Here is a 72089-nt window from a genome sequence, read left to right as displayed (position 1 = left end):
ATAAATGCCATTTATCAGGTTGAGTAAATTATTGTCTATTTCTAATTTAATAGCAGTTTTATCAGGAATGGATGTTTGATTTTGAAAAGTGCCTTTTCTGCATCTGTTATAGTGGATCATATGATTTTTCTTTTGTAGTTTTTGAATATGGCGAGATAGGCAGGATTTGAATAAGTTCCCCAAGATTTTCCACCACGGCCCTCCCCAGTGTACATGCCCTGCATAAGCCCCAGGACTATGAATATGGTGAATGTGATGAATTTTACTCTCATGATTAGAATATTTAACAGGGCACACTTAACTTTGAGAAAGGGAGATTATCACATGAACTCATTAAAAGCAGAAAGCTTCTTCCAACTAGTTGTGAAGGAGGAAATTGGAGATGTGAAGCATGAGAAGGATTTGACACACTGCTACAAGGCCTGAGGATGAAGGGAACCACATATTAAGGAATCTGAACCATCCCTCGAGGCTGACTGCAGCCCCCAGCTGACAGCCAGCATACAATGTGGCGCTCGGACCTACCACCACAGGGAACTGAATTCTTCCAACAAGAGTGAACACGGAAGATTTTCCCCCCAGAACCTCCACCTACTAACTCAAACCACTCAACACTTTTATTTCATTCTGTGACATCCTGAGCAAAGACCTTAGCCTCATCATGCTGAACATTGGACATATAGACTTTATACTAATAAATGAGTCCACTTTAAATGACCAAATTTGTAGTAATTTGCTATATAGAATTAGAAAACCAATAAATACTATGAATTAAATTGGTTGATTCTGGCATGTTGAATAAACCTTGCATTTGGAGTTGAATCCCATTTGCTTATTCTTTATAAATACCACATAAATGAATTTGCTAAAACTTTAAATGTTTACATCTATGTTCATGAGAAATATGAGTCTGTACTTTTGCTAACGTTTTATCCTAGTTTTCATATAAGGGCAAGGCAGGTAGCACAAAATGAGTTGGAAGTATTCCTTTCTCATCAGTTTTCTGGAGTAATTTATTCATATTTAGCATTATTTCTTCCTTAAATGTTTGATAAAATTTATCCACGAAGCCATCTGTGTCTGTCTGTTTCGTTGTAAGAGGGTTTTAACTAAAAATTCAATTTCTTTAATAGGTATATGCTATTTAAATAACTGATTTCTTGTGGAGTGAGATTGGTAATTTATATACTTCAAGGAATTTGTCTGTTTCATCCAAATTTTCAAATTTATTGGCATAAAGGTGTTCACAATATTTATTGTCCTTTCGCTACTTTTAGAAACTGCGTTGATACTACCTCTCATTCTTGATATGGGCAATTTGTGTCTTCTCCTTTTTTTCTCCTGACCATTCTAGTTAGAGGTTTATCAATTTTATTGATTTTCTCAGAAAACCACCTTTAGTTTTCATTGATTTCCTCTATTGTTTTCCTGTTTTGTATTTCATTTATCATTACTATTATCTTTATTATTTCTTTTCCTTTGCTTACATTGCTTTTAAACTGCTCTTTTTAATAGTTCGTGAAGGTGGAAGCTGAGGTTATTGATTAGACATTTTTCTTTTGTTCTAATATAGGTATTTTGTGCTATTTAATATAAATTTTAGCTTAAGCCCTGCTTTAATGGCTGCCAGAAATTTTTATATACTATGTGTTTATATTCATTCAATTCAAAATATTTTAAATACATTTTTGCGACCGTTTAGAAGTATGGTTTTCAGTTTCCAAACATTTGATGATTTTCCAGAGATCTTTCTATTATCAATCTATAATTTAATTCCATTGTGGTCATAGAAAATACTCTATATCACCTGAATCCTTTTAAATTTAGTGAGACTTGTTTTATGACCCAGAATATTGTCTATCTTGGTAAATAGGCACTTGGAAAAAGTGTTTATTTTATTGTTTTGGGATGGAGTTCTATAAACATCAATTATCAATTATTAGTTTGATAGTATTACTCAGTTCTTCTATATTCTTTCTGATTTTCTGCCTACTTGTTTTATAAATTATTGAGAGATATATTGAAACCTCTGAGAAGAACTGTCAATTTGAACATTTTCTCTGCAGTTTTACGACATTTTTCTTCATGTATTTTGAAGATGCAAAAGTATTGGGTACAATCAATAAGAAAGTTTTGGGATTGTTATGTCCTCTTAATCGACTGACCCTTTTCACACTATGAAAAGCCGTTCTTCATCATTGGAAATATTCTGTTCTTCAATCTTTTTCAGATGTGAATCTCACCTCTGAAGCTTCTTTAGATTAGTGATAGTGTTACCATCTTATATATTTTTCCATCTTTTACTTTTAACTTATTTGCGGCTCAACGTTTGAAATTTTTTTCACTATTAATACTTTAAATATCTTTTCTGTCTCCCTCTTTCCCTTTGAGGAGTAAAATTACAGCTATATATTCTGTCCAAAGTTGTACCACAGCTCACTGATGCTTTGTGTATTTAAAAAAAATTTTTTCATCGAATGTGTGGTAAATCACATCCAATGTATTTTTCACCTCATTTGCTGTAGTTTTTGTCTCTAGAGCTTTAGTTTTTTTTAATTATAACTAATTGTTTCTATCTAACTTTTCGACCATATGCAATGTAATTCTAAGAACTGTTTGCTTCTTTTGGATCTTGCTTTTAAGATTTATTTAGTGAAGGCCGGGCGAGGTGGCTCACGCCTGTAATCCTAGCACTCTGGGAGGCCGAGGCGGGTGGATCGCTCGAGGTCAGGAGTTCGAGACCAGCCTGAACAAGAGTGAGACCCTGTCTCTACTAAAAATAGAAAGAAATTATCTGGACAACTAAAATATATATAGAAAAAATTAGCCGGGCATGGTGGCGCATGCCTGTAGTCCCAGCTACTCAGGAGGCTGAGGCAGGAGGATCGCTTAAGCCCAGGAGTTTGAGGTTGCTATGAGCTAGGCTGACGCCACGGCACTCACTCTATCCAGGGCAACAAAGTGACACTCTGTCTCAAAAAAAAAAAAAAAAAAAAAGATTTATTTAGTGAGATCAGAGCAATGCTTAGTCTTGGGCTGATCGGACCCCTCTGTAATCACAAGACCTGAGAACTCTACTCAAGCTCCCCACACAGATGAATTTTCCATGGCAGGTGGGAAAAGGCACTATATCCATCCATGTGTGAGCACTAGATACTATTCCCTCCAATCCTTTGGGACAGATTTTATCAGGCCTTGAGATGTTTTCTCCCAAAGGAATACCAGCTAGTACTTTACTGAATACTCGAGGGGATCTTCTGAAGACTTTGGGGCTCTCTCACTATACAGCACTTTTCTCTCCTATACTCTTGTTCTGAAAACTCTAGGTTTCTCAGTGTCTTTCTGGATCTTGGTTCTTCCTCCTTGATATAGGAAGTTACTGAGTTCTGCCTGGATTCGTCTCCCTGTGCCATGCTATATGAACAGTCTATAATCTGGAGCGATTATTCAGCTTTATGTGGTAGAATTTAAATAATGTTATTGGCTACGTACTGTACCTGGTCCACATCTGATTGGAAGATAGAACTTCAGGAAGAGTTTCAATTCAATGCCCCCCACTAGTTCCATATTAATTTCACCCCAGGTTATAACCACCCACATGATAAATTTGAGGAGACAGCAGTGAGTGTGGTAGAGTAGAGTTCAGTTTCAAGTGGCTCATAGAGAACTCTGTATTCTCCACATCAAACTTTTAAAATCCTGAATTTATACAGCAGATGGGAAAGCAAAAATTCTTCATCAGTTCCGCCTATGTCTTTTTTACAGAGGAGCCATATTTATGACCAAGCAATCATTTCTTAGGGACTTAACAGAGATTTTCTAAGTGAGTTCTCAGAAAATGAAAGTAAAGTAAGAGCAGCCCAAAGCAGATGTCTGGCCATTCAGAGCCATCCTGCCTTAATTGTTAGCAGTGAGAAAGAAAGGCTGCCTGTGTGTTTATAATGGCTATCAAGTATGATGGTTCTTCAAATAATGCCTAGAAGAAATGTATAGAAACAATAAACATTTATTCCACATTTGTTATTTAACTGAGTAAAGAATTTCTACTGGGAGCAGTCATACCTGTATTATAAAAACCATGATGTTGCACAGTTTTCTAGATATAATGTGGATAGAGCAAGAAAAGAAAAAAATGTTGCCTTTAACTAAATGCTAAATGGGCAGAAAAGCTAAACCTTCCCTGGTTGTAAGATTGTAAAAATCATAGAAGAGATTGTCCAGGCTGGTGGTGCAATTGCCTTTCCTAGAGAGAACTTTCAAAATAGGTTACTCACCCAAGCATTTTGAACAATTAAGATGCAGGTGCAGCCACACCTGCAGAGAAGCTGAATGCAGGAGCCTAAAGAGAGTGTCCTTAAAGGGACAGTAATTGGTCTTTGATGTTGTATTGAACTTTCCTACTATTGGTGTGTTTTATAACAAAAAATGAAAACCATTTAAATAATTCAAGAGGAACCTATCAGTCTGCAGCTAAACAACAAAAGAAGAGTTGAATGACTAAGCCAACTTTTGATTACAAACAAGAGAGAAAATAAGGCACAGCCAGCCTGTGGGAAAGTATAATTTTCAATACAAAGACCACTTGCTGAACCAAAAACACCCTGTAACTGTCAGACAAGCAGACAAGTGTATTTTCAACAGGGTCCCTGAAACAAAGCAAAGGAACAACTTGCATATAACAATCTATTTAAGGATGACTCAACACTGTCTTTTCAAATGTAACAGCTGTTTACCACATGTAAAAAATCCACAGGTAGCCTGGTACAACCTGAATGTCTAATGAAACAGTGTGCATTTTCGCTTGGGGGAGAAAGCGTTTACAATGCAAAGGAAACTGCATGAGTGACCCAGAGGAACTGCCAGTGTTCCCTGGATGAGGGAAAATAACCAAAACAATATTGCTAATTTTTGCTACAGGTTTTAACTAACTTAGAAAGTAGCTTCGGACTTTGAGTACATGAAATTATTGAGTAGACTGTGTACCCAGACAAGTTCAATTGTATCACTTATCACCTACAGCAAGAATCATCAAGTGAGGGAGATACAAGACAATAGTGGAGTAGGTTCATGAGGCTCTGGCGTAAAATATGCTGGTTTCCAGCGTGGTGGGCTTTCACAGACATGAATGGTTCATGCTCCAGTGCTCCAGGTGGCTTCAGATAAAAGAAATAAAACAGAATTTTCACAGTATGAGATGCTTAACTGAGATAAAACTATCCTTTTTTGCCAAATATTTGTAACTTGAATTCAACAACTGGTTTTAAACATTAAATTGTGAAAGTTGTTTTTCATTGTCAGTACAATCATAAAATTAGAATATTGAAACAAGAAAAAACATAGACAACATTTATTTCAAAGACTTCATTTAATGAATGGAGAATCCAAAGCACTGAAAGTTTAATAACCTATCCCAGTAAGACACACATATTTGGTCCTGAATACAGATTCTGGCTGGTTTGGGCTGCCGAACCACAGCCACCTACAATGATGTTAAGGGGAGACCTAGGGAGGAGTGAATACATCACAGTTGAGGCACTCCTATTAGGAAAATTCGGAAGCCTAGCTTTTTGTGGAAGCTCATTATCTCATCTATTTTAATCTCCATTACCCCATGGGGAACCCTTGGTTCTTCATAACAATATCCTAAGTCACTCGCCTGAAGTAACATACTCTAAAATCCCCATTCCTGCATTCTGGTAATATCCTAGGACAGAATTCAGCAAGTGTTTTCTGAAAAAGACCGAATAGGAATGGTTTCATGTACGGTGGGCCATATAATGTGTCACTGATACTCAACTGCCATTACAGCACAGAAGGAGCCACAAACAAAACCTAACCTGATGAGCAAGGTTGCACTTCCATAGAATGATGTTTAAGGACAATGAAATTTGACTCATATCTTTTTCATGTAAAATAAATTAGTCTCCTTTTGTTTTTGTTTCAACCATTTAAAAATGTAAAAACCATTCTTAGCTTGTAGGCTATATAAACGTAGTTGGGGGTCAGGATTTGGACCATGGAGTGCAGTTTGCTGACCACTGTTTTAGGAGGTACTGACTGTCATGTTGAGAAAAAGCCAAAAAGATCATGATTCAGAAGCAGAATAGGAAAAGGCCTGCAAAGAACACTTTGGGGCATTGGAGGTGGCCCCGAGTCTCTGCCAGGAAGCTAGGTCTTGAGGAAACACAATCAAGGTAAAAGTAATCCCAGCTTCCTTTGGAAGGATTTTCATATTCTACAAATGGAGTGGGAAATACTGCCCAGAACACTCACTGTAGCTCTTTCTCCACAGAGAAATACTCTAGGAGAGCCTTCCTGGAAGCATCCAAATAACTGTTTCCAAAAAGCACATGGCATTAACAAGTAGGAGCCAGGAGCAGGGCAAGGAGCCAGTTGGTTAGGGCTTCCTTGTCTCCTCCGTGTCAGGGTGGGGAGCAGGTGCAATGTGCAATTTAGAACTACACCTAACAGAGTGAGTGAAGCAGGAAACGTTCAAATTTGCAAATGATCCAGCTGTGGGAGGCAGAGAAAGAGATGTCCTCATTGGTTCGCAAGCTAGGAGCTTGGAGAGATGTTAGGGAACATTTGCAGTGGAATTGATACCAACTGCAGTTATACCTTCAGAGATATTATAAAATACATTTACATGAAACTGAAAGGAATAGATTAATTAGTACAAGCTCTTAATATTTAAGAGTTCTGACTTTTTTTGTTAGAAATTTTATGATTCACCATATAAGAGATTGGGGAGGATGGAGGCAGGTAGGCAGGTGGTACAAAATGAATTCAATTTCCTCAATTCAATTTCCTTCCTAACTTGAAATTTCTGAAGTGCTGCACAATCTAACAGGACTTTTAACCATCTTTGGTTTTGTCTGAAAATGCACTGTTTCCCCCTTTTTAACTAGATGACAGGGACCAATTAAATTAATGAGGCTCACAAAAGTATTTCCCTTGGCAAATGGCAGGCTGTATTAATGTTTGCACAGCACAGTTCTTGGGCTGTGAGCCTGTATGTTAAATGCCTGTGTTGCACAAGATACCTCCATGTGCTATTGCCTTCTGCTAAACTGCATATATTAGGAATCAGATTTATTTTTTATTGGTACATATAATTTGGACCCATATGGAGAATATGGATTATGAACAGTATGGTAAACATGAGTAGTCTCTACATTGGACTCACCTTATTTAGTCAAATTAGTTATTTAATAGTGATAAGTAAAATTTCTTAAATGATCATAAAAATCTAAAAGAAGCTAGAAACACATCTGTTAATACTGATTGAATACTTTAATACTTTAATAGTGATCTAACAAAATGCTTACTATAATCTCTCTAATATGGTATTCAGACATACTGTAGGTTAGAGAATGTATATATTAAAGTAAAATAATAAAGGCTCCAAGGTCTGGAAGAGATCTTCATTTTTATTCTAGAGACTAATAAATATATGTCCCATTTTGTAATCTCTTCAAAACAGTACACTGTTCTTGTCATATATAAGCACAATATATTTACAATGTATATTTAGGGAACTGGTCGAAGAACTGTAGTTCTTTTTAGCTCAGCTGCTCAACAATATTATTTATTTGAACTGTAGATTTTTCTTAAACCAGGTTGCAATGCCTTTAAATGTTCATGCAACTTGGAAAAAACATCAATATATAGATCCCTTGTTTTGCTTCAATATATCCTGTTTTTACCAGATACCTCCTTCTTAAAACAATACCTTTTATATCAGTACTCACATGTGAAATTAGCTAGAGCTTGTAAATTAAAGAAATCTTCTCATAAGGAAATCTTTTTTAGGAATAGTTATAATGTATTCAAAATTATTAGTCTCTCTATATAATTATTACATCAATTGAGAAAAGTACCAAAATTAAGAAAATAAAGGATTTATTTCTGAGTCTTTGAGTTTATGGACATAGGAAAAAAGGCTAATCTATTGCTCTGACAGTGATCCAATAACTCAAAGGTCACTTGACTTTTTAACTTGTTATAAACGCAAAGATTCACTGGATACATGCATGGAAAACACAGAACCAATTTCAATATCTTAATGAAATTCCAAATTTAAGTGAACTGATTATTTAATATGGGACATACATTGTAGAATCATATTGTGTTTCTATTAGATAGGTGGGTTTTATTTCTAATATAAGTACTTTCTAGATTTCATGGTTACAACATAACCTACCTGATTTAGTACTCTGCATCGAAGGATGCATGTTCATTTAGAAATTTGTTTAAAATAAGGAAAATGCTCTTTAACCTAAAGAGAAAGAAACTAAGAATTGATACAGAAGTTGTTTAGTACACAATCACCAAGAGGGATTTTATTCATCTTGATGCTTGGAATATATACACATTGCACGTCTGCCATTTAACGTTCATCTTACCATACTCTGTAACAAATTTACTAAAGCCACAAAAGGAAGTGATTCTCTGCTGGCTGTTAAGAACATGAGTGAGTAGCTTTAAGATAAATTAGATAAGATAACAGAAAATAAATGCATATAGTTTGTGCAAACTCAAATAAGTACATTAAGAGTTCTACGTTTGGCACAGAGATAGTAAGACAATCCACAATTAACTTCCCATTGTTAACATCTAGAAACTGGGAAAAATATTGAAAGATTTATTTTCAGACATTAGAAAACAGGCAGCTCTGACTGTGATTCTTGTGAGAAAGGAAACAAATGATGTTAGCCCTGCTGGTGCATTTAGGCTTTGGCCAAGAAGCACTTTCCAAAAGGCAGTAGAGGAAGAAGGACCCCAAACAGGGCTTGATAATCTCACTTATGTGAGGAGACAGAAATTTGAGTTTGAGAGGGCTGAGAAGTCTAGAATTTGTGAGGCAAATTTCAGAGAGGAAGGAGTTACACAGTGGAGGATATCCATTAATCTTTATGGTGGCCCAGTTGAGTCTTTGGCCAACTATCAATCTGTACAGGTTTAGGATGAAGCCCCTCAGAGCTGGACAAGAATGACTTCTGAGGGAAAAAAAAATTACCAAGAAACTCTAAGAAGAAAAATTCTCAGAGCTCACATAGGGTTAGCAATCATGAGAACTCTCTCTTGCTGATTCAAAAGGTTGTGTGAAATGCAAAGCACCAATAACATACAAGATAAATATAAAGAAGGAAAACCAAAAGCTGGTAACTTGATAAAAAACACGATATCTTGTATCAGATATCAAGACAAAACTAAGATAGTGCTGTATTGATGTAATGACAGATAAATAGACCAATGAAATAGAAGAGAAAATCTAGAAATGGCTCATATACTCTGGAATTTTAACAAAGGTGAGACAAAAGTATGGAAGGCATGACTTTTTAATGAGCTGTTATGGAACACTTGTACAGTCATATGGTGGAAAATGAATGTAATCCCTACCTCACACCATATACCAAAATCAATCCTAGAATGATTGTACATCTAAATGTGAAAAGTAAAGCATTATGTCTTCTAAAGTATTCTTCTAGAATGTTAGTATATTTGTATGAATGTGGAATATAGACAAACATTTCTTAAGCAGGACACAAATATCCCATAGACTACATTAAAATTAGAAATGATTGTTTATCCAAAGACACAAGGAGAGTGGTAGGACACAAACTGTGAGAATATATCTGCAATATGTTTATTCAAAAAGAACTTATACCCCCAAAATATAAAACCCCTGCCACTCCATATGAAAAAGTAGCCAAACCAATAGAAAAAAATCTCCAGAATAATGAAAATTAAAACCATATGAGATAACAATAAAAAACAGAATTGTTAAATAGAAAAAGACAAAAAATACCAAGCATTCTCTAAGATATAGAGCAACCAAAGCCTTCCTGCTCTGATGGTGAGGATGTGGGTACCTTCACTGCTTTGGATAATCTGCATGTTAAATTTGAATATGTAGGATCTCTTCTATTAATTTGCACATGATTTGTTTGTGTTTATTTTCTTTCTTTTTCTGTCTTGTTAGATCATCCAGATTATCCACACTTTTCAATTGTTTAGCAATATTCACTAAGGTGAATGTTATCTTACTTTATTGCCCATCAATTCCATTTCTGTGTTGTATGCTCCAAAGCATGAGTATATATGTTCACTATGTTCAGAGCAACATGTCATAATAACAAAAAAATGTGGATTTAACTCAAATACCCATCAACCATAGAATTTGTAAATAAGCATGATACAATCATACAATAAAATGTTACATTTGAGTCTTGGTTCTGATATTTAACAGTTCTATGAATTGAATTTGGGCAACTTATTTAAATTCTCTAAACATCAGTTCTAAATCTGTAAGTCACCATATCTGTTTGCCTGGGTTGTTGATATTTATAAAGAAATGGATGCATGCAAGACATCTGGAACATAATCAAAAGGATCATCATGCCTCTTACCCCTCAATATGCCCAGCAGTATTTATAATTTTATTTACTAGACCAAATTTATCTCTTTTCTTTAGCTTACATTCTGGCTAACCTAGAAGAAGAAATCATAGTTTGCATTTTAAATTTGAATATGTAGGATCTCTTCTATTAATTTCCACATGCTTTGTATGATTTATTTGTATTTATTTTCTTTCTGTTTCTGCCTTGCTAGATCATCCAGATCATCCACACTTTGCAAACCTCCTGCTCACTTTTTCTAAAAAGCCATCCTGCAAATTGATACCCTTTCTTCTGTTAAGATATAACAGTGAATTTCAATTGCAGCACCTACTTCCTTATTCTTGAACATTTTATTAATAAATTTGATGCTGGTGAGTAGGAGGTGGAAGACGTTAGATTAACATTTTGTAGAATTGAAATCTATTCTTTTCCTCCAAATGTGCATCATAAAAGACATATGAGAGAAGATTCCCCACATTAACCTTCCCACTCCTCCTTCTTAAGTGTTGCTCATGTTAATTTGTTAATAATAGCAGCGTCTGGAGGAACCTATTAGCACTTTACAGCTTAGTGGGGGAGTCTCACTTATGACTAGAGAAAATGGAACATAAAGATGAAACTAACATCTTGCCACAAAATCCTACCATTTAAGAAATTTTCTCAAGAAGAATTGTTTTTAAAAATATGCATACACACATATACACATACATAAGCCTCTATATATATTTTATTAATTTTTAAAATAATTTGACTACATACGGAAAAAAGTAATTGTCTTGGTTCATTTCGTTTTGCTATATCATACTGCCACAGACTGAGTAATTTATAAATAAAGAAAGTTTATTTGGCTCACAGATCTGGAGGCTGGGAAGTCCAAGAGCATGGCACTGGCATTTAGTGAGGGTCTTCTTGCTGTGTCATAATAGAGTGGGAGGCATCATACGGTGAGAGAGCAAGGGCAAGAGAACCAGAGAGAACTTGCTTTTATAACAAATCTGCTCCCAAAACAACAAACCCACTCTTGTGACAGCAACGTTAATCCATTCAGGAGTACATACCCAACATTAATCTATTCATGAGGGAAGAGGGATGAAGTTTCCAACACATGAACTTTTTAGGGAACACATTCATATAATAACAGAAATAACCTACATGAATTTGTCAAAATCTCTGCTTTGTTGTTCACATTTTTCACCATAGGACCACCTTCAAAGTGCCAATTATCTAGAATAGCCCCCAGACAGGATCATCAGACAATTGCAGTGAGGTGATACCATATTGCACTTAGACATCTCGTTTTCTTATGTTCTTCTGGTCTGCAGCAGTTTCTCAGTCTTTTCTTGTCTTTCTCGACCTTGACAATCTTAAGGAGTCCTTGCCAGGTATTTTGTAAAACATTCATCAGTTTGGATTTGCCTAATGTTTTCCTCCTAACTAGGCTGAGGTTATGGGTTTTGGGGAAGAATGCCATAGAAGTACCCTTCTAATCATGTTTTATCAGGAGCGTATGGTATGAACATGAGTTATCATTGGTGGTATTAACCTTGAGAAATTGTGTCAGTTATTAAGCTAGATTTCTCATCTATAGGTTGAGTATCCCTAATCTGAAAATCCAAAATCTGAAATGCTCCTAAATCTGAAACTTTTGAGCACCTACATGCAGTTCAAAGGAAGTGCCTGTTGAAGCATTTCAGATTTCAAACTTTTGTTTTAGAGATTCTTACCTGGAAAATATAATGCAAATATTCCAAAACCTTAAAAAAATTGAAATCCAAAACATTTTTGATTCCAAGCATTTTAGATCAGGGATACTTGACCTGTATAAAGATACTATTTTTTCCTTTTTCTTACTCTATTTTTAGAAGTGAATTATTAAGTCCAGCCCACCTTCAAAAGAGGGTTTTGCTCATTTGTAAATTAGGTTGTATCATAGTGTTTACTTGTGCATAAGAAATTACCAAATTTAATAGCTTACACCAACACCCATTTACTATCTCACAGTTTTCATGGTGTAGGTGTCTGAGCATGGCTTAGCTGAGCTCTTTGCTCAGGGTCTCACTAGACTGAAATCAAGGTGCTGTGATCTTATCTGGAGCTCAGTGCCTCTTCCAAGGTCAATCAGATTGTTGGCAGAATTCAGTTCATTATGGTTGTAGGACTGGAGTCTCCATGTTCCTCCTGGCTGTTGGCCATGGATTGCTCTGAAATCCTAGAGGTGGCCCTCAAATCCTGGCCACATCACCTCCTCAACAGGCCATGCACAGCAGACTATTTGCTTTCTTTGGGGCTAGTGGGAGCCTCTTGCCCCCGCGTATTGAGTCACCCAGGATGATCTTCCTCTTGGACTAATTCAAAGTCACATGATTAGTAACCTAATCATGGGAGTGAAATCCATCATATTCACAGATTCTGCCCACACTCAGAGGGAGGAATTATACAGGACTATGTACCACAGACTGGGAGAATCTATGGGCCCATCTGACAATTCTTCCTATCACAGGTTGCCTTATTATTGAGTTACAAGAGTTCTTTATGAATTTTAGAAACAAATCTTCCATCAGATATAAATGTTTTGCAAATATTTTTATTTCTGTCTGTGGATTATTTCTGTAACAATGTCTTTTGAGGAACAAAATTTTGATCAAGTTAGTTGGTCAGTTTTTTATTTGATAGTTTTTATTTTTTTGTGTGTTCTACTTAAAATATATTTGTCTTACCCAAGGTCACTAAAATGTTCTCCCATGTCTTCTCCTAGAAATGACAAAATGTCAAAGGCAATTAAGTGAAGAGAGGAAAATCTGTGAACAAACAATGCTGCAATAAATGGTTACTATGTGCAAAAAATTAAACTACATCCTTTACTGCATGTTATTTGCAAAATTTAAATCAAAATAGACCACTGACTGAAATGTAAAATATAAAACTATGACGTCCTTATTGATAACATCAAAATTATCTACAATGCTTTCGATACATGATATTCTAGCATAACAAAACCCCTCCACTCTTTTAGTAATAATTTTATAGCAAATACTTACTCAGCACCAACTTTATTCCAGGTACTGGAAAGAAAGTGTTGAAGAAAAACAGATGAAGTTTTCGTTGATATGGAGATTACAGTTTAAGGGGAGAGACAAACACTAATAAAATAATCAAACATAAGAATGATAACTAAAAATAAATCTAGCAGAATTACATATACATACCCTTTGACATAGCCATCTCAGGAATCTATCCCAAATATATGCCCATAATAACCACAACTTCAACCTTCCATCTTCCAATAGAACTAATGCTTGACCGGATAACAATTATAAAACTTGGAAAAAATTTGTAAAAAATATTTGAAAGGACTGGAGGGTGACAAGAATAGCCAGATATTGGACCTCATATAGGGTTCGTTCGTTCGTTCTTTCTTTCTTTCTTTCTTTCTTTTTTCTCTCTTTCTTTCTTCTTTCTTTCTTTGTTCTTTCTTTCTTTTTTTTTTTGCCTAAGGAGTACACCACTGTGATTGCCATTATTTATTCCACAATCTTTTCTTTATAAATAATTGTTTTATTTTTTCTGTTTTTGCTATAACAACAATAATAAAAATACTGTGAAATAGCATTGTCATTTTGTATTTTTTGCTAGAGAATTTTTCAGAGAAATTATTTAATGAGTCACCATTATGTATATGCTAGCTATAGGTTTTTCATGTATGACATTTGTTAAGTGGAGAAAGTTCCCTCCTATTCCAAATTTGTTGAGAATTTTTTTCAAGGGTAAGTGAAGTACTTTTTTTCTTTTTGGCATCTAATAAGGATGATGGCTTTAAAAGAATATTATTAAAATTTTAATGTGAGCTCAAAACTAGACACAGAACTAGATTAAAATTTCATAATTAAGTTGTGGTTATATAGAAATGTTCTTGTTCTTATAAAATAAACACACACTGAGATATTTAGAGATAAAGGGACACAAAGTACATACACCTTAAATTGTATGCATTAGTCTTAATTTTTGAAATAATATTAGTATTGTTACCTTGAAATGATTATTGTATGGTAAAACAAATATGAAATTTTGCTAATATTGGTATAAACAAAGATTGTACAGATAATAGAAATTAGATAAAAATATAAAAGCAAAGGAATAAGTAGAAATCTTACAAATGAATTGGAAAAACTAGTATGAACTCATGAATTTTTTTCTATTAAAACACATATAAAAAAGGAGACATGAAAACCAAAAACCACTTCTAGCACCTGGATTATGGTCTCTGAACACATTTTCCATTAAAAGGAACCAGGGGTATTTGAAGGAATGTTTGCTAATGTCAAATAAAAGATGATCCTGAACATCATATTATTTCAACACCAAGGAAGCAATGAATGATAAATGAGAACATGTCAAAGAACAAAGGAAGCAAAGCCTAGAAACTCTGACTCCAAGTGGCCAAAATTAAGACAGTCTGAACCTTAACAATGTTCACCATTGCAGGTTGTTAGAGCAACAGCTCGTCATTCAGGGAAATAGATAAAGGGACAGAATTACATATTTAATCTGTCTTTCTGTACAAACTATTTTTAGGATAACCAGATCTTGCATAAGGGCAAGTTTTTCTTTATGGGAGGGAATATTATAGCTAATAAACATAAAAGGATTGATAGTATCAGAAAATCATCATTTTGCAACTTCTAATGAAAATCTGGCTCTAGGCAGCAATTTCATTGAATATGAAAACTATTAGTTAAAGTTTAAAGAGAAATTTTAAAAAGGATAGATCAAACTGACTCCACCTGCGCCCAATAATCCGAAAAAGTGGTTAGACCAGACATTACATGCTCGGCAGTGAGATGCAATAGGAAGTAGTACCACAGAATCATTCTTGCCTAAACATTTTAAATAGGTTGTAAAAAATACCATGAGAAAGCAATTGATCGAGTCTATAAGAAGAATGATTTTGTTTTCTAAAAACAAAAAATTTAAAAAAAAAAGAATGGAAACATAAAACAAAAGAAACTTAGGTGATTTTTAACAACTAGGTCCCCCAGTGTGGATCCTTTTTCAAAGATACTTATAAACATACTTTTGAAGCAATCAAGGGACATTGAATATTGACTCAGCATTTGACATTTTTGTTAGTTTTGTTAGGCAATAATGTCACAATATAGATTATGTATAATGCTTAGTTTGAAATTCATACTGTTCAGTGGAGGAGAAAGGACAAGATGGGATGTAAAATGTTTTAGAATACTCAAACCAAAGTAAAGTGGAGGGGTAGAGCAAAATTAGCAACAGGTTGACCATCACTGTTGCTGGGAGTTGGGTAGATGGGCATTTAATATCTCACTTTCTCAACTTCCCTATGTTTGAAATGTTCTGTAACAAAAAGTAAGGAGTCACAACCCTTCGGGAAGAGCACTGTGAAGGAAAGGAACATGACCTAATTTGGGAAGGTGAGAGTAAGGTAAACCTGAGCTGGGCTCTGAATGGTGAGGAAGCACTGGGGAAAGTTTAAGCTAAACCAGGATGGCTGGAATGTTCCAGAAGATGGGACCAGCAAATGTAAAGATCCTGTGGCAGGTGGGAGTGTGGTGCTATTAAAGAGTGGAGAGATCTACATTTTTGGACTAGCACTTGTGTGTCACTATTTCAGCCACAGAGTTGAACTAACGGGTACCACAGTAAGAAGGTGGCCCCGCTAGGTAATTATTTTAGAATGAGGCACAGGTGAGATGTGCTCTGCCTCCACATACGGTAGGGAACCCATAGCTGTATCTCATGTAATCCCAATGCTGGGCCGTTCCCCATGAGCTCTCTGAGGAATCACAGCTCAAAATGCCCCTGTGCTGAGCATTCTCCACTCTCCGTCTCCAGCATAGACCTCAACCTTGAACTCAGCCCCACATTCTTGAAAGGGCGACTGAGCCTGCACTCCACGCTCAGCTGATATGAACAAAGCCCTCATTGTCCTGCGCGAGCTCATCTCCCCTCACACAGTCCTTGTTTCTTTGAACGGCAAGTCCCTGAAGCTGATTAAACAAAGACCCAGAAGAATCTTAAATTCCTTCTTATCCCTTTTATCCCACATCTCTTCAGGCTGTCTGCTTTCCTTGTGTTGATTTTTCTCGCTAAATTTATCTGGAAATGCATCGCCTCCTCTCCCTGCCTGACAGCCCTGACTGTGTGTGTGTGTGTGTGCACGTGTTTGTGTGTGCGCATGTGTGTGTTTGAGTGTGTGTGCATGTGTGTGTGTGTGTGTGTGTGTGGACTGTTATGATAACGTCACCCGTGTCCTTCCTTTAGTTCCTGCGACAAGGCGATGCTTTCTGGAAATGCGTAGCTCACTGTGTCAACCCTGTGGATTAATCCTTTTCGAGCTACGTATCTCCTGAACCGCAGTAAACAATAAAAACTCCTGAGGACATCAGGCAAGGCCCTTCTCCACAAGGACCTTGCCTGCTGTTCTGAACCCCTCCACTTGCACCCTGCAATTTCACTGCATTTTTTACTATTCAAAGTTCTCTCAGTGTTTTGTGAGTTTGTGTTGTTCTCTAGAGCAGCCAGGTGAATGTCTACTCTGTTGTGAGGGGCGAGGCACTATCCACTGGGGCAGGCAAGCATCTGACAGCACTGGGCCAAGAGCAATCTTTAAAATGTTATCAACCTCTGCTGCCTGGGTTCTTTATATTTCTCTGGCTCACAGCAGCTAGAGTCCCACAGGGGCTGCTGTTTCTATAAATGGCTAAGCAGGCAGCTCCAGGTGACGCTGGCCACTGGAGCACAGCCCTGGCCTTGGGTCTTGTGAGCCCCCGACACTCACCTGTTGCCAGGAGCACAAACTTCCCTGCCAGCACCCCACGTCCTCCCTGCAAGGGAAGGGTTGAAACACAAAGCCCAGGGATGGCATGCTGGGGTCTACACAGGTGATCCCCAGAAGTTCCCCATGGCCTGGAGAGACAGGAGGTAGTGAGACTGTGGGAAAGGTGGACTCCTTGTCTTCTCTGTGGGGTTAACTGGAACCAGCAACAACTGCTGATGCAACATGACCAATGTTCCGCATTCAGAATAGACTCAGTTGCTCCAGGAAGAACAAGCAAGGTGTGGAGCAAGAACCCAGAAGTCTGGGCATTCTTGGAGGACCTTCTACCGGCAGGTTTACAGGAGGTCCTTCCTCAGTGGGTGGAGCTAGGAATGTTGGAAGAGTGACATGCCTGCTGAAATCCTCTGCGGTCAGAAAGGAGTTCATTCACAGAGCTGTTGATGGCTTCAGAGACTGTCAAGCCTTGGAAGTCTCTGCCTGGCCCAGCATTAACCTTTTAGTTTCTAGATCATGGGGAAATCTGGGGGAAAATGCTGTTAATAAACCACTTGTAAAATATTTTACCGGTATATTTACAACTGGTATGGCAGTACTGTACTTAGTGGGTTCAAAGTCTCTCTAATCTCTTGATATGGGCTTTGGAATTTTGAACTGAGGCTCCTTCTGTTATTTCTGGGTCCTTTGAAATAAACACACTTGTGTAGCACCCCTCCCCACAAGAAATTTTCCGTCTGTCCTGTCCAGAGAGGCAGCAGGGTGCTTCTCCCAGCAGGCCAGATGAGCAGACTGTGGCACTGCATTGCAGACACAGCTGACCCACAGACACGTCCCAAAGACTGACTTGGGGTAGGAGTAGGAGACCTTGTAGATTTCAGATCTAAGCTAAATTCTCCTACAAGTTACTAGAAACTCTAAATGTTTGAATAGCTATGCATGTGTTCCCAGCATTTATGAAGCAAGTGCTATGACCCTGTTTATCTACAATCTATGAATCTGTTAGAACTCAGGGGAAAGGGCTGTCCTCATCCCCAGCTTATAACAAAAGCCATATCCACAGGTTTCCTGAATTTATAAATAACAGCTTCAGAATTTATGTCAGGAGATGTGTGCCAATCTAAATAAAGCAGTATTTCTAAGCAAGTATTTCCAAGATATGTTTGTTTGTTTTCACTCTTAAAAGATTGACTTACTAAACTTGGAATTAGAAGTTAAGGTCTACATGCTGTCATCATACTGAAGCTATGAAAACCCACTCTTTTTTGACTTCTACTGCTACTGTTGCTATGTCAGCTGTGAGTCTTATGGCCAGTTTTGGTAGATGATTTATCTTTTTCTTTCTGACTACTTTTAATAATTTTTTTGTCTTTTTGTGTACAGGTATTTGATTATAACATATGTAGGTGTACATATTATTGAATTCTTGTCTTTTTTCGTATACAAATATTATCAACAAATTTCTCATTATTTGGCCCAGCCTCCCTCCTCTATATTTTTTCTTTCTAGATCTTCAAGAAGACTATTCTTGATGTTATTATTTTTATCATGTACGTCACCTGTATCTTCTTATAGTTCCTCTTTCTTTGTCAGCTTGGGCTTATTCTGGTTTGTTTCCTCAGTTCACTACACTAAGACTTTTTTTCTGCTTTGTCTAATATGCTATTTAATCCATCCATTAAATTTTTAATTTAGTGTGTATGTATTATATATGCAATCTATTCCGAGAAGTTCTACTTAGTTCTTTGTCACATATACCTGATCATGTATGATGGTCTTTCATAGCTTATTCCTTTTTTAATTTTCTTATTTACTCCTTACAAATATTTAGACATTTACCAGATATTTTCTATTGGCTAATTCTAGTATCTTCAGCAAGTTTTCTTCTGAAATTTGTTACTCTGCTTACTCTCAGCTCAGGTCTGTATTTGAAAATTTTTGCCTTATTTTATCCAATAGGTTTAGATATTATGAATCAATATGATTTCTTTACCATGTTGCTAGAAATAAGACTTCCCATTACTTAAAAAGAATATTTTAAGAAAATACTGACTTCATTTCAGAAACTTTATAAAATACTTAAAAGTATAATATAATCTAACATATAATAGATATGTTTTGCATATTCCCTTCTATAATATTTCTTAAAACATTGACATATTTTATCACAAAGTACTATTAAATTACATGAGAAAATGCTAATGATACAATGATAAATGAAAATAACAAATCTGCTCCTCAACACCCTTGAAGCAAGAAATACAAAATGCCCCATATGAATTTTAGAAAACAATACCTTTCAATACCATTCAGTTTCGGGTCATGCATTTATTTCGAACTATTTAATTTTTTTTGATTCAATTATGATCTGAACAAGCCTGGATGTAATCCTAGAGATACTAGAATATCTAAACAAGTCTAGATAGTTGGGGGAACGTGCTTTAAAGAGAAAAAAGATGTCAGGATTCCAGTATGGAGTGAATTTTGGAAAACCCTGGAAATACATGTTAGATTTCTTATATAAAGATCCCACTATTACATACAGATATTATAGTATTATAATAAAGTCTAAAATATAGATCAGAACTAGTAGAAAAGTAGATCTGAACTAGCACTTAGTAGCATTTTAAAGTACTAGGAAATTTTTATTTTAATTTTACTTATATATTAATTAGTCAAATGTTATATACTGTCTTTGGCCAAAGTATAAATAAAAATTAGATCATGTCTGCATTTCAGAAAATAAAAACAGAGATCAGTAAGAGTAGGAACACATCACAGGCACACTCCCAGGGAGGAGCATGGCTGCTTCTTCCAGAACCAGGTAGGCGAGCACCCTGGTCTACCCTGACAGATGACAAATCCTTCATGTAAAAAGGGTCAGGCCTAGAGAATAAGATTTCCCAGAAAGTAAGGTATTCCTTTTCCTGTTTAAATTCATATTTCTTGGCCAGTAGCCCTGGCCAGTCCTGGAATTTCCATTACAAAATGTAAATGTTGTAGCAATAATTTTTGAACACTATAAGTTCTGTAAATTTATTCACTAATCATATAGAAAAAAATGTATGTACATTTTAGATAAAATATGCCCTGTGCTATGGTTTTGCTAAGCCAGCCAAATTGAATGTAAACAAAATGTAAATTAAGTATGACTTTCATTATGAGTTTCAATCACATAGATCTTTCTGTGCACAAGAAAATTTTAGAGTTATGGTTTATGTATTTAAATTCTTCATTCTATGTCAGTTTTAATATATCTTCTCCATGATGACACGACATATGCTTTCTAGTAGCTAATGGGTAGTTGTAGTTTAATCGATGAAGGGCTTCTAAAAAGTTACAGGAATTGTGTGCAGTGGGAACAGAGGACCCATCTGAACATAGCCTTGGCTTTTCAAGACAGTAACTATTTGACTTTTTTTTAGTCTCCTAAGTGCAGTGCAACAGAAAGGATGTCTCATTTAGTTCCAGAATATATTTAATCAAATCAATGTTCCTTAAGAAAGTGTTCTCTAAAATGGCACCACCCATGAAGATATGGGTCACAAATCTGGGGAAGCGAAGGTGCTTTTTCTGTCTGTGCAACTTCTGGGGGAAGACAGAGGAGATGGTATGAAGAGAAAGAGTGGAACGGAAGTTTTGGGAGGGTTGGCCTGCGCTTTGCACTAATGACCCCACTTTCAGTTGGGGGTTGTTAAATGGAACTTCTGCCAATATTAGAAGATGGTCCTAGCAAAAGAAGAGGAAGGGTTTGCTCAGTTTATTTTTTACTCCTGTTGAAGTCTTCTTTACAAAATAAAACATTAAAAAGTAACTATATGAGAAATATATAAACTACCCGTATCTATACATAAAAATCAATGAACTTGGTAGTTATGTAACAAATATGAACATAGAAAATTTATTTTAGAAATCCCCATTAAGTCCAAAAGTTTATGGATTTCACCACAGCAGCTGCTGTTGAGAGATCGTTGATAACATCACACATAACAACAAGAACAATTGTCTTTTGAGTAAGAGCAAGAGGAAGTGTTGTTGAAGGAAGGAAGGAATCTATAGTTCTTTTTAGTTTAGCAAAGAGGAGATTTCTACATCCCCCACGCAGCCACCTGCAAAAAGCATTCGTAGACATATGAGAGAAGCACATTTTTAAAGGGCATTACCAGAGTGTAGTCACATCAAGGGAACTGTACTTCTAGCTTTTTAACATCATGCAATCACAGTGGGCAAGAAAATGAGCAAATAAAATACTTAGACAATTGAAATAGTTTACTTATGTAATTTTAAAGCTTTTATTTTTAATACATGCTAATTGGAAAAGAAGCTAGAATATGCAGATAAGTGAAATATGAAAAAAACAAAAATTGCTTGCTATCTTACCACTTAGATATAATCACTGTTATAAGTTGATGTGTCTTCTTCAGACTTTTATAATCATCTACCAAGATAGTTAAACATCTAGATATTTATTTCTATTTATCTATAACAAAGCCAAGAGTGAATTAGATATCCTGTTTTATAGCCTTTTTTTACTTAAAATTATGTAACACACAGCCATTGTTTTCTTGGAAATAAATATACAACTTCATTTTAAATCAGTGTATAGTGTTTCATGTTATATATACACACTCTATATATAAGAGAGTATATGTACATATAATAAATATATAGTTTGTGTGTGTGTATATATATTTAGAGTATACATAGAAAAAGTATATATATGAGTGTAGAAGGGCTGTCCAGAAAGTATCCAACCACTGGATACTTCCCAGACAGCCCTCCTATATATAGAGTTTGTGTGTGCATGTGTGTGTGTATTCTAAATCCCAATTTGGGGACATTTAATTTGTTTCTATATTTTAACAGATTGCTTAGGCTTCCTCACAGTATGGTTGCTAGATTTCAAGGGTAAGCATCCTAAGATAGTAAGGCACATGGCATTTTTGTGACCTAGCCTCAGAAGTTGTGTATTATCAATTCTTGATTCTTTTATTGGTCAAGGCAGCCACAAAGTCCAACTTAGTTTCAAGGGAAGAGAACAGATCTCCCTCTTATTGGGGAAGGGGAAGGATTTCAGATGCTAATGGAGCGTATTTTTGCAACGGTCCTTGGAAAATACAATCTATCATACTAATTTTCTCATTAAGTGGAGATATGATGAGGGGTGTCTTTTCAGCACTGGAAGATAGAGAATACCTTCACAGTTTTGCATAGTTTATTCCATGAATGAGGCTAGAAACAAGGTGATCATTATTTTCTGTGTATTTTTAACTTCTTATTTTTTGTAAAAGTATTTTTATTATGAAAGAAATGAAATCATTATTTGAAATTTAAATGCAAAATTTAAAGGCAACCTGGATCTTCTTTTATTTTTTGTAGCTATTAGGTTTGTTTAGACTTTTAGGGATCTGAAAGCATAGAACATTATTTTAAAATATGCTTAGTTCCTATTTTAGTGGCATACACAGATAGACACCAAATACACTAAGTACTTGAATTTGTTCTATTATTGATCAGGTGTTTTGTTATAATGTTTGGGCAACAATATTGTGAACCATGATGGATTCCTGCAACCCGCGTTTACCTAAATGGAAAATAACACTGAAGTTTTAATCAGTGAGAGGCTCACAGGTGAAAACGCTCCTGACTCCTAGGACAAAAGGATTGGGGTAAGAGTGCAAGGTTTTCCAGCCAACATACAGCATGTTTTATACTAAAGAAGAGTCTAAGTAGTTCATAATGTTTCAGAGTCAATAAGCACCAAGACTCTGGAAAGATTTTCTACTTCTAACCTCTTCAAACAAGCCATTGTTGGTTGAAGCACCTGCTCCTCTCCTAACAGATACTGAATAGCAAGATTTTTCAAAAGCTCCTCTAAAGGAGGATACCTTAGTTGTATCCTCCAGCTTCTAAACAGTCTGTCTTTAAATGAAGACATGGTATTTTTCAATAGCTCTTGCCTTATACCCCTCCCAATTGAGTTGCTAAAGAAATGCCACTTGTTTGAAGTGAATTTCTTTCTTTACAATGAAAAAACTATCTTCCCTCTTCTGAAATATTTAACAATCTGACCCACACTATTACTTCACACTCGACTCAGTATCTTTGTCAAGAGAGAGAAGTGAGTCATTTTTCTTAACTGCTACTAATGCTGACAATGGCCTGCCCTATCATTTATTTCCACGAGGAAGAAAGATGTAGTTATTGCGTGTTGCTTTGCTTCTTATAGGATTCTTACCTTATCTTAATTTTTACATGTCTAATGAGAACTGTTCTGTGAATACTATATATTTCCTATTGAAACCCAGCAGCTGTCAATTTCCCTTTTTCTTGCATTTTATTTCTCTTCATTTTGAGAGTGCTAGTCATGCAATATGCTGAACTGAATTAAGAAGCTATTTCCCTAATGAAATGCTCTATGGTCTGTGTGCCTTGTTAACATTTGATTGTTTCATTTTCTTCTTTTAACTGTTCTTTAACATTCTTGTTTGAATGTTCTAGCAGGGGAGCACAGCTACGCATCTACCCTTGACCAAAGAACAGTCCTCTTCTATTGGGGAAGGTTATCCTCTTCAATTGAGCGTGTGGCTTTGGGAGGGACACACCTGGAGTGGTGAGGGAGGAAGGGGACACCCGTCTAGCCAGTCACATCAGCCAAACCACCCCTGGGGATCAATGGGGTGACAGATGTCATAGCCAGATCACCCTCACATCCTTTTCTTTAACATTCTTATGTTTTTCTCCTTAGACTGATGACCAAATAGTGTCCAACTTACGGAATAGGCTTCTTTCAAAAATACACATGAGACATACTAGCACCTGACGGGCTCCTTTGTGTTCCCGAAAATGATGGCACAGCAGTTCTAATTTTGGAAACACCTTCTAGACATTCATGTCACTGAAAGACAACACAATCAGCTGTGTCGGGGACATGGAGAATCCTGTTACAGTGCAGACGTAACTCAGGAATAGGAAGAGGATATGGTCAGTAAAAATGTGGTAATAAAGGTAATGAACATGAAAGTGCTTTATAAACTATCAGATGCAATATAAATATCAGCTTGCATGATATGAAAAGTAATTGTTTAAGTCAGGAAGCTCACTCTCAAAGAAGATATTTACCACAAGGGGATATATGCATATAAAGTTAAAAGAGGTTTAAAGGAACACGTTCTACTTTCTCCTATTTTTTCCTTGAGAATGGAGCAACTATCAGTCCATAATCAGTGCTCTGAATAAGTGGAACATGACAGGATACAATCACAAAGCAATTTTTAAAAATTCCTCCCACCAGTTTTGATGGAATAATTTCAGGTAAGTCCCTGGCATCTCTGGTCACTCCTAGATAACAAACAGTTCTCTAAATTGAAGTCACAAAAGCTGCTTTCATTTCTTTAATTAAACTATAATATTGAAAATTCTAAATGTCATTATTCATCCAAGCTTCTCTCTTGAAGGCTGGCTTCAGGTGGGTAGGGAGCTGCCAGTTTGCTCCCTTCCACCTCTCCGCTGTCAACCTCTGCCCACTAGGCAGCCAGTAGTTCTTCTAGGATTGGGGTGGAAAGGAGAGGAAAGTCACTGAAAAAATATGACTGATTATAGTGTTGTGATGTATTGTGGTAAGCAAATTTTAGAAGCTGACTCATTAGAAATTTCCTCACTGGCAATATGTGACTGGACTTCCTGTGGTGTGAAGTTCCAGCTCTCTGGTTGAAACTTACTCAGTCCCTTGACATCTGTTGTTCTCTTCACAGATTGGTGTGGAGGAAGTTTGCCCCCTGGGCCTACCATGGGTAGAAGTGCAAATCCCACTCCTGCCATCTCTGCTCTGTGGTCACAGGCAGCTAGCTGGTCACAGGCTCTTGCTTTGGGATTTTCCCAAGCATCATTCCAATATCAATTCATAGTGTCCACAAACTCTAAAAAATTCATATCAAGCCCCTGATTGTCCTTCTCCAAGTTCCCTTCACCAGGCTTAGGTGTGGGAGGAAAGGGAGAGCCACTGCCTGCCCCTCTGCCACGGGCAGGGAGGGCTCATGCCACAGACTCAGGTGAAGTGACCGTGGACACTCTTTTACCAGATCATACAGGAGGCCTAGTTTCTTTAACAAGTCAGTGTCATAGAAATGTATGGAGCTATTGATAAAAAATAGCTAGAAGAAGTGTAAGCTCTACTTTAACAATATTTGGATGAACCTGATATAAAGGACATTTTTTTAGATAATTGAAGATATTTTAAAATGGTGTGATCTTTAAAAGAGATAAAAATTTATTGAAATCAGAAGTTGGAAAGCGATTGAAAAAAGGTACAAAATAAAATAGGCAATTTGATCTCATGCATTAAAAATGCATGTACATGAGAGATAATATATAAATGTATGTTTATAATATATATTAAGATATTAACCATGGTGATCTCTTTGTAGTAGAAATATGATTTTATCTTGCCATTTTTGCTTGTCTTTATTTTTAAATTTTCAATAATATATATGAATAGCTTCTATAATAGCAAAATTTATGAAAAAAGGAGATAAATTCTGTGCAAAAAGAGACTTCTTTCTTGGTTCCTCCACCATTTTAAAAATCCATTTATGGTAAGTTAGAGTTAATGGTTAAAAAAGAAAGAGTGATTTGGGGCTTCCTTTTTGCAAAGCTTCCTTAAATGACCTAGTACCTCATGTTGGAATGGAATTATAACTGGTAATAAATTCTTTATTCCCTTTGTTTGCCAAAAATTTCCATTTTAACACCTTGTTAACACTCCACTTATTCACTTGCCAACAAGGTAACCAGTGCTCCAGGCATGGACCATCCAGAGCCTTCTTTTGTACCAAATAAATAAGCCCAGAGAGGTGTGATCTCTGATTCATCGTGCCCATTGTCAAAGCACCATTGCTTAGACATAGCTAGAGAATATAGTCATCCTTTAAAAGCCATGTTCTATACCTAGATAAAAATAAATTTTAAAAAAAGAGAGAGAATATAGTCATGCAGTGATTTCCAGTGGCTTATGATGGCAGTGTCAACCAATAACATAAGACAGACAAGTACCCTCCACTTGGGGGAAAAATAAAAAAGACAAAGCCTACAACATCTTCCCATTTAAGCAAGAATAAAAATCCACAGTTTTTACTATGACCAACAATGCTTGGTCTCTCCTCTGCCTGGCATGGTCTTCTCCCAGAACCTCAAGGGCCAGATCCTTTTCTTGATTCATACTTCACCTTCAAATCCTTAAGGAATATTTTTATGATAATCCTATGTGCTGCTTGTCCTCCCTTCCCTCTCTATCACACTATTCTGTTTTCTTCATATCAAGTCAGTACCTACAATGGTTTTTTATGTATTTGTTTGTTACAGGTTTTGTTGTTTTTTGCCCCCCTTCCTGCTCCCTGAGGACAGGACATGGGCTGTCTTCTGCTTTGTGATAAATTTCTTATACAGTGTTAGGCCCATAGTAGCTGCTTAACAGATATTTGTCAAGTGAATGGATCGATGCTCTAGATACATCGGTGCAGATAAATAAGCCAATTGTAGTAATGACCATAAACGGAGATTGAGTTCAGCCCAGGGCTGAAGCTTAACAGTATTTTGTTAAGAACACAACTTTCACATGTGAGCGGATCATGTGGTATTTTTCTTTCTGTGTATGGCTCATTTCACTTAACATAATGTCCTCCAGGTGCATCCTTTTTGTCACAAGTGACAGTAACTCCTTTCTTTAAGACTGAATAATATTCCATTGTATATTATTGCATGTACACACACACACACACACACACACACACACACACACACTACACAAGTTTTTTATTCACTCATCCATGGATAAATTGGTTGTTTCCATATCTTGAAAACTGTCATTTCCATATATTGAATTAGGTTATTTCCATGTCTTGGATAATAATCTCACTTATATGTGGAATCTAAAAAATGTCAAATTCATAGAAATAGGGAGAATTGTGGTTACGGGGGTGGGGAGAGGAAACAAGGAGATGTTGGTCAGAGTACAAACTTGCAGTTATATTGAATGAATAAATCTAGAGATCTAAGGTACAGCATGAGGACTCTAGTTAATAATATTGTATTATATACTGAAAATTTGCTAATGGTGTAAATTTAAGGTATTCTTATCACTATGTAAGGTGATGGATGTGTTAATTTGCTTGACTGCAGTAATCGTTTTTATACACATATATATAAACATATATATCTCAAAGCATGTAGTATACTTTGAATGTATACAATAAAAATTAATTAGTTTAAAAGAAAAAATTAGAAAAATATTATCAAAAAACCCCAGAACTCCCAGCAAATATTTGAAAATATAACCAAATTTTAAAAATAAAAAATATTAAAAATAAAAAATAGTAAAATGACATTTTTTCTCTAGTGTGCTGAAAAAAATAAAAAATTTGACAAATCAGAGTTGTCAAGAGTTTAACAATGGATACACTCATGTTATAGTGAGGAAGTGAAAATTGCTGTCATCTTCCCAGTGAGAAAATTTGAAAATGGATAAAGATATAAAATGTTCAGCAATCATATTTCTGGGGCATTTATGGACTAAAGATCACAAGTGGAAATTGGTATAGACAGAAGAATATCCATGACTTACAGCAAGCTATATTTCATCACTGGGCATTAGTTTTAGCAAAGCAAAATGCAGATGCAAAGCAGAATAGTATGCAGTCATTGAAATGCGGGTGCAGAAGAATTAACAATGTTATTTCTGGTGCTGAAATTTGAAGTGATTTTCTACTTTCTTCTCTGCACATTCTCAAATGATTGAGTATTTTATATTTAACATTTCTATTTTTAAAAATAAAATCTTTGGTAAAAATCACACATTTATAACCTTTCAAAGGTTATATCATATTATACTAACTATAGTATTTAACAGTCCAATATATTGTTCAGTGATGTACAAAATAATGAAGATCTTCACTTTGCTATCTCCTCAAATGTGGATGTAGCTTTAACCTTGAATTAATTGAATTTTAGAATTTAATCTGTGTGTATTCCATAAGGCTAATACGAATTTTATGCCTGCTATTCAGAGTCGTGGTTTCTTTTATTGTGCACTTGGCAGTCTAAGCAATAATTATAGATATCTCTTATAAAAAACCTCTGAACTCCTGCCTGGATTTACATTAATAATACTATTCATGTTGATCCGGAACTCTTTTGAATAGCTTTGTACCGTGATTAACTGGAATAAAAAATGAATCATTACATAACACAAACTGCAGGAATGAGGTTGTGTCTTTGCAGGAACAAACAGTCCCTGCTGAATTACAATCTGGGGATAGCTACTTAGCCTCTACCTCACGTTCAGTTTCAAAACAAGAATATTTAACTTGTGTCAAAAAGCTAGGGGTCATTTGTTCATTGCTTATTTCTTGTGAATAACTTGAGTACCAGCAGAGCTGAACGAACACCAACATAGTGAATACTCCCCATTCAACAGCAGGTTTGAAACCAGTTTGACTTAGCGTTTTAAAGACTATAAAGGTGTATTCAGGACAGGTCCTGAGCAAATTTATTCTTTAGTTTCCACATCTGGGGGAAATTTATTAGCTTTTATGTGCAATTCCCAAAGACACTAAGTAGGTATTATGTTTGATTATGAAACACCATGATAGTTGGTTCGTATGAAGTTTGTAGTTTTTGTGTCGTCCTCCTTAACAATGTTGCTAGAACTGTGCTGCTTCTTTTTAGCATCAATGGATCAGTCACTGTGTGTCTCAACTGTGTGTTTTAATATTATTTGGTCAAACATAGTCCTAGACTCATGAACAATCACCTAGTTCTTACATTCTCCCACCCTATCAAATTGGAAGAAGACATAAAGCTAAACACTAAGTGAGAGCCAGCCAGAAATGGATATTATTTATCTTCCATATTCATCCAGCTGACAAAAATGATTCATTTCAATGAACTTCCTATTCAGAAGGTCCACCGAAGTCTCTCTCATCCTCTCCTTGTTTTGCAATTGAATCACAATTTCCTTTCAGCCTTCTTGCCAACTCAGGTAACATTTCTTCAGAAGAACTTTTTCTTGGCTGTGGTACATCTCCAACTGCACCATCTCATGTCATTCATCTCCTGGAAATGCTACAGAGAAATAAAGAACACTTTCATTTTCTCATTCCTCTCTGGTAGATGATTAATGCACTCTTGAAGGTGAAGTATAATGGTATATTCTTTCCTTTTTTTTGTTGGATCTCTCTCTAAAATGGCTGTTAGCCTGCAGCAAGTTTCTTGTAGCTTTTCTTCCACTCTAGTGTCTTTAACATAGACCCCTGGGATCACTTAAGTTTTCTCCATGTATTTATCCTCTTTTGTCTTTTTTCTGCCTTAGCTTCTTCTTGCTCACCCACCAAATGCATCCATCTCCCCAAACTGAATCTCAGTAACTTGTTTTCCAATTCTGTTATAATAAGCCCTTTTCCTGTTTTTCAAACTTGAACTATTTTCTATTTTTCTCTCTTAAATTTTTCACATATTCATCATGGACTGTTGCCAGTTATTTCACGTATTTTATATGTTTTTTATTTCTATAGCCAGTAACTAAATTTATTCATTTATAGGCTTGTACAGGGTTTTAGTCACACTCACAATGTATTACATAAATTTCCAAACTGCTATCACTCTCTTCTTCTTTCAAGATACTTTGTAGTCATCTGCTAAGATAGTACTGTAACTTTGAGAAAGAAAAATTGTCAATGATTACTAAAAGTTTACTGAAAAATAAAATTAAGCTCTCTAGTATCAATTGACTTTCATTAATAAACTATTTTAAATTCTGGTAACTTTTTTTTAGCAGACATTATGTATTTTAGCCAAGATACTTTCTGTCATAACTATATTAAAGTATCCCACCCCCATCCCTAAGAGGGATATAATTTTTTTAACTTCAAAATACTGGTCTGAAAAGTGTTCTGTCTTCCTCTCTGCCATTTAACATCTTTTAACTTCTGTTGAAAACTAATTCAAGTTTAATTTTGTCTATCCATAGACTTTATTCCTGTTGAAAATTGGCCATGCACAAGATACTGTTCTCTGAGGAACACACAAAATATACTTGCATATGGCAAAATCATTGCTATATACAATATAATTGGGATCTAATAAAATGTCCCTATGGAAAAAAGTATCATTGCATAATTACACCATATGTTGTAAGTAAGACCTGGTATAGGAAAGTCCTTCCCAACCTACTGACATCATAGTACACTGGAAAATAACATTATTTATTATATTATTATGTTTAATATTGCACCTTGGTGTAAACAAACAGAAAAGTCTGCACACAACCAGAGGTGACCAGCCTGAGGGTTCTAAAAAATCACCCCAAATCTGGCCAGCTAAAGGACTGAGGAGACCAATATGTCAGGCATAGGTGTAGTTACTTATATGCCACCCAACACTAACAGGGAATATCTGGTGCAGGACACCTCAGAAAAATCAGTCTCTTTGGATAGTCATGAAAATAAGATTTGAAATGTAGTTGAAGTATTTTTTTGGTCCTTGTGGTTTTGTTTTGTTTTGCTTTTTAAGTGGCATAGAAGGATAAGAAACCTTCAGTTCCTAAATGTCCAGAGTCAATAAAAAGCCAAGTATGTTTGCAAAGAAGGGAGTAATTTTCTGGATTGGAAATGACTTGGTTGCTATTTATTCATAGATAATTATATTGAGTTCTTTATACCATTTTAGAAATTGTATATTTAATCTTTTATCTTTAATTTGCATTTTAAATTATTATACAAGGTTAATATTTAATTTTTCTATTCCCTTTACCCTACTTACTCCCTTTTCAGCACCCTACTGCAAAGGCATTGTTGAATATTTTCCATATGCTTGCTCAGAAACTGAGTAGGTGAAATGTGGATCTAAGACAACAACTGAAGTGAGGAACATAGTTTGGTAATCTATAGCAAATAACTAGACAAATGCCTGAATGTATGATGAAAGAATAATCTTAAAAAGTAAGTTTTTTATTTAGAAGAGCCAAGTTTTGTTAAAGTATTTTTTTTAAACATGAGTTTTAGGAAGAAAGTGCTTGTAAAACTGTGCAGGCATTTATATTATAAGCCGTAGAGTAATAAAAATGTATGGTGACATAAGAGCCTTTTTTTTTTCCCAAAAGAGAAATAAGAGTTTCACTAGTAACAAAAAGAGGAAAATAGGATAGGCATGTCTAGGGTTGACAACTGTCTGGTTTCTAGTTCTTCCCATTCCTAGGCCCTGACTACAAGGCAGAATCAGGGGAGAGTGTTATAAATACCCTAATAGAAATCCTGGTAGACCAGTGGAAAATCTGAGCCCAGCAGGGATGTCTCCACTTGCCAGGATGCATGTGGGAAGGCTTTAAGTCTTATAGAGAAGTGCTAGGTCTTACAGGGCACCTAAGCTGTGAGAAGGGGCCAGAACTGGTAGTGCTGGTAACCAAATAGATCTTGAAACGGAAGTTAGATCAGAACCGTGGACAGCAACAGTAGAGTCCAGAGTGTGGCACACAACCAAGACCTAATTGGATGACAGCTTATGATGCCCATAACGATAGCTGGCGTGAGCTACACCATTGAGGGGTTCAGCAAGGAATGAAGATGCCCCATGGATAAGGGGACACCTCCCAAGATGTGAGGTTGATACATAAACTCACTAGAAATGTACATCATCCCAGGGAGGAATGAAAAATGGTCAGAAGAGAATTCTGAATTTTGTTAAAGTGGAAATGAATAAATTACCCTGACTTCATATATTATAATTTTTCAGTGGCTAGGTGTAACTGGGAACTCATGAACTGCAATGAGTTCATTCATAAACAAATTAAAAATTAGATTTATCCATTCAGAATTTATGGCTATCATTATAGACCAGTTATAATATGTATTGGATTTCATCTTTTTATATAGAGAGCAGAATCCTACCAATGGCTTGAAATCATTGGAGAAAAATCTGTAGAAAAATTATGAGAAATATCCATCTTCAAATTTCAATTCCTCTACTTGCTAGCAGTATAACTTTGTTGAGAATAAATTCTCTATCAATCTGTCCCATTTCTTCTTGTCTTATAAGCAGACCTGTGGTCTTCTGTGCTTTGGATATATTTTAAAGATGTTTGTAGAGTGAACAGCATTGAAAGATAGAGATGTTACAACTGATAGTACAGAAATACACATGGCAGGATGAAGAACTGTGGTATACACACAGTGGAATGCTACTCAGCATTAACAGACAAGGAAATCCTGCCATTTATGGCAACATGGATGAACCCGGAGGACATTATGCTAGTGAAATAAGCCAGGCACTAAAAGACAAATACCACATGATCTCGCTTATATATGGAATATAAAAAAGTTGAACTCAAAAGTGGAGGTTATCAGACACTGGCGTGGGAATATTAGGCAGATGTTGGCCAAAGGACACAAAATTTTACTTAGGCGGGAGGAATAAGTTCAAGAGATCAGTTGTACATTGTGGTAACTACAGTTAATAACAATGTATTATATATTTGAATATTGCTAAGATTAGATTCTAAGTGTTCTCACCACAAAAAAAAAAATGGTATGCGAGGTGATCCACAGGATAAATCACTTGATTTTGACATTCCACAGTGCATACATATCCAAACATTATGCTGTATAACATAAATATATACAATTGTTACACATGAACTAAAATGTGATTAACAAAGAAAGATAAAGATATTGTCTTCCTCCAGAGAAAAGTGCAGGCATGCTTACCTCCCATGATAAAAGATGTGAGTTCCCTAAGCTCAGAGCTCTCCTCCTATAATGCTATCTCCTGCATGTGCAATAGTCACCTGTTTTTCTTCCTTTCATCCTGTTGTAATTGCAGCTTGGGAAAATGGCACAAAAAATTCTATTGCTATGGATTTAGATGATAAAGTTCTTTGTCTCTGAACTAGAAATCTCATGTCTTCTATCAGCATTTATGAAACTGGGGCAGGATACTATTTTAGCATGCACAGTCCTGAGGCCCATTTTCTTACCTGATAAGTGAAGATCATATATCTTTCTTTATAGGGGATGAAAGAAGATAACATAAAAAACATGTATTAAAATGATGAAGAGCTTGGATTCTGCAGCATAATGGCCTGGGTTTAAATTCTAGCTCTGCCATTTACCAACTAAATGACTTTGGACACGTCACTTTATGTCTGTGTGCCTTAAATTATCCATAAGTTAAATATGGATTGGTAGGAATACCACCAGCCTTATAGTGTTCTGAGTATTAAATATTCTGAGAACACTGTCTTAAACATGGTATGCATTGTGTCAGTGTTTGCTATAAAGCATTGAGCAAAGACATTTGTATTTAACTGGTGTTTGATAAATGATAAAAACAGACAAATAGAGGAGAGATAGGTAGACAGAAAGATAGATAGAGAAAGAGAGACAGAAAGCCAGCCAGCCAACATTGCTTCAGAAAATAGATAACTTCTGGCCACATGTGTTTACGTGAGGACTTGAGGTTTGAATTTCCCAATAAATGATAGAATTCACACATGCATAAAAGTAGGAGGCATGAGCAGTCCAGAAAAATATTCTTGCATAGGCAGAAAATTTTGAAGCAAGTAGGAGCAATAGAAGGTTGTAGCTACTGTGCATTTTTGCTTGCCTTTCATTTTAAGTTTAATCTAAAGCGCACAGTAGGTGCTCATTGATGTTATCCACTAATTAGAAAATTAAGCCCTTTAAATGATTGTCATGCCCAGTGACTCTTTAAGTTCGAATTTAGTGTGCATGGCTTCTATGTGCACTGATTTTTCTAAGATCTTCCAACTCCACTTCCTGGTAAGGCAGCATTTCAGTGCTATTTAAGGCCAAAAAAGTCGAGTTTCAAACAGTACTTCTTTAAATGCAAATGCAACATTTCTCCCTCTCTCTTCAGTCCATTGGATTCAGAGGTTTATTGGGCACTTTCTCTGTTGCACTGATTTGGCACTAATGATGTGCTTCAATCTTAGAGCTACATTTTTCTACTTTTCTCTAAGAGAACACAGTGGTAATCTTAGTTTTTCTGTAATCCTCTCCATTTTTTATTCTTGCCTCTTTATTTTTTTTCTTCCAGTTTTATGTCATGAACAGCCGGTGGTAGCCACAGTGAAGAAATACATTTTCTGGCAGCTGTGAATGTTATCCTGGATACATACAATTCCCTAAAGAAATTAAACCATCTGGGTATTTTTCCAAATGCATTGAATTTATTGAAAAAAAAACATAAGATACATTTATTGGAGAGAAGAGAAAAGGAAGATGCCTTTATAATAAATTGCAAATTGATGGCATGTTTAACAATCTAGAGTAATTTCCTACATTGAGTGGAAAGAAGTTTTGATTTTTCATGTTTCCCTTTCCAATTTCTTTCCTTTGCTCATCTGTTTGAAGATTGGAACAATCTGTATAATTCTGCAAAAAAAAATGTTTACAAGTAGGAATTATTATAATTGTAGAGCCCTATGCCACCTTGGTGGAATCAGTTGTGTAAGATCCTGCTGCCTTATTTGACTAATCCTAGTTTTATAGATAATGACGTATATGTATTCCAGCTTTCTCAATTGGAACAGCAATAGCAAAATAATAAATTATATTCAAGAAGAGAGATGAGACAGCTAACTGCATAGAAAGTTAGTGTGTGCCAGGCAACACTGACGTTTACAAAGTATATGCTTCCAGTATAACATTCCTGCCTTAGGTCATAGGTTAATGGAAGATATTTGCGTGTTCTGTACATGTAATAAATTGCACTTAATAACCTCAAAAGACTTCATTCACTCTGTCCTCTCACCTGACACAAGCTTCGCTTCAGAAACAGTGAAGACTCTGTGGGCTGTGACTAAAATTTTATTTTTTCAGCTAATTTACCCTGAAATTCCTAAGTATTATGGGTACTATGATTTTTCTGCCAAAGTTGGCTCAGTCTTTTCCTTGCACTTTATTAAGTGGAACAAGTCCACATAGTGGGTCTTCTGGAAGTGGCTTTCCCTACATGGTTATTGAGTGGCAAAAGAAGATGAGAAGGCACTGGGTACAAGACAGTTCCTTGGGTAGCCTTGGACCGATCAGTTCTCCCCCTTTATTCTCAAGAATAATGTGTAATATGCTGAGAATGCAGCATCCTGACATAGGGAGGGACTGACTAGAAGAGCTCGGGCTCTGTTCCAGACCCTCTAGAAACAAGATGTTCTTCAGTGTCTTAGCCTGGGACATCACGTTGCTCCTGAGGTATAAAACGTAGGGTGGGCTGCTTTCTGGAGTCCCCCAGCTGTGATGCAGGTGGGGCATGCTCAGATGAAATTCCATCCTCCCTGGGCAGCTTTTCTGAGCCTTGGGAGACCAGTTCACTATGAATTCAAGGCTCCCAAAATAATAAACTTGTTTGTTATCACATGTGTATGAGGGTGTTCTGCCTCACCACCTCAGCCAAGCAGGTAACCAGTGCACAGGGAATCTGCTTCTCACTGGATAGGAGAAAATAATAGCTGTTTTTCAGCTGGAGCACAACTGGCATTTGAGGCAAGGTATATTTCCACTGTGAAAGACGATCCTGCACACTCCTACAGTGTTCCCGAGCCTCACCACTGCGTGCCAGCAGTGACAATCAGAAAACGCACTGCCGTATTTCCAAAACTCCCCTGCGCCATGTAGGGGCTTTGTACCTGATTGAGAACCACTGAGCCTTGGTGGATTTCCTCTCTCAACACCAAGAGACATTCTTTACTGATTTTGTAGCTATACCCTACAGCTCAAGGAAGAAAATACCTTTTCTTCCAAAAGTCAGATAGGATCAAGTCTACAAAGATCAATTCTATCTACACATTTATGTCTTTTTTATTTCTTTAAAAATATGATCTTTTTATGTTAAAAGGAGTGCTCTACTACGTTAAGGTCCAGTTCTAAACAATATACCTCACATTCAGGCCAGTAATATAATTTGTAGGGCCCAGTACAAAATGAAAATCAAAGGCCTTTTGTTCAAAGTACAGGAAAAAAGTTCAATTAAAGGTGCTAAAATGTAAAGAATTTTCTTTTAAAAATATTTTATTACTTATAAAATATAATGAAGTAATAGTGATGCATGAATACAAATTATAAATAAAATTTTGTCATAGTTTTATATAATACAAAAAAACACTTTATTAATGTGATACCTTAATTGATCATAAAGATTTTTCTGGTTCACTTCTCTGCAGATGCATTTATTAGGTCATCAAGATTTATACTTTTGGCAACATCATGAAAATGCCAGCCAATTGCTACTTTTATTACTCTCATTTTACAAGGCCTTTAAAGAAATTGGATATCTGACAGGTAGTTGGTATTGACGAAATAGAATGTGTGCAAGATAGAACTGGTTTTCACAGAGGTGCCTGGCTCTCATTTTATTAGTTTCCTTTTTTAACTATATTACCCAAGTGGAAATTTGAGAACCACCTTCTAAATACTGCACAGGTGAGTCTAGCATGAGCAGAGGAGCTTACGTACTGAAAATAAGTATGAGAAATTCTATCACACACAATTGAAAGCAACATCAGAAGTTTTGGGCAAATTCAAAGTTACAAATAATCATTAACAATCTTAAATTTTGAGGAGAATCATTTTGCTGATATAGCTATCACTAGATATGTTAAGAGTATTTCATAGGTTGTGATTACATTGGGGTAAAGTTCTGATAAATTATTTTAAAACATAAATTTTAGTACATCTAGAGCTAAAGATTCCATAGAAAAATTTTTCTGAAATGTTATCTTTCCATATGACTCAGTTTCATATAGGTCTGAGTTTAATTTTAAATGTAAATTTATGCAATGGCATTTTAATATTTCCTCAGATATACCCTGTATCTTGCTCTGTAACTCGTGACTTCATGTCACTGTAACTTGTGACTTCATGAATTGCATATAATTCAAAATGCATTATTATCCATTCTATTGTTATATCTTCAATTACCAGGAAAATTTAACTTTAGAGTTGTCTTCCTCAGTAATAATTAGTTCATCTGAATCTTCACATGAAAAGTGTCCTCTTCCATCAAATGCTGCAATGTTTAAGTTTAAGTAATTTTTCAAAGCCTGTAAATATTTGCTTCCCAAATTTACAGTAGTCTTTGATACCAGAGATTTTAAACTCTTTGAATAATTTTAATAACTCCCTAATATGCTATATTGAAATGTCCATGTATATAATCTTTTATTGAGAGAAAACTCATAAATCATAAATTTTACCCTTTTGATGTGTACAATTCAGTGATTTTAGTATATTCAAAAGGTTTTGAAACCATTACCACTATCTAATTCCTGAATATTTTGTCATGCCTTTAGCATTCTCTCCCCATTCTGCCCACAGCCCAGTCCCTGGTGACCAGTAATACACATTCTTTCTCTATGGATCTTCCTATTCTGGATATTTCATTTAAATAGGTTCATAAAATATGTAGCTTTTTGTGTCTGACTTCATTCAATTAGAATAATGTTTCAAGGTTTGTGCACATGAGCATGTATCGATACTTCATTGCTTTTTTCTTTCCTTTTTTAAGTTTATTTATTTTTTAAATTTTTTTTTCATTTCAGCATAGTATGGGGATCCAAATGTTTAGATTACGTATATTGCCTTTGCCCCATCCGAGTCAGAGCTTCAAGCGTGTCCATCCCAGGATGGTGCGCATCACACTCATTATGTGTGTATACACCCAACCCCTCTCCTGCCTTCTGCCTGATGCCCGATGAATGTTATTACTATATGTGCACTTAAGTGTTGATCAGTTAATACCAATTTGATGGTGAGTACACGCGGTGCATGTTTTTCCATTCTTGTGATACTTCACTTAGTAGAATGGGCTCCAGCTCTAGCCAGGATAATATAAGAAGTGCTATATCACCATTGTTTTTCGTGGCTGAGTAGAACTCCATGGTATACATATGCCACATTTTATTAATCCACTCATGTATTGATGGGCATTTGGGCTGTTTCCACATCCTTGCAATTGAGAATTGTGCTGCTATAAACATTCGAGTGCAGATGTCTTTTTTATAGAATGTCTTTTTTCCTTTGGGTAGATGCCCAGTAATGGGATTGCTGGATCAAATGGTAGTTCTACTTTTAGTTCTTATAGGTATCTCCATATTATTTTCCACATAGTTTGTACTAGTCTGCAGTCCTGCCAGCAGTGTACGAGCATTCCTCTCTCTCTGCATCCACGCCAACATTTGTTGTTTTGGGACTTTTTGATAAAGGGCATTCTCACTGGAGTTAAGTGATGTCTAATTGTGGTTTTGAGTTGCATTTCCCTGATGGTTAGAGAACCATCATTTTTTCATATGTTTGTTGGCCATTAGTCTGTCTTCTTTTGAAAAGTTTCTGTTCATGTCCTTTGCCCACTTTTTAATGTGGTTGTTTGAGTTTTTCTTGCTGATTTTCCTGAGTTCTTTATAGATTCTAGTTATCAGCCCTTTATCAGATGTGTAGCATGCAAATATTTTCTCCCATTCTGTAGGCTGTCTGTTTGTTCTCGTGATAGTTTCCTTGGCTGTGAAGAAGCTTTTTAATTTGGTCAGGTCCCATTTATTTATTTTTGTTGTTACTGTGATTTTTTTTTTTTTTTTTTTGGTCCTCTTCATAAATTCTTTCCCTAGGCCAATGTCTATAATAGTTTTTCCAACATTTTCTTCTAGAACTCTTACAGTTTAATACCTTTGTTTTAAGTCTGTTATCCATCTTGAGTTGATTTTTGTGAGAGGTGAAAGGTGCGGATCCTGTTTCAGTCTTCTACATATGGCTATCCAGTTTTCCCAGCACCATTTATTGAATAAGGACTCTTTTCCCCAGTGTATGTTTTTGTCTGCTTTGTCAAAGATTAGATGGCTATATAAGGATGGGTTTAGATTTGCGTTTTCAGTTCTGTTCCATTGGAAAAACTGAAAGCATTCCCACTTAGAACTGGAACCAGACAAGGTTGCCATCTATCACCACTTCTATTCAACATGGTGCTGCAAGTCCTAGCCAGAGCAATCAAACAAGAGAAGGAAATCAAGGGCATCCAAAGGAGAGTAGAATATGTCAAATTATCACTCTTTGCTGATGATATGATCTTATATCTAGAAAACCCCAAAGATTCTGCCACGAAACTACTGGAATTGATAAATTCAGATTATAAAATCAATATACAGAAATCAGTAGTATTCCTATACACCAAAAACACTCAAACTGAGACCCAAATGAAAGACTCAATACCCTTCACAATAGCCACAAAGAAAATAAAATACCTAGGAATATATTTAACTAAGGAGGTTAAGACCTCTACAGGAAGAACTACAAAACACTGAGGAAGGAGATAGCAGAGGATGTAAACAGATGGAAAACCACACCATGCTCATGGATAAGCAGAATCAACATTGTTAAAATGTCTATGCTACTCAAAATGATCTACAGATTCAATGTGATCCCTTTTAAAATACCAATGTCATTTTTTGCAGATCTAGAAAAAATAATTCTACACTTCATATGGAACCAGAGAAGACCCTGTATAGCAAAAGCAATCTTAAGCAAAAAGAACAAATTGGGAAGCATCAATTTACCAGACTTTAAGCTATACTACAAGGCTAAAACACATGGTACTGTCAAAAGAACAGAGACATAGACAAATGGGACAGAACTGAGAACCCATATATAATTCTACTTTAAATATTTTGTATAATTTATCATTAAAACCCTCTAGTCCTGGACTTCATTTTTGTGGGGAATTATTTGAGAATTAATTCACCCTCTTAGTTGTTATAATCTGTTAAGAATTTCTATTTCTGACACAAGAAGGTCAGTTTTGATAGTTTGTGGGGGGGGGTTGGTACTTTTTCACTTCATTGACATAATCTAATTTGTTTGCCTATAATTGTTAATAGTATTCACTTATAATCATTTTATTTCTGTAACATTAGTAGTAATGCCCCTCTTTTATTCCTGATTTTAGCAATTTGAGTCTTCTCTCTTTTCTTTTGATCAGTCTAGCTAGAGGTTTTTCAATTTAATTTATTTATACTCTCATTTTTATTTACTTTGTTCTGCTTGCTTTGTATTTAATTTAACCTTCTTTTTCTAGTTTCTTCTGATGGAAATTTAGGTTATTAATTTGAGATCTTTCTTATCCTTAAATATAAGTGCTTACAGCTATAAAGTTTTCTCTAATCACTGCTCTAGCTGCACTCTGTAGGTTTTGGTATGTTGTCTTTTCATTTTCATTCATCTCAAAGTATTTTCTAATTTATGTAATTTCTTGTTTGACCCATTTATTTTGTAGGAATGCATTAATTTCCATGAATTTATGAATTTCCCAAATTTTCATCAATTATTTTTAAATTTATTCCATTATGGTCAAAGAACCTACTTTGTATGACTTCAAACCTTCCAACATTATTGAGGCTTGTTTTGTTTCATGACTTAACATATGGACTGTCCTGCAGAATGTGCACTTGGAAAGAATGTGAATTCTTCTGTCCTTGTGTGTTTTCTAGAGATGTGTGTTAGGTCTATCTGGTTTATACTGGTGTTTGTTTCTTCTATTACTTTGTTAGTCTTCTGGCCACCTGTTTTCATTATTATTGAAAGTAGCGTGTTGCAATGTCCAGTTATTATTTTGAATTTTCTATTTCTTCCTTTAATTTTGCCAGTTGTTCCTTTATGTATTTTGGTGTTCTGTTATTAAGAAACTATATATTTTTAATCATTTTTTGATAATTGACATTTTTAGTATTATAAAATACGTGAGTAACAATTCTTGTCTTAAAGTCTATTTTGTCTAATATCAGTATAGCCACTCTAGCTATCTTTTGATTACTGTTTTCATGGTTTATCCTACCTTTTACTTTTAGGTTAGGTTTTTTTTTTTTTTTCAATGCTCAAGTGTATAAACTGGATGGGATGGTTGCATCTTGCTTTTGCAAATTCATGATACCAATCTTTGCCTTTTCATTAGAGTGTTTAATCCAGTAATCCATTTATATTTAAGGTAATTATTAATAAGGTAGGGTTTACATCTACCATTTTACCATTTGTTTCCTATATGTCTTATTTCTTTTGTTCTTTCTTTTCCTTTATTATTTCCTCATTTCTGCTAAATAGTTATTTTATAGTATGCTATTTCAAGTAGTATACAAAAATTCTGCTCTTAAATAGCTTTGTTTTTTCCACTCTCTTTTGTGTTGCTGTTGTCATATAAATTACATCTTCTATATTCTGTAACCATCAACACTGATTTGTAATTATTGCTTTATATAGCTTTTTTAAAAAAAATCAGGAGAAAAAAACATGTTACAAACATAAAATACATTTTTACTGTCTTTTATATTTATTTATATGTACCCTTTACTAATGCTCTTTATTTCTTCATGTAGATTTGGAATTTGTCTTGTGTGCTTTTATTTCTGCCTGAAGGACTCATCTTTGTATTTCCCCTAGTACACAGCTCCTAGCTATGCATTTCATTCTTGTTCATCTGTCAAAATCATAATTTCTCCTCAATTTATCCTTCAAAATGTTGAACAAGCAATTTTCTCTATATAAAATTCTTGGTTCACAGGTTTTTTTCCTTTCAATACTTAAAATATATGTACCATCTTTTGGCTCCCTTGATTTCTGATGAGAACATCAGCTGCTATCTCATGAAGCATCCTTTGTACAGGTGAGTCACTGTGCTCTGGCTGCTTTCAAGATGCTGTATTTGTCTTTTGACTTTTGACAGTTTGATATCTAGGTGACGATCTGTTGGAGTTTATCCTAGTCACAATTCACTGAGCTTCTTGGATGTGTACATTAATATTTTTTTACCACATTTTGGATATTTCTCCCAATATCTATCAAATATTCTCTCTGCCCTTTTGGTTTCCTTTTTCTCTGGGACTCCTATTATGCATATGCTGGCATACTTGATGGTGTCTCACTAATTCCTGAGAGTCTGTTTAATATTTTTAATTATTTTTCTTTCTGTTCATCAAGTCTGTATTCTTTCTTCTGCTTGATGAAATTTTCTATTGAGTCCCCTGCAGTGAATCATTCATTTCTGTCATTACACCATTCAACTCTAGAATTTCTATTTGGTTCTTTTTATCAAAAATATATATACCTTTCTTTATATTCTCTTTTTGGTGAAGCATATTTCCCTTTAGTTTTTCCAAAATGATTCTCTTTCATTCTTTGGGAATATTTAGCATAGCCTATTTAAAGTCTTTGTCTAGTAAGTCCAACATGTAGGTTTCCTCAAGGACAGTTTCTATTGATTGTTTCTTTCCTTGTGTAAGGGTCATCCTTTCTTCTTTCTTTGCATGCCTCGCACGTTTTTTGTTGTTCTTGTTGAAAACAGGACATTTTAAATAACAAAATAGGACTAACCTACATATCAAATTCTCACACCTCCCCAGCATTTTTTTGTTTTTGCTGTTTATTGGAATTGCTGCTTTCTTGTTTTGTGAGTTTTATGAACTCATTTTGCTAAGTTTATATTTGTAATGTGTGGCCATTGAAGTCTCTGCTTAGTTAGCTTAGCAGTCAGTTAATAGATTGGACAGAGAATTCCTTAAATGTTTTTGATCAATATGTCTCCTAATATTTGCAATGGGGCTCTCTGTGGGTGTTGAAGCATGTTATCAATGCTTAGACTGGAAGCTTGCACCTCTGACTTCGTCTTTTCCTCCTGTTTATGCAAAGTGTCAAGATCAGCCAGAGGTGAGAGCTCAGGACCTTCCCAAAACTTTCCTGAACATGTCTACTGCCATGTGCATGAGCACAGCCCTGGACATGCATGTGGCCTCCTAGATCCCAGGAACAGTTCAGCATATGTCAAAACCCCTGCGGACATCTCATTTCTCAACTTTTCCTTATAAGTTGTTGATTCATTTATTGTTTGCCCCAACTAATATTCACCACCTCCAGGAGCCTGAAGTTAATTAAGTGCCTGTTTTGTTTCATTTTTTCTGACATGTGCCTCCAGGAAAAAGGATTTTTTCTACTGAAAAAGCTCCACGTCAAATCAAATGCAGTCATACAAGTAGGCTCTTTGAGCAGGCCACCACCAGATGGGTCAAATAATAGCAATTTCTGGGAGTGAGTCTTTTAGAGAACTCCAGAACCATTCTACCTCCTCCGGTGGCTGCCCATCTACTGGGTTTCACTACCAGTGTAGGCTATTATTTTCAAGGCTACCGTGGAAATGGGGAGTGGGAAATGGGCCTACAGCAAGTTAAAGCACCACAGACCCAACTGTTCTTATCAAGCTTAGCCATTTTTCTTGAACAAATACTCTCCCGATTTCTGCAAATCTTTGGTCAATCTCCAGAGTTCTAAAAAAGTTGATTCTGAAGGTTTTCCTTTTTCAAATTTTTTAAAAAAAATTTTTCATCACTTCAATTAAGAATATTGGGAGATCTTTATTCCACCACATCCACTGATGTCACTCCACGTGCACACTCTTACTGTGTAGTAGTTTACTGGCAAAGTATGCTGCCTGAACACTGGCAGTGCCTCGCTGGCACACAGGCCAGACAGGTACTACTTATACAGATGCCTCAGGGGTGCGAATGGCAAGACTGTGCCCACCGTGGCTCCCCATGCAGCCCCATGTGGAGCCCCTCCTCTCTCTTGCCAGACTATGACTGCTATTTCCACAGCTGCTGCTTCTATTGCAGCCATCACCACTGCCACCTGGGCCTATGCTCATCCCATTACCCCTTCCTTGGGTCCATGTGGCACACCAGACTGTCCCGGGCTTGCATATGCATTCCAAGAGACAAGGCTGACTGCTCAGCCCATGCATTGCCTCCTGGCTTATCTCCTCTGCTCACCTGCATGTTGCTTGCTCCATAGGACTTCACTTGCAAAATACAAGCTTGAAGATAAAATGATTATTTAGAATTTCAATGCAATGACAGAAGAGCATAAATCCAAGTGAGCTGCCCCTCCAGAGGGCAGAGTCCTGCTCCCATGAACCCTATACTGGTCACAATTTCTAGACTTTTATAGTATCTTTTCTTTCCTCCCTTTGTCCTTCTTAAATGAAGAGTCAGATATATGTACATGTTTTCCTGCTTCTTTGGTAGCATAGGGATCTTACAAACTGTCTTATAAAGAAATAATATAAGCAGTATAGTTTTTACAGTATCTAGCAGCAAACAAGTGTCCAATAAGTGATAATTCCCTCACACATAGCACCTTCCCTTCCTGTTAGTAATATTGGACAGTGCTTTCTATTTTCTAGAATATTAATATGCTCTTGCCTTTGAACTCCCTGTTGTTGTTATTCCTTTTTCTCCAAATGACCTGAATGTTAATAGTTCTTTGAAGTTTTTAGTGCTTCTTTGCAGAGGTTCCAACATATTTTACATGGATGTTAAGTAAGAATCTCATTAACTCTTTTCTGCAAGCTTGGAACCACCTCCATAGACATGTCCTATTGTTCATTGTACTTTGAATAATTCTTCATTTCAATTACAATGATTTATTACAAGTCACTTTGAACCATTAGCAAGCAATGAATTCTAAATCAAGCTTAGGTTATTTTATTTTTAATTTAGTCACATTGTGACATACATTAATATTTGTTGTTAAAACACTAGGAATTCTTTTTCTTTCATTTTTTATGAATAATTTTCTTAGAATCATACCTTGGAAACTGGTTGAGTCTTTTCTTTATAAATGTGAAATACCTACCCATTACTGCTTGAATTAATTTTGTGAGATAACAATTGCTATATTCCCTTAGCTGACTCTTCAACTCAGACAACTTTTTGCCTTCAAAATGTCTTTGGAGTGTGTACATATTTAAACTGAGTTCAAATATTGAAGATCTATCATGGAAATATACTATACTTGTGTTAGGCTAAATGTAAGGGTAAGGCATGGTCTCTGAATTCTAAAGTATCAGAGTCTAGTTAAAATTGTGTGTATATAAATATGTTTATTTACACATATATAAATAACATATACATAGTTCATACATGTAAATAGATAGTTGTATATAAGTATATCTATTTACATATAAATATTTTTGTAACCAAAATATATTTCCATGTAAATAAATATGCCACCAGAACAGAGAGCAAGTGAGATAACATTGACTTTTAAGATCAGCAGCTCCTTAGCCACTCTGTTATCTGTCTCCTCCTCCGTCACTCAAGCTCAGCCTCCATGACTGCCTGCCGCCCACCCCCATAATGCACCCTTCCTGCCCGGGGCTCTGCCTGTGCACCTGACATCCTGCTCGAACCACTTTTCTCCCTCTTGAAAATGTGGCTTTTTACCCACTTGCAAATGTGGCTTTTTACCCACAGGAGCAGGTAGGAGGGCACAGGTTCTCCCTCCCCTTTATCAGTCCATCCCCAGCATGGAACTAACTTTCTCTTAATTTGTCCCGGTCCATCCAACCAGCTTTGAACTTTTATTTAGACTTGATTAAAATGTCCTGGATAACGTAAGGAAGTCACAATAGAAGAAAAAATAATCTTACAATGATTCATACATGGGATCACTTTCAGAGTTGGTGGCCCAGAACATTTAGAGAGCCCGTCTCCACAGGGCTGCCTCACTGCCCAGCTCTAGCTGAAGGACAACTTATCCACATATCAGACCTGGAGGCAAGGCAGTGTTGATGGCAAGTCCATCAGACTCTTATATTTGTTCAAAATTATTTATGGAGCCTCTACTTAAGCCAGACACTGTGTGGGGCACTTAGAACATACCAGTGAACAAAATAATCAAAGATCCCTGCTCTTGTGACAATTCCATTCTATTGGAGAAAAGTATATGATAATAAATGGAATAGAGGTAGACATTAAATAATATGTTACAAGATGATAATTGCTATGAGAGAAAAAGAAAAAGTAAGTATATTAAGGGGAAACCAGAGTGCCTAAGCTTAGAGAAAAGAGGGTGTTGCAGCTTTAAATAGGTGTGGTGTAGACAGGCCTCACTGAGCAAAGAACATTTGAGTGAGGTCTTGGATGAGGTGAAGGAGTGAGCCCTGAGGATATATGAAAGGCAGAACATTCCGGAAAGAAGCAGCAGCCAGTGTAGGACATAGAGAAGGAGATGAGGAGAAAACGACTCCAACAGTGTTTAGGAGAAATGTGTTGAATGAGTGAATAAATCGCACCTCTCTGTAATGAGCAAAACACGGCCCCCAGCTAGCTCCGGCAATCTGCTTGGATCACAGCGTCTCTGCTCAGGATGCCGGTGTTAGGACGAACTTGTGTTAACTCACGGAAACCACTCCAGATAAATCCTTGATGGTGTGATATGATGGGATAAGATTACCATTACTGTTACGTAACGGGACTTCTACTCACTGTGAGAAGTAAAATGTCTCTTATTATGGAAGAATGAGAAGAGAGATTAATTCTAAATATGAAGGAGGAGTATAAAGGGAATGAGAATTGGGCTAATCCTTAAATAATACAAAGTGTCACAAGTTACCTTTATCTTTCCCTCAGGAATCAGGGGAGAAAGACAACTCACAGACACTAGATAGATACACAAAACAGAGGATCGAAATCTCCTTGTCTGACGGTGCATTTCCCGGTTTTCTCAACCCCCGTGAGCTTTGCTCCCTCTCGCCCCTGTGTACGAACCAGTCCGCGCCTCAGTGGCAGCATCTGCTGCGACAGGGGGACTCGCCCACCGGCCAGTGTGGCCCTGCTGCTTCTGGGCCTCAGCTACTGGGCAGCCCCTTCCCCGGCGGGGCCAGGCGCCAGCGAGCGCTCACCTGCGCTTCATTCAGAGCCTCTCGCGGACTCTCCCATAGGAGAGGTTGGCCCGGAACCTTCTTTTTAAGCAGGAGCTGCCAGATCTGACAGATGGCTGTAGAAGGGAAGGCAATTCCAAGAGAGGAAACTGAAGGGAGGCCAAATGGTGAACATATTTTAATTATGTTTCTGATACAGAGGCATTGCAACGGAAAAGGTCTCAGAAGAAAACGGATCTACCCTCACTCCTGCTAGTCCCGATGAAGGAATATTTGCTGACGAGTCTATCACAGGATGCGAGTGGAGTGCGGAGAGTGGTTAGCGCAGCCGTGCGGGGCTAACCCCGGTGCAGCCTCAGAGCCTGGGCCTCGGGGAGGGCTCGGTTACTGGAAGCTGGGGACAGCCTGGAAGAGGAGGCGGGGTGGGGAAGACCAGTTTGAGAAGAGATTGGCCAGTGAGAGAAGTGAGCCTTGCGTGCTCAGGCTTCCATCGCGGGGGCTGAATGTTTCCCTCGTGCCTCTAGAACAGCACCTGTTATGCACTATCCTTGGAGAATTGAAAAGCAGGTTCCCAAATCAGTGTCTGTGTTCATAGATCTGAGCTGAGACAAAGCAAGCCCACACAACCTCCCAGGGAGGCATCCGGGCAATAAATACCTGGCCTCAATCTTCCGGTGCCCTCAGGGCCATGAGTGAGCTGACTGCAGTCGCCCCACTCAGCCTCGGGGAGCAGAGCGCACAGTGGGTCTAAAGGCCAAGGGAGGACAGAGCAGCCAGTTTGTGCCTGGGTCCTGTGCTAGTCTCCTGGGGCAGCCAAAACAAAGTGTCACAAGCTAGATGGCTTAAAACAACAAATGTTTATGTCTCCCAGTTCTGGAGATAAGAAGTCTGAAATCAAGGTGTTGGTAGGGCCCTCTGAACCTGTAGGGGGTCCCTTCCTTGCCTCTGCTAGCTTCTGTTGGTTTGCTGGCCATCTTTGGCATTCCTTGGATTACGGATGCATCACTAGTACTCTGTGTCCATGTAGCCTCTGTCCTGCATCTCTGTTCACACAGCCTTCTTTTAATAAGGGCACTCGCCACAGTGGGTTAGAGGCCTATTCTCCTCCAGTATGACCTCAGTTTAACTGATCAGATCTGCTGGGACCCTCGTTCCAAATAAGGTCATTTTTCAAAATACTTGGGGTTAGGACTTTGACACATCTTTTTTTAGAGGAGACACAATTCAATTCATAACAGGGCCAGTGAAAAAGATAAAGGCATGCTATACAAAGATTCAGTTAGATTAGGATATAAAAATGAAAGAAACAATAATATTAACATACTACAAAAGATTCGGTGAAGCTGGCAACGATATGATGGAAACAATGCAAAGCAACTGGCAGTGATTACAACTGTGTTCAGGGATGTTCATAACATTCACACTGTAAGTGAGGTGCGAAACTGTATTCAGCAGGACTGAAGTCCATATAACCTCCTCGACGGTGCTTTAAATAGTATCTATTTGCTTCTGTCATATTTGCAACAAAAGCTATTAAATTATAAAAGTTAGAAGTTAAAATTCTGTGAGAACATGATGAGTACCTTCTCTCTCATACTTACACGATACATTTATGTGCAAAAACTTACTAACTTAGAAAATAATTTAGAGAAGTCATTGCTACATATGAGAATCCACCTATGTTACTGTGCCTCATTTCTGGAAGAGAACCTTCAGAAACTGTACCGGACGTATCATTTAGCTGCTCAATTATGTCCCTTGCTTGATATATTTTCGTGGAAATCTATGCCTATCTCTGCAGCCAAAACTATCAGATGATAGCTCTTGGCTTGGTTGTTACAGCTGTTTTAAGAGGCAATTTGAATCACTGTAGAGTCAGGGTAATTGCTTGTAAGACACTTACAAGCATTCCAGAAAACACAGAAAATCCCGCTACAGGTAATCTGAAGGTTGCCATGGACCACTGCCTCTGTGGGAACTCTTATGTATGTCTGCTGAAGCCAGATGTCTGTGCTTTTGTAATGTCAAGGAACAGGAAGCAGCTGAGAGAAGTGGCAGTAGCTGGATCAGGTGGGGGAAGAGCCCTAAGTATTAACAATTCAACTCACATTTCAATGACTCACAGGGCCTTTGTGAATCAAAGGTTATTTGAAAACCATTTGTAGAGCTGAATTAATAACCCTCAAATTTCCTTCATTTTTCTAGGAAAGAAAAAATAAACAACATCTCATGGGTTTGCTTTGACTTCTATAAATCCTACAAGCTATAATTTGGGAAGCTTTTTGGAGTTTACAACATAATTAAAGCAAGTAGGGGCCTTATCTTTTGTGAAACAAAAACTTAAATTCCTTACAGCCAAGACCTGAGAACACATCTGGTGCACTATTTGACCAGTGTTTTTATCTTCAGGAATCCAAGGTCTAGTTTTGCTTTCATCTAACAATCCATAAGAATAAATGGGCTCATTGCTGGGTCAATCGATTAAAATCACAATAATATATAAATAATCTCCTAAAATGATGGAAGTGTGTTGGCACCAGTCGGGGAAAATGAAAGGGTCCATTGATCACTCTGTGGGGGTGAAGGAACAGGTCAATCCAGGCTGAAGGACATAATAATATGCCTTCAGGTATAATTTTCAGTCCAGAGAAATAGTGTGTGCAAAAAAAAAAAAAAAGAAAAATGAAAAAGAAAGAGAAAGAAAGAAAAATTACCTTCTACATGATAACAGAAAAACTTTTGGTTCTCTCTGGGAAATTTGATACTTGATTTCTACAGAGACTGCACCCTACTCTGTTAGGGATGGAAGACATATATGAAATGAGCTGGATATGGTCTGTGACCCCAGAATCCCATATTTAAAAGAGAAACAGGCAAATAGCTTCTGATATCAGAAGATAAAAGAAAGACCCAAAAGATGGAAAAACAGCCTAGTGTTGGAATAAAGAGAAAGAGGCAATTTTGAGCTCAGAAAACAAAGAATGGCTTTATAGTGAAGACAGATTTTGAAATGGGCCCTGTCAGAATGCGGTTTTAATATGCTGAGCGGAAATGGGGATTCTGGTTGGGAGAACAGTGTGGACAGAGAGAAGGCAGTGGGAACAGCGCTCGGCCTGCCCACACGCGTCAAGGGCAGCGTCAACAAACCTTCCCTGGGAAGGGCTATATAGCACGTATTTTAGGCTCTGCAGGCCACAAGGTTTCTAGTGCAGCCACTCCACTCTGGAGTTGTCGTGGAAGCTTTAAGCAGCCTAGAGAACATGTAAGTGATGGGCATGGTCTGGTTCCAGTGAGACTTTATTGATGAGCTGGTGGTGTGTAACCATGTTTTGCCACCTACAAACTCCAGGAGAACAGAGATTTTGTCTTGTTTTTTTTTTTTTTTGTGCAGGGACTAGCACACAGTGCATGTTCAATGACCGTCTGTTAAATGATACGTAAAGGAAAGAAATAAGCCTGAAGCTGGAAAAACATCATAGGACCATGTTAGGAAACCCACGACTGTCATCCCGAGAAGATCTGGCTTTGTTTCAGGGGCAGGAGGGACCCCTGAAGGCTTTCTCTGAATGACGACTGCCTGCATCTCAGGATGGCATGTCTGGCAGGTGTGGTTGATGGATTGAAGAGCAGAAATATTTGAATCAGAAAGGCCGGCTGGCATATTTCAATTCATGTAGGAGAGAGGAGATCCTGAGCTAGAACCTAGATGATGGCATAACTGAGGTATACTTCTCAGAGCCTGAACCTGTAGGACTCAGGCGTGTGCCGAAGAGCAGAGAGATGAACTGGTGACTGAGAACATGGCTGGGACATTCTTTAAACGACAGAAGCCAGGGTGCTTATAGCAATGAGCTGACGAGGTTTATAATTCTGAAAGTCAAGTGTAGGTGACGGTGATACATCTGCATGTAGGTGTCATGTAGGGTGCGTTGTTAGAAAGTTGGATTATTAGGAAGGTCTTCTCTTGAGAAATAATTAAGTGTGACAGATTGTGTCATATGCATCATCAGAAAGTGAGTTCCTTCCGCCCATAGTAGATTCTCCTGCATGGCATTTAGAGGGTGGTTCCCAAATTTCCATTTAGGTAGAGAAGGAGACATACAATGAGAGCAAGGGACTTGTATGACAATCATTTCTACCTTGTGTACACTGTGTGTCATGACTCCAAATTACCTGCCAGATACCTAATTTATTTAAAAAGCACTGCAAACAACAACAACAACAACAAATAAAACAGTAATAAAATTAGCAATTCGCTGGGGTTTCCATGAAGTTTATATTTTTGAAGCAGGAACAAGTTTTAACATTTAAGGTCATAAGCCAGACCAAAAATAAAGTTTTGAGTTCTTTATCATCTGGATCACTGGTGTGATGGCTAATAACAAATGTCACTGACAACCATGTGCTGTGGAGAAAGATCTCCGGGGACCAAAAGTACATGCAGTTGCAATTTTACTTATGATTCTATTCCTAAAATATTGTTCTCCATCACTACAATTGCAAGAAGAAATACTGATGAGAGAACCACAGAGAAATTGGGTCAGAAATTTAAAAATGAATTTAGTCCTATAGAAATCAAACAAAACATAGCTTAGAAGGCTAAGAATGAAACCTGAAGTTCAATATGCTTGATTCTTCCTGAAGACCATGGGCTATGTTTCTCCTTTCTCGAGATTTTCATCCTCACATTATTGTCCTTGAATACTCTGTTTTCTAAAGAAAAGGCTACAAATCCAAGTTGCTGCAGGGGCCAAACAGACAACATCCATGTGGACAAAATGGGCCAGAAATAACCAAATGGAGTGGAGGCAGAGTGGGCAACATCTTGTCCTTGCAAAAGCTGTGGGGGACAGGAAGCAGCAGCTCAATGCCAGCAGAACAGAGCTTTGTGTGGCTGGCACTTCTGATTTTCATGCAGAGCAAGATGTGCACATTTTATGTGAAATCTATGACTGTTTAAATGTTGGTAATTAATTAAGTTTTTAATATAGGTGTGCCAAAGAAATCTGTGAATCCCCAATTGGCTCTCTCCTGTTCTGAGTCATTTTCTTGTGGGAGATCATTGATGAATTGTTCAATAATTAATCATGATTAGCTATTGTTTTGAACAAATGTGTTTATAAATATCACCTAGGGCCTGAATCAGGGAAACTGAGAAAATCACTTAGGGAGAATTATCATGATAGCTAACTCTTTTATTCCATTAAGTATATGCTATGTAATATTCTAAGTGCTTTTATGATATCATAACTCATTTATTCCTCAGAATAACCTTGTTAGTAAAATACTATTACTCTTTTTTAAAAAAAATTTCAGAATATTACAAATGCTTTGGTCACATAAATTGCCTTTGCACCACCCAAGTCAAAGCTACAAGCATGCCCGTCCCCCAGACAGCATGCACCACACCCATTAGGTGTCAATTTATCCATCCTCTCCTACTCTTCCCACCTGCCTGATCCCTGATGACTCTTACTTCCATATGTGCACAGAAATGTTGGTTGGTTAGTACCAATTTAATGATGAGTATATGTGGTTTTTGTCTTTCCATTCTTATGATACTTCACTTAGAAGAATGGGCTCCACCTCCATCCAGGATAATACGAGAGGTGCTAGACCACCACTTTTCTTAATGGCTGAGTAGTACTCCATGGTATACATATATCACATTTTATTAATCCACTCGTGTATTGATAAGCACTTGAGCTGTTTCCACATCTTTGCAATTGTAAATTGTGCTGCTATAAACATTTGAGTACATATGTCTTTTTTTATAGAATGTCTTTTTTCCTTTGGGAAACCCAGTGGTGGGATTGCTGGATCAAATGGTAGTTCTACTTTTAGTTCTTAAAGGTATCTCCATATTATTTTCCACAGAGGTTGTACTAGTCTGCAGTCCCACCAGCAGTGCACGAGCGCTCCTCTCTCTCCGCATCCGTGCCAACATTGGTTGTTTTGGGACTTTTTGATAAAGGCCATTCTCACTGGAGTTAAGTGATGTCTAATTGTGGTTTTGAGTTGCATTTCCCTGATGGTTAGAGATGTTGAACATTTTTTCATATGTTTGTTGGCCATTAGTCTGTCTTCTTTTGAAAAGTTTCTGTTCATGTCCTTTGCCCACTTTTTAATAGGATTGTTTCAGTTTTTCTTGCTGATTTTCCTGAGTTCTTTATAGATTCTAATTATCAGCCCTTTATCAGATGTATAGCATGCAAATATTTTCTCCCATTCTGTAAGTTGTTTGTTTGCTCCCGTGATAGTTTCTGTGGCTGTGCAGATGCTTTTTAATTAAATCAGGTCCCATTTATTTATTGTTGTTGTTGCTGTGATTACCTTTGGGATCTTCTTCATAAATTCTTTGCCTAGGACAATGTCTATAAGAGTTTTTCTAACATTTTTTTTTCTAGAATTCTTATGGTTTCATGCCTTAGGTTTAAGTCTGTTATTCATCATGAGTTGATTTTTATGAGAGGTGTGGATCCTGTTTCAGTCTTCCACACGTGGCTATCCAGTTTCCCCAGCACCATTACTCTTTTTATTTTATAGAAGAAGAAACTGAGGCACAGGGAGACCAAATAGGTACCAACTTCACACATCTGGTAAATAGCAAATCTCTGAGTTGACTGTCAGCAGACAGACTCCAGTTCCTGTGTGCTAACCACTCTACTATCTCTTCACATGTTCATCCTGGAGTGCGGAGAGTCATATGGCCTTTCTGATCTTAGTTTTCTTGTTGCTAAAATAGGAGCTTATTGCTTACTATCTCCCCAGTGTGGGTATTGTAAGGATAAAAATAAATAATATCTATGAGGTTCTTGTGTGCTACCAATTGGTATTCAAACTTGAATTGTTATGAAAAACTTGGTATAAGGTACTTAGCATTGCTGAGACCAAAGGGTATGTCACCAGGCTGTCTCAGCATAGCAAGTACCTTCTTGGTAGTTCTCAGCCAGAGTTTGGCAAAGAGCACAAGCATAACAGTTGTGAAAGGTTGTCCAACTAACTTGACCTTCTCACTCTGCTGCTATGCTTAGACTAATGAAAGTCTTAAATGGCTGCTGAATACGTGGGGAAATTGAATGTGGCCAATAGTGCAGTGACAATGACACATAAAAAAGTGCAGACAGTATAATGGCTGTCTAATTTTTTTTTTTTTGCTTATTGGGTCTCCACCTCCCCACCTATTCCAGCTATTTGAGTCACTGACAAGTAACAAGGTTCCAGGATGCCATTGACAGTTCTGTAGCCATCTTGCAGGTGCTTGAAAGTAACATCCTGGTTTATAAATCAGAATCACCTTTTAAGAGCTGACAATCTGTAGCTCTTCTGGTAATTATTCCTGCTATACTGCAGATGAAAGAAAGTATGTCTAACCATGGTGATTTGCCACAAATAGAAAACTGAATTACTAATCAATACAGAGTAGCTGAGGTGTTATTATTCTCACTGTTTTGTGAGTGTTATATTCTGCCATGGGTAAGAAGGAAGAGAAAAAAAATAAATGGCTAGATCTGTAGCTCTACTCAATGTGCTAAGTCAACTATATCAATAACAGGGAGCCAACACCAGGAAAGGACAGAAATCTATTTAAATGAGTTTCTGATATCTTAGCCAGGGAAACTGACAACTGAAATAGAGCCAGTTGTGAGGCAGCAAGGCTGACAAGAGCACAGTGTCTAAATGGGTATTCTACAGTATTGTCATCCAAGAGGGATCACTCACATGTCTGGGGCACAGCGGCAGGATTCCAACTAGCAGTGAGAAGTGTGTCCTAGAGCAGCCTCTTAGAGCATGTCTGGAAGCACCCCAGAGATAACAACGTTAAATGAGCTAATGTTATATAACACTTAGCCCAGTGTCTGTCTCATAGCACTCAATTAATGTTAGCTATATGCATTAAGTCAAGAAGCTAGAAACGTAGGGCATGCCATCCAGAACCAAGAATAACAGCACTTAGTCGTGACATCAGTTTTTGAGCTAAGTGATTGTCAAAATCACTTATGCCAATAGAATGCACCAGATGTGGCATTGTACTAGTTCTGAGCCTAGTTCCCAAGAAGCTTGCACATTTCACATCCTCTCTCAGAAACCCACCTCCACCTTGTGAACAGCCTGCACTGGCTTGTTGAGGATGAGGGGACAGCTCCCAGCTGAGGATGACCCTACCAGCCAGCCCACAGCCAACAGGGTAGTTGAACACAGGTGTGTAAAGGAGATTATCCCAGGCTAGTAGAACTACTCAAGTAAGAGTAATCCAGAATTGTAAGCTAAAAAGATGCTTATTTGTTTAAACTACTAAGTTTTGGGATGGTTTGTTTTCAGCAAAAGCTAAGTGAACATTTTCAGACCCAGACAGACACTGAAACTGAGCTTGCGTTCCACCATACGACTGAGGCTACTGAGGGTGGGTCATGGCTTTGCATGGTCTGCAATAGCTCAGCATTCCTGGACAGTGGCAGCCGAGAGTTGTCTCTGCAATGTTAAAGGAGCACTAAATAATGTTCTGTTATTAATCCAGGTGTGGCAACTACTAGGTCAGAGACAGGAGTTCTGAGAATGTTGAATAGAGAGGTTACAGATTTTTTTATTCAAAGGGCTTGGATATTCACAGAATCCACCTTCAACATACTGTCATAACTTGACATGAACGGTGATGCTGAAAATAGTAATTAAAGATAAAGCTAAATTCATCGATTTGTGAAATTGGGAACGTATATGTTTCTCAGTGTTCATTCCTTCTCCTTCAGAGGCATTTGGGGAATAAGCTGAGGAACCAAATTTCTAGGAAAATACAATCAGGTTCTGCTTATTTCATGAAGAATGTTTCTGTTCTTATCCCACCCAGCTGTAAAGATGGGGTGTATTGTAGGGAAGCGTTGCTGTAACAAAACACAAACGCTGGGTGGCTTAGACAATATACGTGTACTTCCTCATGTTTCTGGAGGCTGGAAGGCAGTGCAGGGTGTTGGCAGGACTGGCTCCTGTGCGGCTGGGAAAGAAGGGTCTGTTCCAGGCCGCTCTGTTTGGCTTGCAGATGCCCATCTTTCCCTGCATCCTCACTTTGTCTTCTCTCTGTATCTGTGTCCAAATTTCCGCTTTTAGTAAAGATACCAGTCACATTGAATTAGGTCTCACCCTAATGACCTCATTTTACCTTAGTTACCTCTTAAACGACTATCTTCAAATGCAGTCACGGTCTGTCTTAGGCAGGCCTGGCTGCCATGACTGTGCCTCAGAGTTCCGCAGGCTGGGAGTCCGAGATGAAGGCACCAGCCGATCCCGTGTCTGCTGAGGGCTCTCTTCCTCGCTTGCAGGCGGCCATCTCCTGGTTGTGTCCTCACATGGCAGAGAGAAAAACCCTCTCTCTCCTGTGTTCTTATAAGGCACTAATCCCATTCAAGAGGGCACCACCATTATGACCTAATCGCCATGGCACTGGGGGTGAGGATTTCAACATATGAATTTTGTGGGAAGCAAACATTCAGTCCATCACTCATTTTGAGGTGCTGGGGCTTAGAATGTCAACATAGGATTTTTTTATTGTGGGGTGGGGGCACAATTCAGTTCACAACATAGGGCAAACATGGAAAGAAAACTAACAAAGTAAACCAACCAAAAATGCTAACCAGAACAAGATGGTCTAAAACTATACAATAAGCAAGTTTCAATGGTTTTACCCTTCAAACCTCCAGGTAATTATACATGCATCATTTCTACAAGGCAGAGGACAATGAATCTTATTTTCCACATTAGACAAGACATAATAAACCCTGCCAGTACTTACAAAGTTCTGGTGCAGAAAAATACTCCATCATTTTTTTTTCCTAAAAAAAAAAAAGTATATTCTAAAAGAAGTCTGTTCTCCATTTTAAATTATAGCTTTTTGTAAGTTGAAGTTTTAGGGCTATTTAGTAAATTAAATTTGTTTTTTTGTTTGTTTTCTAGTAGAAAAATCTTCCTTAGGAATCTTATGGTGGAGGAAGCTTTCATAAAAGATGCAAGGTGATATGGCCACTAGTTTTAATTATTTCTACTCTTATATTATTCATTCAGCACATTATGTCTATGAACTAATTATTGGGCTGGACATTATATGGCTGGCATTTTCAGACTCAATTGTGCTGTGTTTGTCTGGTCTACCTTTTTATAAGCATATAAATTAAAACATAAATTCTGGTGAGTGCTGTCATTCAGTTGACTCATATTTATGGAGTATTATTACGACACACATGATTATTCTTCAGAAATAAGACATAGTTCTTGCCCTTAATGAGCTTTTAGACTGTTGGGGAAGACTAAGACATTAAAAAACAACAACAGATAGTAAATAAAGTGCTACCAGGACAGATTAATAGTAGCTGCAATTCTTCGACACTCCTGAGGATGTAGATCTATTTCCTCTCCTCCTGGTTTTGAGTGGGCTCAATGATGCCTTCCCAGTGGAGAGCAGTGGAAGGTATGCCCTATCAGTTCCCAAGCCCAAACGTTGGAGAATGGTACCTTCCATTTGTCTCCCCTGGGACACCTGCTGCTGGAACCGGCTACCACACTGTGAGAGAAAACCAACAGCTGCATGGAGAGACACATTTGGATACCACCCCCTCCACAATCCCAGCTGAAATTCCAGCCAAAATCTATCATGAACTTGTCAGCCATGTGAGTGAGGTCTTTTGGAAATGAGTTCTGTGACATGGAGCAGAGATGAACCATTCCAGCTGAGCCCTGTGATATTACAGATCAAAGCAAAATAAATCATTGTTTTAAACCGCAACTTTTTGGTGAATAAATAACCAGAGCGCCTTTAAACTTCCATGAAGGAAACATTCTGACAGCCACGAGAGCAAATAGCAGGAGGCATCTGCCAATCTCTGAAGGCTTAACAAAAATCTCTGTCATATATATTTACATACAATATTCTATTAAAAGATAGAATCTCAGATCATGAATATCATTGAACAGATCTTTGGAAAGGGCATGTATTTTCTGCTTCCCTGGGATAAACCATAGATTTTGTGATATAATACAAATGCTTGGACATGTGTACATGAATTCTAGATTGGAATTTTTGTTTTACAAATACTTTCTAAACTTATTCATGTCCAATTTTTCATCCATAAAATCCTAAGAATGTTGTGAGTTTTTATAAGCATAAATTTTTCATTGTCATATCTCATTTGTAAATTATAGCTTTTTGTTATTATAAATATGCTTCTCTGTTAATTTTTTAAATTGCATTTCCCAATCCTTGAAGTTTATCTCTTTAAAGCAATATATTGCTGGACTTTGTTTCCTTGTAATCTAATAGTCTTTATCCTCTAATAGAGTAATGTACTCATTTGCATTTATAGTTCTGATTAACATAGTTGGTCTATGTTTTCCTCTGTCTCATTAAAATAGATAAGGAGTGCCTACCTTTTATTTCAAATAATCTCAAAACTACTAGGAATAGCTTATACCAACTTTTTAATGTTTCATAATATAAATTACCAAAGGAAATTGATACAAGAACAGACATGAATTTTATATTAACCTTAACTGTTTGTAGAAATTTTATAGTTTAAAAAGTACTTTCATAAATATTTCCTCATTCTTATTGTCATTTTATTCTCATTTACACTTAATGAACTTAAGATTTCAAGGAGTTTATTGACTTGTTAAATTCATAACACCAGTAACTGTGAAGTGGAAATTCAAATGTTTTTCTTGTTTTAAAACAAAGAAAAGCCAAAACACGTGTTTGTACTGTGCACAATACCATAGTCATGTAGGGAGGAAGTATTGGGGCTTGGGGACAGCTGGTCCCCAACCCTGTCCTTCCTGTCCATATCAACGGCCTTCCACCCTAGTGACTCTCATGGTTACTAGTCACCCTACAGCTCTTCACTACACCCTCAGCCAGCAGAGGAGGCATGAGTTCACCAGACTGCTCATTCTGGAGAGAGACGAGGTGGCTTCGCCGCACCTCTCTCCCTCTCTGAATGTAGCTGCTGGTCCACCATGTACAGACTCCCTTCCAGGCTCCTGCATGCCATGTGCTTTGGAATCCAAGCTCCAACCCTGTGGGTAAATGTCTGTCCAGGTCGAGCACTTCCTGTGAACAGGTAAATCAATCTGTCTAACTCAGGGATGCTGGTATCAGAACACCACTTGTCTACAGCTGTAATCACATCACTTTCTCCATCATCAGATTTGTTAGTAATAAAAGCAATATTCTGTTCTCCCAAATGCCTAATTTCTTGGTTTTACTTCTCAATCAGTTCAAAATGTAGGCAAAAAGGAGGTGTGTTATTTTGGGGACCCTCTTGAAGCTTCAGAGATAATGTATGTTATATTATTATTCAGAAATAATCTGAATCCTCTTGGTTAATTCTGATTTTGTGAGGAAATGGCTTACAGTGGCCTGTAACAATGATAACAGTATTATCTATCTGCAGTAACGAATGTTGGCTCTGGAAAGGTTTCCTCCACTGGTTCAAAAGTAGGTCAGCAAAAGCTCACAGTGATTGAAATGATTTGAGGGGAGGAAGATTATATTTAAATGATCCTTAAAAGGAAGGCAATCCATTTAGTCAGCTAAGCCATTTAAGGAACAGTTTGGGGGATGAGATATGATAGCATAAGTGTATGAATATTCTATAACATCATCATCTTAACTTCTGTTTCGGATCAGAAATTAAAAGCACAGAGCTTTTTCAAAATGAAATACACATACCCATGCATTCTGGCATTTCCAAATCAGAATATGGAAAAGTACAATGGAAATGTTTTCATTCAGCAAATATTTAGCCAGTGTCAATCACACGGAACTGCCTGAAAGAGAAACACAAAATAAATCAGAGGGGGATGCTGACAACAAAGTGTTTATTCACCGAGAGGAAACATGGCAAGTGTTATGACTCCAAAATATATAGTATTGATACAAATATGTTTTGCCTTTAAAACATACCGTCAGAGTGTGGTGGGGCTTTGGAGAAGAACAGCTTTCGTCTTGGGCAGAGGAGCTTCAGTGGTTGAGAAAGGCAGGGAGAGGTGGCCTTGGCACTGAGCTCTGGGGGAGAGATCTGAGGTGGACAGAGGGAGGGAGCTTCAGGGCCAAGCCTGAGTTAGAGAAAACTACACTCATAAAAGAGTAGAAGACATCTTTTTGCTTAATTTTCAAATAAGGCAAAACTTGCTGTAACAAAAGCTCAGTCTATGAATGGACTGCCAACCCAAGAGTGGGTGGCGTTGGGAACCAAAACAAGGAACAGCCCCACTTGTGTGGAACTTCATGTTCCCAGAGGCAATGAAAAGGAAGGTTCAGATGGGGACGTGGGGCCCAGTTCACTGGGATTTGGAATATCCACATGAAGAGTTTGGATGGCCCGTGCTTTACGTGGACGGAGAGCTATGCAGGGTTTCAAACAGTGGCGTGTCTGAAGAAAGCGAGCCTGGCAAGAACGAGTGAGGCTAAGCTGGAGCTGGGAGAGGCTGGTGGGAGGACCTTTAGGGGACCCGGGGCCTGCAGAGTGGGTGTGAAGTGCCTCAGCGCCAGCAGGATCCAAGAGGAGAGGACAGACGTGAGGGAGGTCAGAGAGAAACACAGAGGAATTGCCAGCTGGTACCGAGTTTGAGGGATGGCGGTTGGTGGAGGGCGGAGAAGGGGACTCCCCTCTGAATGCATCACGCATGATCCTTCTCCTCCCCTCATCTCATCGCCACCTGAATACACTAATAGCTGAAAAAGGAGCTCTCTACACGTTCTATCCAAATTCTTATCACTTTTGGACCCTAATTGTAAGAGACTCAAGGGTTCCTAACATCATGAGATTCTTTCTCAAGAGGAAGAATCCCAGTGACCCCACCTGGCATCTGGCCCCTCAGCGAGCTGTCTGCCCTCATGCCCTGTCTCTCGTCCCACTTATGTCTGCATTTGAAGAGAGTCAGCAAGCCTCTGGGTTCATCTTACACTTTCTGTCTCCCCCTGGAGTAATCATACTTCACATATTTTTAATAAGTGTCTCATAGTGTCAGTCATATTCCACAGAGAACTGCCTGTGAGGTTTGCATCTGATTGACTCCTGGTACAGCACTGCTCTATGCAAATTTGCCAGGCACAGGGGTTCACCAGTTGATACACCTGCCAGTTCATTTGCCACTATGAAATAACAAATTAGTTCGTTATTTGTTTTCCAAAGAAAGCAAAACAAACTGCAACAAACAGTCCCAGCACATAGAGAGAATGCTAACCTAACCACCGAAAGCTTTCTTCGCTGTTGTGAATAAGAAGAAAACATAGAACAGGGACCTTCTCCGACTGTGCCGCGAAAAAGCAAAGCAGTAAGAACAAGCTCAGTGTTAATCATCCAGCCCCAGATCGATTTCTTGTCTGGTCATTTTGGTCACTAAATGTTCATCATTCTAGATTCTCCAAAAACAAATAAATGGTAAGCATTAATATTAATACCTGTGTGAGGCAGACAGGGCAAATATTCACTGAGTTCACAGAACATGAATCTGAGACTTACGGAAGTTAAGTAACAAGCCCAACACCTCACAGCTCAGGGCACGTCCCTGGCTTATTTAAAGAGGAATCTAAAAGTTTATGTTCAAAATTCTGAATTCTTTTCATTGTACTGATTTGTCAACGCAAGTCACTTATTTTCCTCTACATTTCTGAAGATCCCTCACCAGAGAAAGAAAATTGCATTATCTGCCTTTTTAAGAAAGCACAGAGAAAATGAATATGAAGTTTTTTCCATTGGGTTATGACACTGGAGTTGACATTTCAAATGAGAGTGCAGGTGTTCTTGAAAGATAGAGGAACCTGGACCATGGGTGCCTAGAAATGGTCTTATTTTGCTCACCAGAGAAGGGGAACATACATTACTTAACTGCAGGAACCCTTGCCAAGTTACTTGAGAAGAAGAATCGTTCTGATAATAGGATGTGTGGTCCCATTATCTCTGAAAGGGGCTGTAATGAAAGCTTCAATTTAAAAAAAAAGATGAATAAATACTTACAATGAGCTGGGCATGATGCCCAGTGGAAAAGTACACCCAGTGCTATCAGAAGAAGACACTTTAAACACACAGGCCAGCATTTCTCTCTCTACTCAAGTGATAAAGGAGAATAAATTGTGCTCTTAAGGAACTTCATGCTCCTGAGAACAAAAATGTTTTTAAAAGAGGCATTTTTTAATAAAGGAAAATAAGGTTCACCTTTGAATGACTGAGTGTTTCACTTCCCCCTCAATGGGAGGAAGAGGAAGCACTATGAGGTATAATAAAGAATGGGGAATTTTTCCTGATTCAGGACACAGTGAATTGATATTTTTGTTATCTGTAAAAACATTAGTTAAAAATATTTCTGTTCTTCCTAGTTTTTAAAATTTAATAGGAATCCATGTTATTCATGTGACTATAATGATCTCATCTCCATAGCAAGTTCCTCTTGTGGAGATAGTTGACCATTTAGTAAATCTCAGACTTTTAACACAATTACTTTTAACTGTGCCAACATGAGAGGGGCTAACACTTGACAGTACATTTACAGGTTTATTTTATGCCCAAGATTCATGAATCAAGTAACAGAATGACTTTCTGTGGCCATCCTTCCTGAAGCAGCAAACGATGAGTGTGCATTTCATTCACAGACAATCTGTCTTGAAGCTTCCAGCCCCCAATATCACAGCACCCTCATCAATAGATGTCTGGACTCCAATTGGCTGTGTGGCAGGCAAGCACCAACAACTCATCTTGATGAAAGTGCCCTACAATGCCATTACCAAGGGTGACGTCTTAATACCAATCAGACGTATCACTCTTGTCTAAAAAGTCACTAAGCTTCCATCAAGGGTGCACCACCTGCTCTGAGAGTACATATGAGGCATCCTTTGTGCTGAAGCCGGTTAGTCCTTCTTAGGATTGCTGGCCACAATGCATGCTTTAACATCTGGAGGCTGCTGGCATTGATCAAGTCTCTTGTTTGTGCTTATCTTGTCACTGTAACACACTTTCAGGTTTATATATGGCGGCAGTCCTACTCGATCACGGGCCTTGCCTCCTTGGCTTCCAGTGCTTGATACTCGTGTGGAAATCCATGCAGAGAAACCTGGGAAGGAGGAAAAAATGACATTGAGTAAACAGAAGGAAAGAAAGACTTTTCTCAGGAATGCAATTTTTTGATAAAGTAGTCTAAATCCTGTTACACAGAAGAAGGCGTGGAGATTTGGCACTTTTTGCAGAAGTGGATGACTAAAGCTTTGAAGGAAAATCAGAAATGCAAACCCAGTTATAATGACTAGACCAAGGTCAAGGCATGTAAAATAAATCTTCAATTGACTTCTTGGAGCTAAATTCAGAGAATAAATCAGTTGAAAGATGTAAGTATATTTCTTTCTTACTTGGAAAAGAACACATATAATTTGTAGTGGAAGACAAATAGCAATGAAATTATTGTATTCTTGGGGAAGACAAAAACATTCAAGTGAAGTAAACAAGATACAAGTAAAGCCTGAAAATCATGAAAAATAACTAAAAATACAGATAACTAAACTCTTACCATCAATAAGAATTTACTGAACACCTAATAGGTTTAAGGTATTATCCTAGGCCTCTGCTAGGAAAAATAATATAAGGAAACACTGTAGCTTTCAAAGTCATAAAAGTCTGAGTTTGGATTCCAGCTTTGTTCTTACTAGAGTAAGAATGTAATGACATAATCTCTGAATTTTGATAGTCTCACCTCATAATTGAGAACAGTATTTATCTACTAGTACTATGGGAATCAAAATGATCTATTAATAGTTTATTTTAGTATTTTAACAAATACTTATCAATCATTGCCCATGTATTATGCTCTAAGAATTGAAAATAAAATCATAAAAAAGACAAAACTTCCTCATTCGAAGAGTGTACATTCTGGTAGGAAAAATGGACAACAGAAAATATAAAATGGTATAATAACCATATGGTAGGCAGTGAATAGTGCCAAATGCTAAAATAAAGTGAGACTCAGAAGACAGGGAATGTCTGAGTGTGAAAGTTTATGTAGGTTAGCCACGGAAAGCCTCACAGAGAATGTGTAATTTGGGTCAAGGCAAAAAGGAGTTGAGAGAGTGAGTTATGAGGATATCTGGAAAGATAATGGCAGAAGAATAGGGAATAGGGTTCTTGAAACACAAACTGATCTGGTGTATTCAAAGAAATGCAAGGAAGCTGGTGTAGCTAGAGAGTAAGTGAGAGCAAGAAAGGTAGATGGCTCTGCAAGTAACACATGCTTGGCCTTATAAATATCAGCCCTTCTTACCAGGGACTTTGTGGTTTTGTGTGTGTGTTTTGTTTTGTTTTGTTCTGTTTTTGCTTAGGGAGAAGCCACTGGAGATTTTAAAGCAGAGAAGGGATCCCTGTGACTATGTTTACTCCTCCAAAGAGGAGCAGATAGGGAAGCAGACCACTACAGTCATCCAGAAGAGGTGACAGACTAGAGTGGTGGCAACAGAGAAGATAAGAGGCAGTCCGATTCCAGACATACTTGAAGGCACAGCAAACTGGATTTGATGACAGACAGGCATGCTTTGTTTGAGAGTGAAGAGTAGAGAATGACTCATGGCATTGGGGAAGAATGTGGGAAAAACAGGTTTAAAGGTTGAATGTCATGAGCTCAGTTTTGGACATTTGAAGTTTTCAATCCTTATTTGATAAGCAAGTGAGATGTCAAAGGGACAGTTAAGTGTGTGAGCATAAAGTTTGAGGAATAGGTATAAGCCAGAGACAAAAATTTGAGTGTCATCTCCTACAATGTAATTTAAAGCCCTAGGGCTAGATAAGATCATCAAAGGGGTGATCATAGCTGGATAAGAGATGACGTCCAAGACCTAGGCTTGTGAGCATCTTAGCTTTTAGACATCAGGAGAAAAGGTACATTGCAAAGGAGGCTGAGAAGGAACAGTCAGTACAATCACAGGAAAAGCAGCAGACCTTGGTGTTCCAGATGCCAATTTAAAAATAAATACATAAAAGGAGGAGGGAGTGGTAAAGTGCCAGATATGACTAAGGTCAAATAATAAGTCATTGAAAAATGACTATTGAATCTAACAACATGGATTTACTTTTTTCCATTTTTTTAAATTTCAGCATATTACTGGGGTACAAGTGTTTAGGTTACATATATTGCCCTTGCCCCACCTGAGTCAGAGCTTCAAGCATGTCCATCCCCCAGATGGTGCGCATTACACCCATTAGGTGTGAATATACTCATCCCCTCCTCCCCGTCCCACCTGCCTGACCCCTGATGAATGTTACTGCTATATACTCAATTAAATATTGATCAGTTAATACCAATTTGATGGTGAGTACACATGGTGCTTGTTTCTCCATTCTTGTGATACTTCACTTATAGAATGGGCTCCAGCTCTATCCAGGATAATACAAGAGGTGCTAGATCACCAGTGTTTTTTGTGGCTGAGTAGAACTCCATGGTATACATATACCACATTTTATTAATCCACTCATGTATTGATGAGCACTGGGGTTGTTTCCACATCTTTGCACATTGTGAATTGTGGTGCTATAAACATTCGAGTACAGATGTCTTTTTTATAGAATGTCTCTTTTTCCTTTGGGTAGATGCCCAATAATGGGATTGCTGGATCAAATGGGTAGTTCTACTTGTAGTTCTTTGAGGTATCTCCATATTATTTTCCACAGAGGTTGTACTAGTCTTCAGTCCCACCAGCAGTGTATGAGTGTTCCTATCTCTCTGCATCCACACCAACATTTATTGCACTGGGACTTTTTGATAAAAGCCACTCTCACTGGAGTTAAGTGATATCTCACTGTGGTTTTGATTTGCATTTTCCTGATGATTAAAGATGTTGAGCATTTATTAAATATGTTTGTTGGCCATTAGTTTTTCTTCTTTTGAAATTTTCTGTTCATGTCCTTTGCCTACTTTTTAATGAGGTTGTTTGAGTTTTACTTGCTGATTTTCCTGAGTTCTATGTACATTCTAGTTATCAGCCCTTTATCAGATGTGTAGCATGCAAATATTTTCTCCCATTCTGTAGGCTGTCTGTTTGCTCTCATGATAGTTTCCTTGGCTGTGAAGAAGCTTTTTAATTAGATCAGGTCCCATTTATTTATTTTTGTTGATGCTGTGATTGCCTTTGGGGTCTTCTTCATAAATTCTTTGCCTAGGCCAATGTCTATAAGAGTTTTTCCAACATCTTTTTCTAGAATTCTTATGGTTTCATGCCTTAGGTTTAAGTCTGTTATCTACCGTTAGTTGATTTTTGTGAGAGGTGAAAGGTGCAGATCCTATTTCAGTCTTCCACATGTGGCTATCCAGTTTTGCCAGCACCATTTATTGAATAAGGCAGGAGGATCCCTTGAGCCCAGGAGTTGGAGGCTGCAGTGAGCCATGATCATGCTACTATACCCTAGTCTAGGTGACACAGTGAGACCCTGTCTCTAAAATTTTTTTTTTTATTTAATTAATAAAGAGAAAAACAATGTGGTATTTCTGTAGAGCTAAACAAATGAGCTGAAATAAAAGAGAGGTACACACATAGGGATGCTTGATTCACAAGGTGAATATGATTATCAATAGACTATCCAAAATCTGTTAGGAAACAATTGGTTATTCATACGGAAGAGAAAAGACAGTAACTTTTCCTGTATATTTATAATACCACATATAAGAATCAATTCTAAAGTAGACTGAAAATTTAAAGTGAAAGGCAAAATTTGCAAACTTAGAAGACAATATAAGTAATTTTTAAAACATTATAGGGTAGTAAATGCTTTCTTAAACATATTGCAAAAAGTACAAAACATAATAAAGAAAAAAGATTTGTAAATTTGACTATGTTAAAATTCAAAATTTCAGTCCATCAAAAGTATAAAAGAAAGCCATAAACTCAGAGGAGATATTTTCAATACATATAACTGACAAAGGATTAGAATCCAGAGTACACACACACACACATTAACTTATATATTTATATATGTGTTATATACATATACATAGGTGATATATATGTATATGTGTGTATACTATAAATCAATAAAAAGTACAAAACAGTCCAATTGAAAATGATCAAAAGACTGGAATAGAAACTTTGCAAAGTAGGAAACAGGAATGGCCAATAAGATTTTATATACCAGATAAGTAAAAATGTAAAACTCTGCCAATATCCAGGGTTGGGGGATACAACCACTTTGGGAAAGATTTTGACAGTGTCTAGTAAAGTTGAACATGTTTCTACATTGTCATTCCTCTTCTCAAAAACCTTACATGTGAGCAGCAAGAGACATATACAATGTTCATAGCATAGCTTATTATGACCAAAAATGTAACATCTGCCAACAGAAATGTGCTATATCTGTACAGTGGAATATTACACAGCAGTAATAATTAATAAATACAGTTAAAACATTCCCACATAGATGTTTATGGGTGGTGCTATTGAGATTTTTGTAGACAATTCTGGGAAGATGAGATGACTGTGGACTCTAGACAAATAGTATGAGCTGAAAAACTTAAAAGTTCAGTGGATTTAAAGAGCTTGTCAGAAACAGACTTTGCAAGCACAGGGATTGCCCTGGCCCCATTGAGAGAGATGTGGAAAACGAACAGCTGTGTTTCTACGGGACACAGAGTGGAAGAAATGCCCACAGCTATGAAGCAAGCACAAGTGTTCTGGAGAGTTAAGCAGGAGGCGGAAGAGGAAGCCAAGAAAATCAGGAGAATGAGAAGGAAGGTTCCTGCAAGGAAAGCCGGAAGGGCTGGCTGAGGAGGCGATAAGCTATGGAAGCAGGAACATGAGCAACATGAATTCTAGCATCTAGGCCAAAATGAGTGATTATTGTGTTAGAAAGCTTTCATTTCCTAAAATTAAAAATAACCTGAAGCAAATGTGAGGGAAAAGTCAGCCTTTCTTTAAATCTGGATGATAAAATGTTTGTATTGGTCTCTATCCTCTGAGGGATATTTGAAATATTTCTTCATATAAAATATTTTACATATTTTTATTCTCCAAAAAATAAAACTTTTTGAAACTTTTCCCACTGAAAAAAAAATCACTGAACAGAAGTTACCCACTTCTTAGGGTAAAGCCCTGGCAACCCTGCCCTGCCGGTGGACTTGGACTTGAACTGCTCAGATGGTTTCAGCCACTAGCTCCTTGCCTGTCCAAAACTAAGCTACTTTGCTTAAACCTTGGTTTCTACAAGAAAATAGGGGGATTGACTCAGCTTCTCCAGTGATCGTTAATAAATACCAAAAAAAGATGATTTGGCGATGTTTTTAATAATCTCACATATAATGGATCTTGAATAAATGAAAATGATGAAAACAAAGAATATTTGTCAGTATCCTTGTGCAGGAAATCAGGAGAATTACCTTTAAAAACCCCAAATTCTGTAAAGCAATCAGTTGACCTATTGACTTGTCCAAGAAGTTACATATGAGGCTGCCACCTACTACTAATTAGCTCCCAGTGCCCTCAACCTGTAATCCCCCTCACAGTGTCATGTGATGGAGTAGTGGTGCCGTGGTCACAGCGTGGGCCCTGATTGAGGGCTGATCTGATCTCATTCTTTTGTTCCCAGAGGTTCCTCCTGTACAGTATTTCCATGTTGCTGCTGCAACCATCAGTCTGGGCCACTTAATGCTAAATTTATCTCAGGAAGGGGTAAATTCTCTTTAGACAGTTAAGGCATCTGGAAGAGCCATCATCTCTCTTTGGGGTATTTTTCTCCAGTAGCATTATAACGTAACCCTACCCCTGGCATCATTAAACCCAAGAGAAAGGAGATTTAACTGCACTTGGCAATTAAAAGAAAAAAGTTAAAGAGATAAGCTAATGGCACAAAAATAACAGAAACTTTCTGCTGTTTTTTCAGCAGAAAGAGGCCAAAAAATCACTGGCTTTATTAACAAAGGTTTGCATCCAAGCACAGTGAGAGCTGCTCACTGCATTATGGATCCAGTTAGTGGGAGGACGGCTCACGGGAGGAGGTGGTGGGGAAACGGGCTGCGAGAAGGTGCCCGGCTTTCACAGAGCTGCAGGCAGGATCAGAGAGATCTCATTCTTACTTTCTTTATAGATCACCAAGGAGAGAAAGTACGCAGATAGATAAGACATACTGAAAGTTCTTGAAAGGGACATCTTTGTTATTAATAGTTATTGACATTAATAATCTAAAATTTAGCTTTGTGGTATTCTATTGGGATGGAGAAAGTCATGAGAAAAATGTCCCCCCCCCCTGATAATTAAAAGGGGATAATCTACCAAATCCTGATTTTCCTGAGTTCATCAGGGAGCTGCATCTTTCCAGGGCGGTGCCAGGAGAAGCCGCAGTAGGCAGCAGGTGGTACCCAGTCTAACTACCACTGTCTTCCCGATGTCCAGGTCTGGGGACGTGGGCCGAGACATGTTCTCCAGCTAGTCCCATTGGCACTGGCCCAGAGCCCTTTTCCAAAAGCCTCGCAGCCTCCTGGACCTGAGGGCAGTGCTGCAGCCCCCCAGCTCACTTACAGAGTCTCGCCTCCAGAGACAGAAGACTGGCCCCAGGAACACAGAGTCCCTGTCCCTCCCTAAAGGACCCGGGGCCACTATTTTCAGTCTCCCTTATATACAGCTCCTTCTGGGGCATCACAACTTCATTGTGGGTGTTTTCCTCTTTTTAACAAAACGCTACCTTTTTAGGCTAATCCCAGTTATGCGACCTGAGCTTGCCCTTCTAAATGCGGCTGCCTTTGCTTCTGTCAAGGTGACTGCCAGCCTCTCCCTGTGTTCGGCGCGGCCCTCCCTCTGTCAAGGAGGAGAAGCAGACACCCACTCGCAGGCACACTCGGTCTGTGGTGGCCACTCCTGCGGCAGCACCAGGGCATGTGTCATCTGTTTCCTCCTGCGGCAGGGGTGATGCCATCCATGTGGGAGAGGAGGTGGTCATGAAGAAGCAGGGGTGTGACTCACCAGATGGCGGGTGTGCACAGTGGGAACGTAATGACTGGGCACACACAGTGAGAGAGCAAGGACTTCAGGAAATTGGCACGGCAGTGATCGCAGCAGTGGACTCCAGAGCCCAAACCTGGCGTGAACAGAGCCGCGTTGACCAGTCTGGAGGGGTCCCACGCAGGATCTCTGAGGAGGCAGGTCTGGACTGAAAACGCCACTTGGATCCATACAGTTCAAGTCCTACAGTCTGTTTTTAAGAAAGTTTTCTTAGTTAAAGTTAACACTTTCTCCTTTCACAAATCTGTCTGGAAATACACAATGGCTCAAACACCAAAACATTTTATGTCTTGCTCATTTAACAACTTTAAATGGTTCCAAGTCGGCAGGGGTGGAAGAGTTGGAGTGTTGAGAAGTTTTGCTCCATGAAATCATTCAGAGACTGGTTTGCCGTGGGCTCTCCTGCCTTCAACACATGAAGTCATCTAAGTATTTTCCATCTGGTCAGAGGATGGAAAAGATCATGAGGACATCTGTGTGGGAATCTGTGTAGGCCAGGCTGACGTGGCTCACATCATTTCCACAGCTACTGCATTGCTTGCATCAACAATGAAGAAGATTAGAAACTGCTGTCTAGGCTGGGTGCGGTGGCTCACGCCTGTAATCCTAGCACTCCGGGAGGCCGAGGCGGGAGGATCGTTTGAGCTCAGGAGTTCGAGACCAGCCTGAGCAAGAGCAAGACCTTGTCTCTACTAAACATAGAAAGAAATTATACAGACAGCTAAAAATATATATAGAAAAAATTAGGCGGGCATGGTGGCGCATGCCTGTAGTCCCAACTACTCAGGAGGCTGAGGCAGGAGGATTGCCTGAGCCCAGGAGTCTCAAGTTGCTGTGAGCAAGGCTGATGCCACGGCACTCTAGCCCGGGTAATAGAGTGAGACTCTGTCTCAAAAAAAAAAAAAAAAGAAAGAAAGAAAGAAAGAAACTGCTGTCTATCTGTGTGCCCAGGAAGGAGGGAGAAGAGGGACTGTTTGCAATGCTAGTGTTTGCAGCAGAAAAGGAGCTTGGGGGAGACTGGGGGCTCAGAGAGAAAGACAGAGCAAGGGACCTGCGGTTCTGGTGCAGTTGAAGCAGTACGTAGGAATAAATGAGTAAGAGTTGGGAATGTTCGGGAGGGGCATACATTGGAGGCTGAGATTTCAGCAATGGAGCAGAGCAAAGTCAGCAGTTGGCTCTGGAGTGGATGGAGTATGTGGTGTAAGTGCCCTCACTGCTGACAAAAATGAGAAAGCTAAATTCAGCAGCAGGAATATAATAGCCAGCACGTACTAAACATCTGCCGTATGCAAGATGATAAACCCTTGACTTGTCTTGAGCCTTGAAATAACCTATTGGCTTGAAACAATCATTATTTCCATTTTACAGATAAGGAAAATGAGGCACAGAAAAAAGATTAATTAGCAAGATTCCCAGGATGTTTAAACCAGGAAGTTTGATACAGTCAAGACCCAGGCTCCCAACCAGTAACTGCACAATCTTTATGAGACGGCAGAGCTTTAATCAGACAGAAAAGATTTAGCCAGCTCTACCATGAATGTGCATGGAGTAGGTGAATGAAAACGAGAAACACAGAAGTCAAGAGTGGGAAACCTAAAATGAAGTACGAGCCCATGCTGATGTCTCCAGCGCTAACCCACTGCCACGTGGATCCCTCCAGGCCCTTTCTTTTCTTATTTGTAAATCTCGCTCCCACCATCCACCATCTAGCTACTTAATTGTTCAAATGTGGGAGACAGGTATAGTAATGTCAGAATTATTAACTGGTACCCCCATGGGAAACAACTTCGTCAACTAGAGCACAGTGTTTATGCACAGTTTATTTTGCCTTTAATCTTGTAGACCAGACTGAGTTTTGAAGTTATTTACATCAGCACCTTCCACCTCCTTCAGTGAGATTGTGTCACACATTTGTCATACAGTTAGATTCTTTTGTCACATTCTTCCTTCTATCCTGGCATCTCATGACCTCCTAAGTTATTTTTCTAATTGCATACATTAAGCTTTATATTTTGTGCTGTGAAGTGCTGTGGGCTTGGATGCATGTGACACGTACCCACCATTATGTAGCACTCACAATAGTCCTACTGTTCCCCGACTGCCCTGTGCTTCACTGCTCAGCCTCCCCACT

This window comes from Lemur catta, chromosome 2, assembly GCF_020740605.2.
Source record: "Lemur catta isolate mLemCat1 chromosome 2, mLemCat1.pri, whole genome shotgun sequence".
In the NCBI taxonomy this organism is placed as follows: domain Eukaryota; kingdom Metazoa; phylum Chordata; class Mammalia; order Primates; family Lemuridae; genus Lemur; species Lemur catta.
This window is presented reverse-complemented; position numbering follows the sequence as displayed.